The sequence below is a fragment of the Pempheris klunzingeri genome, chromosome 3 (assembly GCF_042242105.1).
Source record: "Pempheris klunzingeri isolate RE-2024b chromosome 3, fPemKlu1.hap1, whole genome shotgun sequence".
Classification (NCBI taxonomy): domain Eukaryota; kingdom Metazoa; phylum Chordata; class Actinopteri; order Acropomatiformes; family Pempheridae; genus Pempheris; species Pempheris klunzingeri.
In genome coordinates, this window is record NC_092014.1 from 2,263,643 (window position 1) to 2,334,040 (window position 70,398).

The following is a 70,398-nucleotide window of genomic DNA, read 5'->3' on the forward strand; positions in this document are numbered from 1 at the left end:
CTGTGTACCGTGAAAAAGAAAGAAATAAACTACAACAATAAGAATAAGAACAGGAACAATAACAGTATAAGTACTCACAACAACAGAATGTACAGTGGAGGTAGGTGTGGTGCATTTATGTAGTGCTAAAATAGTAACACACACACACAAACATGCATTCACTCATTCACTCATGCATCAATAAATAAATAACAATAAAAAGGCATGAAAGAACAGCAGCAGTGAGGAGTGCAAACATTGCAATGTTCACATTTATTGCACATTATAGTGACCACTGTGCTTGCACCTATGAGGTGTATGAGATGGGTTCAAGGTAGTGTTAGTTGGAGGTAGTGGCCTTACGAACAGCTTCTTCCCACAGGCCATCAGGCTGGTGACTCCCACACACACACACTGTGTTGTCACCTTATTGTGGCTGTAAACACTTTATTCCACCAAAGTTTACACGGAGCACTGCTGCTGCTGCTGCTGGCTCAGGTGTTGTGTTGTTATAGTTTCTTATACTGCTGACTCATGTTTATTTAGATTGTTATAACTAGCTTAGTTTGTGTTGTTGTAGTTGTTATAGTTTCTTATAGTCTACTAGATTAGAGTATTTGTTCAGTGATGGGGGAACCTGTCTGGTTTTCTGTGCATATGACAGTAAACATCTTTACAAGTACATTTACTGAGCTCTCTTTTTACAAAACATCATGAACAACCTGAACTTTGTCTTCTCTGTCATTTTTACACTTTGGACCCTCTGGTGGGCCGGTTTTGGCCCGCAGGCCGTATGTTTGACACCGCTGCCCTAAACTATTAGAAATAACTTGATAAAATGAGTTTTTAATAAGTGGGTTTATTGTAGGTGGTTCAGTCTGACATAAATGGTAAATAATAATTTTTCGACCGCTTGAAGCACCTCTACATCACATCCTCACTCACCCATCATTCATTCAGGGGGAAGATAAAGTTGGAGGAGACTATTCTCGGGCTTCAGTGTCACTTCGACATGCTGACTCACAGGAGCTGGAGATCAAACCACCCATTTTCTGATTCATGGACGACCCGCTCTACCTCTGAGCTACAGCCACCTGCAAATACAATAATAATGACTGAAAATAAGTGTTTAATACTGCAGTCGTATTTGTTAGCTCACATATTTGATTGATTTTACCCAAATGTTGTCTAATAACACAACTGTGTGTAACACAACTCATTGAAATCAGGCATTGTGCCCTTGTAGGAACAGATACAAATAGTAAAATTAATGATAATGAATGATTTAGCTCCCAAATCCATCCTGCATCCTCATTCTGAGCAGGTTTCCAGTAACATGTTGTGTTCCCACTAGAAACATGATGGAATAAAGCTAAAGGATTTGTTTTTGTGCGTGTGCTGTTGTCAGCTTCGGGCAAATCCTGGAAATGAGCTTTAAATCTTAAGAAAAGGAAGAAGTTTAATTTTGTCTGATGTTACAGGTATGAAGTGGATGAATCTGTGGATGCTTGCTGTGTACTGTTAATGTCCTCAGTAAAACCTGCACTATGACGAGTGTGCGGCCTGCAAATGTCCCGTGGGTGCGTTCAAAATCACTTCGTCACGTGTGAAACTTTTTATTCAAAACTCAGATTCAGTGCGTCACATTAAGCACATTTTCCTGAACCATTGTTCTGACACATTCTTACTCCTTACTGAGGATATTTGCACATTCCTGCATGTTTAACACACTGTTAAGTGTTTCTATTTCATATTTAGGTTTGACTTGCAGTACAGTACTGGCTGTAAATGCATGTTAAATCCATTACAACTACATTAATGCATTAATTATGCAAATTGATTATGATTCAATTAGTGTTTATTAAGTAGGCAAAAGTGAAACGAGGGAACAAAGGAAGTGATTTCAGGTGATGTGCATAATATTTACAATCAAATATAAAATCTAGTCATTGTAGGAAAACAATTCTTCAGCACTCTTCCTCACTGGTTGTCTTCATCACTGCTCTGTTTTCTCTGTCAGAGTTCTTGAACATTATATCGTGGCGTTTGATGACATCACTCCCCTTCTTCCTCCTGTTTAGCCTCAGCGTCACCCTCGCCGTCGTTGGCCTCAGCGTCACCCTCGCCGTCGTTGGCCTCAGCGTCACCCTCGCCGTCGTTGGCCTCAGCGTCACCCTCGCCGTCGTTGGCCTCAGCGTCACGCTCGCCTTCGTCAGAGTAATTCTCGTGATCGTCCGAGTAGTGGCAGCTTTCGTCTGAATAGTGGCGACTGTCCTCTCCGTCGCGGTGGCTCGTCGAGGCCTCGTCCTCCCTCTCGTCTGGATCTACTTCTGCGTCTTCGTCGTTCAGGAAGACCTTTCTGTAGCGCAGAGGTTCGAATCCAAAGTCTGACCCCTCTTGGTCACTAAAACAACAGAAGGAACACGTTTCTTTTAATGAATAATAAATAAACAAAGCTGGGACACTGATCTGATTTCTGGTGTGTGCTCTCACTTTAAAACTTTAAACGATTTAAATCCCCTTTTCTATGTGTTTATCTGTTTTCTTGGTTGTTTTTGATACTTTACTAACCAAACCGTTCGTTACAAGCGTTTTCATCCCCATCTTACTTTTACTTTTCTTTGCATAGAGCACCACACTGTCTGGGTGAGCGTGCACGTCACAGGTGTACCTCTGTTTGCTGTCACTGGATGCCGAGGCTTTGCGTGCAGATCTGGATTTGGCCGCCTTGCTGCTGATGAAGTCTTCAGTCAGATCACATCCATGCAGGGCTTCTGCGTAGCGTTTCTCTGCCGCATGTTTGGCATTCCTCTGTTATCAAAGCACGGCCAGAGAGAGTCAACGTGGAGGCAATCACATGGAAATAAAAGCTGAAACAACACACTCAGATACTCCTGCACGGCTGGATTTCACACATCCCAGCACTTATGGTGATGAAATGCTGCACTCTGAGGTTGTGGTGCATTAAAGGGACAGTTCGGATTATTTCAAGTGGGGTTGTGTGAGGTAATTCTCCATAGTCGGTGTATTACTACCTGCAGCAGATGGCGGTTGCCACGCCACCAGTTTGGAGAAGCAGCAAGACACTGATCAATGTACTGCTGTGGACGGGGGCAGCAGGAAAACATAGTTTAGCCTCCTAAAACAGACCCTCACTTTAAGTGTACGCTATATTTAGAACATTTCCACCGCTAGAAATTGCTGTGAGACAACTCTTTCCAGCAGGGAACTACAGCTCTCTTTCTCTCCGCTCGCTTTAAAGCCACCGGACTCCACTGACAAAAACAGGAATCTTACCCTGCAGGTACCCTGCTGCCTCGACTCTTTGTGTTATTGTGCGGCTTTGGTGTTTTACATGGTTAGTTCAGATCCAAACTAACATGTTAGATCATTGATCGAGGCAGCAAACTTCAGTGTTCCTCAAAGTAAAATGACTGTTTTTGTCACAGGAGTCTGGTGGCTTTGAGGAGAGCGAAGAGAAAGAGAGAGCGGCTTCAGTTCTCTTTCAGAGGGGGCTGTCTGACGGCGATGTAAAGCAGTGAGAATATCTTAAATACAGCGTACACTTAAACTGTGCCTCTTTTAGGAGGCTGAAATCAGTTTTCTTCTGCCCCGGTCCACAGCAGTACATTACTTAGTGTCCGTGCCAACGCCTGCCTGCCTGCCTCTCCAAGCCGGGGATGTGCTGAGCACCGTCTACTCTAAGTAATAAACTATGTTTCCTGACCTCACCAGCACCTCTAATTCAAAACCAAGTTTATCTTAACGCTACACTGCAGATATATCTGCTGCTCCCGGGGATGTAGAAACTGGTTTGACTCTCTTCTGCAGTTGATTTCACCCAGACACTGACACTGAAACCTGACGTTTAAAAACTCAGGTGAAGTTGTTGGAAATAACCTAATGTGTTGTTACAGAATCTGCTTTTACACAGTTATCCAGAGAAAGTAGAAATATCCACTCAGCCTTTAGTCTTATATATTTATATAAAGTCAGAACGTCCCTACTGACCTATGACCTTCAAATGATCTGGTTTTCTGTATGTTTGATGCAGAAACATCATTAAACCTTTAAGTCTTTAAATTAGGCTATGATGTAGTGTTAGGGGGGGGTGGCGGCAGGCCTGAGCTGTTCACCTGTGCAACCTGCTCCAGCAGCAGCGGCCGCCCCTTCACTCTCTGCTGCATCTCTTTAACCTCCTGCTGGTACTCCCTCCGGCGCTGCAGCTCTTGTTTCCTGCACAGAACTCAGGATTACAGGTCGTCCTTCTGCAGTCAGCGACGGCTCAGCTCACGCTGCGGTCATGTTGGGTTCTTTTTTGTTGTTGTTCTTTTAAGGTACCTGAATTCTTTGAGTTTATTCTGGTGCGTCTGTGAGAGAGCGAGGTGGGGGTCGTTTGCCTGGGCACGCTTCACCACCACCCTCTGCAGCTTCTTCTCCCTCTGCTTCTGCCTTTCCTTCCACTGCTCCTCCTCCTCCTCAGCCTTCTTCCTCTGCTCCAGCACCTTTCTGCTCAGGGAGACAATCTGGTCACAGGTGCAGGGAGGTTTGGACGGGGTGGGGACGTCGGGAGGGCGGGGGCTGGTAGTTGAGGATATGGGTGCAACAATCGGCTACAGGGCGTTAACTATTCTGGAGCGGGTGTTTGGTCGTGAACACACTGAGGGATGTTGGGAAAAGGAGCTCCAACACATTTCAAACACAGAAGGCAGCTGCTCGGGTCTCTCCGTCTAAACAGGACATCTGAGTTCTGACGCTGTCTCTATCTCAACTAAAATGGTGGAAGCCTCTGGAGTCCTAAAGTGGTACCTCACTGCCTCGTGGCGCTTTTTGGTGGCATCTGTGACTTTGGTGGGCAGGAGCTCCAGGCTGCCAGACAGGGAAGAACAGACGCTTGAGTTTGCCGTCCGAGATTGGCCGGAGCCGACGTACGGCCAGCGCGGCATCCGAGGGCTGCTCTGCTCCTTCTCGATGTCGGCCAGGATGCGTTCCCGGTGCGAAGAGATCTGCGACGTCCTCAGTTCAAAAGGTTCGCATGCAGTCGTGGGCTTCACCTCTTTCTGTTTCTCCAGCTGTTTCTGGAAGCGTCTGTAACTGGCGTCAAAGTCGGGTATCTCTTTGTTGATACGGGGTCTGTGGGAGAAGTCGTCCGCTGTGCTGCTGTTTTTGGAATTCTTGCGGTCGCTGAGTCGTCGTGCGAGCATGCTGGGAGGCATTGACGCACTCCGGAGCATCTCCTGAGCTCTCATCTGAATCTTGATGGAGCGGTAGAGCTGCTCCTCCTTCACCTGCTCCCCTGATGCGGCTGTGTACACTGCCCTTGGCACTGGCTTGGCCTTGAAGGGTTTGGCTTTTTCCTCCGGTTGCGGGTGAAACTGCTGTTTCTGTTCCTTCTTCAGTCTCTCTCTCTCCAGGAAGCTGAATGGCTTCTGGGCCGGTCGATGATGCCGATCCTCTCGCTCTCTCAGTGTTCGCCGGCGTTCCTCGTTCCGCTCCTGGAGCTCTTCATAAAGCGGGAGGTGAACGTGAGCCGGTACGGGGCTGGCACGGAACTTCCTCTGGCACTCTGTCAGTTCCTCTAGCTGCCGTCGCAGCTCTGCGTTCTCCTGTTCCATCTCTGAACGCGTCTTTATGCCGTGCTTTCGCCTCTCGGTCTCACGCAGCATCATCTGGAAAGGCTTCGGGACGGTCACTCTGTGTTTCCACTGCTCCTGCTCCCCATCTTTACGCCCCGGCCTCTTATTTCCTTTTCTCTTTCGTGGTTTCTTCTGGTCTCCCGACAGGCTGTGCAGCGAGGACGACACGTGGCGACTGTGTGGGGACAGTTTAAAGTCCCTCCACATGTTCTTGATGTGTTCTTTGGGAGAAAAAAGCAGGCCTTTCTCTACATCATTACCGGCAGCTTCATCTTCGTCTGAAGAGTCTGACTGTCCGGAGCCCCTCCTGAGTTCCACAGCAGAGTGAGACTTCTTCAAACGGCGTGAAGCTGCTGGGCTGCTGCTCGACCACGGTAGCCTAACAAACACAATGATTACTCATCATATCACAGAGAAACAGTTCATTCTGGAAAAATAATGGGAAAAAGGTGCTATCTTTACTAAATGAACAGTGAGGGAAACTTTGAGCTGGTGCTCCTGAAGCTTATCATAAATAATCTTATAGGCAAGTTTATCTTTTCCTTATTTGTTCCATTAACTGATGAATGATTTTGACTATAAAATGTTTGACAATCCCCAAAAGTGTGAAAAGAGCCCAAAGTGATGTATTTAAATATCTTAGTTTGTCCAACCAACAGTCTAAAACCCAAAGCTTCTCAGTTTCTAATCATGTAAAAGCAGAAAATCCTCAAATCGAGGAAGCAGGAACGTTTTTTTAATTGAAAAGTGACTCAAACAAAAAAAGTGTATTATTAGAATAGTTTATTCTATTTATTATTTTCTGTCGATCAACTAATTGATTAACAATCTCAGCTCTAATTACACTTGTACAATATAACACAGAGCGCACAATTTAATTAATTGAATTGATTTTTCAGAGCCACTAAGTCGGACACGGTCGCTTTCCTCAGCTAATGTGATGATGGTTTAAAGGATCAGTTCAAACAAATTACACAAAAATATTTTTTTTTCCACTTGCTGACAGCGATACACATGGTTTTGGTTTTTTTAAAAGATTGTGAAATATCCATCAGTGAGATTTCATGTGAGCTGCACAAAGCGCTGAAGCATAAATACATTCAGCAGCGATGTGTTGTGTACATCCTAGTCCCCGTGAAAACCACTGACAGCAGGTTTGTTGACTATCCAAAGTAACTTTTCAAGGCTGTTCTGTTAACCTTCATTATACTGGAAGCCCATTTCCACCACTGTGGTGACAAATAAGATTCTGTGAGTCATTATAATGAGAGACGTTCTTAAAATACTACCTTGGTATCTCAAAAGAATGACTTAGCATCTCAAAACTGATTGATTGACACTACGTCATTACTTTGAGAAAGTCTCTCATCATTTTAAGACACTAGGTCGTTATTTCTAGACAGTTTCTCACTAGAATGACTTGATTCTTTACTACTTTACATCACAGTGGTAGAGAGGTGCTTCCATATATATATATCTCAAACAAAACAAAACTAACTACAAGGAGAAACTGTGTTTTTGTGATCCGATTGAAGTTGTTGTGCTATGAAACGTTGATGAATCCTGTCCTTTTTAGGCCAAAAGGAGTAAGATCAAGGACTCACATTACTTTTTGTTATTTATAAAAATCCTCTGTGTGTTAAAGCCATGACCTAACAGAGATAAATATACACGCAACACAATTACCTTTGAGTCTCTTCCATAATCTTGACCAAACGCCACCCACCTGCGCCCCGTCTCCATGTCCAGAGGCTCCATGGACTTGAGCTGCAGCTTTCGGCGGTACATGCTCTCCAGCTCAGCCATGGTGCGAAGGTGGGCCCTCTTCAGCTCCTCCAGCTTGCTGTAGTACTCCTCGTTGGAGAAGAAGATCTCGCTCAGGTCGAGGCGGTCTCCTGCTGCTCTGTAGTCCGTCATCTGGAGAGGGCCGCCATTCCCCAGCAAGTCGTCATCACAGAAATCCGAGCCTGAGTCCTCATACTCCAGCTGAAAACGGCAAAAGTTACTTAAAGCCAGTCAGTGCTCATTTTCTTTCTAAATCTTAAGACGCTAATTACAACAGTGGACTTTTGACAAGGGCGGGAAACAAACGACATTACATGATTTTGCTCGTACATTACTTTATATAACAGTATATGACATGTATCCTGACACTGATAGATTTGTTTTGAAGCTGCCAGGCTTTTATACTCCACGCTGGCTGCAGAACGTTGTTTTTGACCACCAGGCCTCCTTGGGCAGAGTAGCTCAGCTCAGCAGCACTCAGGCTCCTCCAGGACTAAGCTTATTATCCTGCTGCAACAGCAACATGGGCCATATGGTGGAGGACAAAGGCCAGCTTACTATGAGGAGCTCAACTGATCTGCATCAGGTGTCTTGCTCTATTGCTGCTCACGTTATGATGAGGTGTTCGTCACCGAAAATGGGACAACTGCTGCTGGATCCTGCATGAAGGGACAGCAGCGTTGTTGTCCAATGGATAATTAAGGGTTTGGGATTATTACTGAAAGTGGCATCTGGTAATCTAGTCAAGAAGGAAGTCCAGAAATAGTCGGGCCGACAATTTATACAGGTCAAATCCTTTCCACCGCGTGGGCTGACCTGAAACTGTCAGCGGCCTGGAGACTGGACAAGACCAAAGACCGTTTCACTTGAAAAAAAATAAAATATATATATATACTGGTAAAATTAAGATCATTGCAACTGTATTAAATCAGGATTGTAATCTGGAATGGAAGGAAAAACACATGAGATCCACTGAATCAATTTAAGATGGGAAGTGATGCAGTGAAGCCACTTTAAACTGCGTTTTTCCACATTGTTGAGACAAACTTAACGATGTGTTAATGTTTAGAACATAGTGGACAGCATCAGCAAGGTGTAAGAAGGATTAAAGTAGGTAAATTACCTTAATGCTCTCTTCCTCTGTGGTGCTTGGGAGGATAATATAGTTTGGTCCACAATAAATGCTTTATTTAGCTAGAACAACTTTCCTCTGGTGGTACCTCACTTACTGCGGTGGATTTTTTTTAAAAAGTACTATTTTCACTCATTTTGTCAGTTATCTGAAACTTAATTTGCATTTCTAGGTTTTTAGCTAGGACCTAGCTAGTTGTGTGGTTAAAATTAACCTTTAGAGTGACTTTAAATGTGTTTTAATCTCAAACGTGAGGCTGTAACTGTAGCTTCACACCAGATTTAATACTAAATAATGTGATTTTTTACCATCTTTACCTCCTTCTCGTAGTCCCGGTTGTCCATGTGGCCTGTAGCCGTGTACGGAAGCACTCTCTCCCGCTCGTATGAAGCTAGCGGCGCCTTGGTGTGCGGGTCCACCGGCGTTTTTAAACAAGACGTGACCAGGACGTTTGTCCGGTGAGCGTTCGCCATTTTGTTCCAGTTTAGTTAATTAGTTAGTTAGTTGGTTAGTTAGTTATTCAGTTGGTTAGTTAGTTAGTTATTTAGTTAAGAGTCGCTGTCGGTGTACTGAAATCGGCGTGTCCGTATCCAGGCAGCAGGAAGGTTCCTTAGCAACGGAGCTTGGTTGGGAAGGAAGTGACGAACGTGACAGGAAATGAAAAGATGCGGGTCCCACAAAAATAAAAGTGTCATAATTTGAGTTGTACATCTTTATCTGTATTATTTATGTCTGCATATAAATAACGTTTTCCCTCTAAACATATTTCATTTATTTGATTGTCATACACAACTATATTGTAAGGCGTTTGAACTACTGTAATGTAGGCTTTAAATGTGATTAGCACAATTCAAATAATTGTAAAGAAAAACCCCCAACCCTGTTCAAAGCTTAGCATTATAAATCCCAGCTGTACTGAGTGGTGGAAGATGTACTAAGAAGTAGTAATACGTAAAAGGCCTGAATTCAAAATGTTATTTCAGTACAATATTATCAGCAAAATGTACTTAAATTATTAAAAGTGGCTCCTTTCACAGTTATATTACTATAGAATACCATATTATTCTGTTTTTCTCCTAAATAAATACTTTATGTTGTAACTTGCCAATGTGGAGCCTTTTTTTAAGATACCTTGAATATTGCTGGGCAGATTAATAGTATAGTACTTATATCATCTGTCTTGTGGTTATCACGTGTTTTTCTTTTATTAAAAAGTGTCAAATAAATGTAGTGGAGTAAAAATATTTGAATAAAGAAGCATAACATTGAAATATTACTCTAATACTATAATATCATGCATGTCAAAATTGGACTTGGGTTCTTAGTTAGATTCCACATTTTGCTGTTCAAGGCCTGAAATGTATAATCAGTTTAATAATATTTGTTTAATAAAGCACAGTATTACTAGCTCGACTTAATTGGCCTTAAAACTGTCAGAACAAATACAAGAAATCATTTATTCAATATAATTTTCCATATGGAAATGTGAGATCATTTTTCTCAGATGTGCAGTGACAGGAACCACATTACAAACAAATGTGTTCCTCTGAATTAAAATGCAGACATGTTAAACACCGTGAAACAGCATAAAGAAAAAAGAACAACACAGGCAACAGCTGGAGTGTCAACAAAAAACAAGCCTTTTTTTATTAAATTACGCAACGTAACAACTACGGTGGAAATGTGACAGACGGACGTCGACACAGTCCTCTGATCCCTCGCAGTACGAGCAGGCTTAGCGGACTGAATACAATCTATCGGGTGTTCACCTGTGACGAGACAACACAGACTCTCAGACTTCACATGGAATACAGTGCTCTCAAAGCGTGAATGTTGACGCTGTGTAGTTAAACACAGTTGTTGGGTCTTACCACGTCGTCGATCTTGAGGATGCTGCGGACCGTTTCCGTGGCCAGGGTCAGTGCGCTGATGGAAACCAGTAAAGGCTGCACCACCAGCTCCTCCAGGATGTTGGAGATTCCTCCCTGTGACAAACACACAGTAAAACAGGTCGGTCAAATCCGTCACGATACGCAGTGACAGCACAGGAAAGCGTAATGAGGACGAGAGGGAGAGAGAGATTTAAAAAGGTTACTGCTAAGAAAAGGATCATTTCCCCATTAATACATGTATCGACAGAGAAACAACAAATCTCTGCACTGAAAACATGAACTAGAGAATGTTTTTTATTGGATAAATAACTTCAGTAACTGATCTACTGATCATCTGGATCTTCTTCTTCTACATTAATTCACAAACATTTAATGTTTGATGAAGGGGGAGGAGGCGGGCAGACCTTGCGGACGTTGATGCCGGCCATCTTGTCTCCCTGAGCGTGCCTGTTGCGGAGCTCCGTCACCGTGGAGATGGGGTTCAGGCCGGCGTTCTCCGCCAGCGTGGAGGGGATCACCTCCAGGGCGTCGCTGTACGCCCGCACGCAGTAGGCCTCCATGCCGCCCAGGGTGCGCGAGTACTCCGCCAGACGCACGGCCAGCTCGATCTCTGGAGCGCCGCCGCCGGCTATCAGAGCCCTGAGGGGCCGAAGACGAAGAGGCGTTAACCGAAAGAATTAAAATCAATAAAAATACAAAATAAGATCCCAAAAAAAGGAAGTTTTAGAGAAACTGAATCTCAGTATAATGTTGATCACTGATAGAAAAGTGGAAAACTTGTTTGTGGATTTTGTACATTTAATGTTAAGAATTAGCCAAAATTATTTCCCAGCATTCCTCAGATGTATTTGGAGAATTCATCTCTTCAGCGAGGAGGAAACTTATTTTCTCTCTCGGCTTCAGCTTCAACTTTTCTGTCACGTTTGTGGAGTAAAGTCTAAAATAAAGACCGACCTCTTCTTGACCAGGCAGCGGATGACGCACAGCGCGTCGTGGATGGAGCGCTCCGCCTCCTCGATCACCAGCTTGTTGGAGCCCCGAACCACGATGCTCACGGTCTTCCCCGGGCTGGCGCAGCCTGTGATCTGCAGGGAGCAACACAGAACGTTTAGGGAAGCGTGTCACACCCAGCTTCTTCTTCTTCTTCTTCTATTCTGGTTCCTGGCTCCACATGGTTCTCTGGCCTGACGCGTACCTTGACCAGCTTGCCGGAGCCGTCCAGGCTGACCTCCTCTGCCAGCTCTGCGGTGCCGAGCATCTCTGCGGTGAAGTGGTCGATGTGGGCGATGGGCTTGGTGCCAATAGTCTGGGAGGGAGGGGACACTTAGTTTTACCATCATACAGGGATAACAGTGTATGGATGACTACTGTCTACTGATATTCATAGAGAGAAGATTTCTTAATTCTAATATTATGGTCAAATATGAGTATAAAACCCACACCTGTCTAATGAGGCTGTTAATACGTATAGATTGATGACTGATGTTAGAGAGAATAGATTCAAAACAAGACTACAGTCAAACTTTTTTTTTTTTTAAATGTATTTTTTAAGATATAATGACTGTTTATTATATTTCTAAATCACGACCCATCCCTTCTGACAGAATCTCCTCTATAATAACCGGTTCTGTGCAGCCGGAGACGTTTCACTGACGCTCACCTTGCAGATGAACTCGATGTCCTCTCTCTCGATCTCCTTCACCACCATGATCTTCATCTTGTTGAGGAAGTGCAGGGCGAGGTCGCTCAGAGCGTCTCTGTCACAGGACGGTTAGTGGTTAGTACGAGACGTGTTCTCTCTCCATACCTGCAGTCTGACTGTCTGCTCTCATGCTGGCGTACCTGAGGATGGACTTCTGGATGAGCAGCACGTTGCAGCCGGCCTTCTTAATCTGTTTCACCATGTTGAGGATGTAAGCGCGCTCCTCCCGCAGCACGCGGTCCATCTGGGCGTAGTCCGACACCACGATCTGGTTGTCCATCTGCACGGCAAAGGACACAGAGCCGGTCAGGGAGGGAAGGAAAAGGATTTAATCACTCATCTCTCAGTGTGATCATGTGGTCGTGTTGTGTGACTGATAACTGATCGACTGATTACTCTTGACGTTTAGTCTGCTGCAAGGTGTAGCAGTGAAAGAAGGTAGTTACACTGAAGATGACAGCATCAGAGCGAGGTACCAGGAAAAGGCCCCCGTACGCTTGGCCCCAATACCCAATACAAGATTTAGGTTTATTCAATACGTGATTCTGATCTACGTAGCAACCTACAGTCTATTATTTATGACAGACTGTTGCTATGGGTGCAGCTCTGATAGCAGAAGCAATAAAATCATTTTTAAATCAATAAAAAAAACACTTTTAAGTCAGTATTTTGTGTCAGATTGTTGATTTCTTTAGTGTGACACCGTATAATAAGCAGGATAACGGACAGGAAGCGGCGCCATTATTGCAAAATGAGCCCTTTTATCACCGTGTTGGTGGACGTCCCTCACATTCAGTGCAGCCTAACCACATGCATCAGGTGACTCACGTCAGTTTTGGGAGGGGACAGGCAGAACTGAATGAGGCCGATCTTGGCCTTCTCCACACGGCTCACACCGCTGTTGGCCACCCTCTGGGTCAGCACCAGGCCCTCCACCATCTCACAGTCATCAATGGTCCCTCTGAAACACACACACACACACACACACACACGGAGGGGGGGGGGGGGATCCAGATCAATACTTTGAAAGGCAGGCAGGAATTTGAAATGAAACACAGGGATATAAAAACGATGAACTCACCCGAGCTTCTTGATGATTTTGATGTCGTGCAGGTCGACGCTGGTGGCAGTGGCCGGGTCGATGACACGCATGACGGCGTCCACGCTCATGGGCGCCAGCAGGCTGGAGTACTGCGACACCACCTTGGAGCACAGCGACGTGGTGGCGCTGTTGAGCAGCGTCTCGCGGTCGCTGAGCTGCACCGGCCGGCTCATGCCCGTCAGCACCTCCACGCCCTTCTCCACCGCCTTCTGGAACGACTCCGAGATGATGGTGGGGTGGATACCTGAGCGACGGGACAACGTGTTAAACATCAGGGATCAAACTACCCGACAACAGATCAGTTCATCTGTAGAAAATATGTCAACAACAAAACTTCACCGGGTCACACCAGCCACTACAACATGAGGTTTATATCACTTTTTCAATATAACAACCTTTTCCATTTAATAAATGATAACTCTGGTATTTTTGAACGTTGGCATCATATTTCTCGGTGTCTAAAGGACTGGTAGGTAGTAAAAGTGTTGGAACTGGTCCAGTAGATCACCTCAGCCAGCAGCCACCAAACGGGCTGCAACGTGATCCTTTGGGACAACTGCACCTGATCACAGTAGGTCCACTAAAAGAGCTTGTTTGATCCACTGACAGGCTCAGAGTGTTATTCTAAGTGTGTGACAGCATCATGGAAAGGATCCCTACAGAGAGAGACCTGGAAGATCCTTTTGGTTTAACCACAAACAGCACACACACCAGACTACATTCACTAAAACAGGGATTTTAGAGAACAGGACACAGGAGCTGTCCCAAAGGATCACGTTGCAGCCTGTTTCACTGCTGCCGGCTGAGGCAATGAACCGGACCAATTCCAAACTTTGTAGTGCCTTCTAGTACTTTAAATATAGTATATACTTTATCCTTAAAATATTCAACCACTCATAAACTGTTTGTAAAATAACTGATCAAATATTTCAGGCCATTAAGTGGCTTGATTGTTTCAGCGCTGGACTAAATAGAGATTTTCTTTTTCCAGAAGTTCATACTTCACAAGCACGTCCAGTAAAATATGTGCCAATGCTGCCCGAACAAGTCGTCAAGGCAACCAGGTATAAACAAAAAGGGCGAGCGTTCGACAGTGTTGTTCCTCTGTTTGTTACGCTCCTGCAGGACGAGCCAGTGCAGGAGGAGGTCACACAAATCAGATTACCAGTTCTTGATCAGGTAGTTTTAATAGTAAAAAAAATCCATAAAAAACAGGAAATGCTCCAAATAATTCTCTTGCAATTTGCTAATCAAACCTTGCTAATCACCATCATCCACAACAAAGCATATAACTGAGATAAACATTTACAACAACGGCATTTATTCATTTCTAAAGCTCTTACCTTTCTGCAGCAGCTTGTAGCAGGCGTCCAGCAGCGCTCCAGCAATCACCACCACAGAGGTGGTGCCGTCACCAGCCTCGATGTCCTGGGCTTTGGACAGCTCCACCAGCTAAAACACACACACACAAACAGCACTTTACATATATGGCTAATCATTATATCATTATTAAGACTGAGTGTCCACAAGAGTATCAACACCAGGGGGGAGTCTCTGCTGGAACGTACCATTTTGGCTGCAGGGTGGAGCACCTGCATCTGCTTCAGGATGGTGGCACCATCGTTAGTAATGGTCACATCACCTTTCTCATCCTGAATCTGAGATAAACACACACACACACAAAAACAACACCACCTGCTTTAGAAACGTGTGTGTGACACCAAAGGGTTCAGGAGAGTCGCCCTGAAGCCAGAATCTGTTGTACTGACCATCTTGTCCATGCCTTTGGGCCCCAGGCTGGTTCTGATGGCGTCTGCAACGGCTGTCAGACAAACAAGTGACCCGTCAGTGCTGCAACAATCATCAACTCAACATCCACGAAGAACCAAGACACAAGCAAATGTTCCGTGTGCTTATATTTCAGGATAATAAGATGAATAACTGACAAGCAGCACCACACTCTGGCCACTGAGCTTGCTAATGCTGAGATTGTGTTGAGTCATGAGCATCTTGCACAAAGAGAACAAGACACCAAACTCTCTGCGTCTTACAGCAACATTTTGGAAGTGATGGCTGCACACTGTTCCCTAATTTAAGCTACAGGGGAAGAAGCGTTAATATAAGCAGCCAAAATTTAAGGTGGAATTTGAGGAGGGGCATCTGGGGGCTGTCATAATGATGCCGAACACAAAAGGAGATTACTTTGAATTAGCTACCTCCTCTAAACCTTTGCTGCAACCACGCAGTGTACTTTCATTGCGGGGTAAAGCTGTTAAATTGGCACTTTGTTGAATTAGATTTCGGACCAGGTAGAATTAGTGCTTTAGTGACGATGAATAACGGTGCCCAGCCCCGCCCAGCCCACAGCAATGAAACTGAACTAAAAGGTGAGGATTTGGACCAGATATGAGGCGGTTTAAATATCTTAAATAATCGTTAAAAAGTACCTTTGGCAGCAGAGATGTTACTGAACCGAATCTGGGCCGGCTTGTCGCGGTCCACATACGTCCCTCCATTGTGTTTGCCCATGTTTGGGGCTTTCATTGCCGCCTTTGCTTCGGGCATCGCGACTTTATAATCGATGGAAAATGTTAAGAGGAGTCTTCAGAAGGGGACTGATGCGCCCCGGGGCTGAAACACCGCGGATCGGCTTCGGATGGACTCAGATTAAGATGTTCCCCCCTGGTCCCGGTCAGAACCTTCCAGAGCCACAGGATGCTGCGCGGAGAAGAAGGACCCGGCTGTCAAGCTGCCCGGCGCTTGGAGATGACGTATTCAGACAGTTCGCGTCAAGTACCGATGTGACAGAAATCATCGGCGCGGATTTTTTTTAGTTAAAACACTTTAATTTATAACCAAATCAATCATCAATATGCTTTTATATTAAACACTGTTTGGATACAGCCTCTGCTTTGCTACTAAAGCCGAAATTCTCTCATTAATATAACTCAATCTAATCTGTGTTGATTAGCTTTGTCTGGAAGGGCTGAAACAGCAAGGAAGAAGTAGTGTGGATGAACATGTTAGTAAGAAACTGAACTGTTTCTGCTTTCTTTACTTCATATTTTCGTGAATTAGCCACTTCTGTGTCCGGTAGGTGTATTTCGAGTGTTCAGTGTTTTTTTTTTTGTGTTCTTGTCCTCTCTTTATGGCTCCTGCGCGCTCAGGGTTAGCTAAGTTAGCTTAGCAGACTCCACACCAGGCGTGTTTAAGCGGTTGTTTAAAGCATCTCGGGCAGGTGTGTGTGAAGCCACTGATCATCCACAGCAGGTGCATCTTATTTATTGAAAGGGAAGCTGTTTGTAAGGCTAATTATTCAGACCCCAAATGTCCCGTTCACTTCTTGTTGTGAACCTTGAATTTCCACAACAACCAAAACAAAAGCTAGTTTAATGTCAGAGTGGTTCTGACTGTAAACACTAACTAAAGTAAGTCAGTGAAGATTTATTCATGCAGCACTTCTCAACACCAAGTGTAGCAAGTGTGCAGTAAGTTTAACACTATCAAACAATAAGGACAACAATAAAAACACCAAAACACACTGGATTGTTTTTTTTTTTTTAACTTTCATATCTGAGAGTTGCTCAAACCCATAAACTCAAACCCATAAACTTGGTTATTACAGGTTTGTATATACACTGTTTGTCTAGTAGAAAGCAGCGGCAGAGTGATTTTACTGTAAAAACAATGTAATGTAAAGGCACATTGGAAAGTAATGCAACTTACTGGATGAAATAATCACTGGTACAGATATATCTGCAGGAGCTTTTGTCAGCTTGGCAGGTTTATCTTCTGGGCTCCGATAAGTCTTGAGAAGCTTTTTTTCAAGATTTCGATGAAATTAAAATGAGTCCTCTCTGGTCCATGATAAGTTTCACCACCACATTTGATTTAGATACCTGAAAAAGTCTGAAACCCAAACAAAGATGATGAAAAAAGGTCTAAATCGTCACATGTGAGACGCTGAACCAAATCAGATCAAAGACTTTATTGTCACATGCTCAGCAGCTACATGAAGCAGTCTTGTGTCTCTGGTTCCTGGTAACACTGCTAACAGTATCAAAGAAAAACACACCAGCAAGTAAGTAAGTAATATAAATAAGGTATATACAACTAAAGAAATAATAAATAACATGTACAGCTAAGTGGATAATAGATAAATAGAGGTGCAAACCATCAGACAGAGGACCTGTCCAGGGGCTAATGAAGTGATCAGTCCATCCTGTTTAATGTCTCTGCAGCCTTGAGTCATGCTGCCGCTGAAGGAGAAGGACAAACCCGTCGTCCAGAAGCTGCTGTCGGCCGGCTGCTGCCCTCGCTGCGTCCTCAGGTTCTGCTGTGTGAGCGTTCAGGCTGCCTACAGGCGGCCCCGACAGGTGAGACCCCTCCTGCGTTCAGGACTCATGATGAATGTCTTAAAATCAGCTGGAATCATTTTTTTAAAATCTCACACAGGATACGCTCAAGGAGCTCCAAGCTTTCATCAGCAACACAGACAACGACAAATCCACAGAATCCACAGACGAAAACAACAAGTCCCATGATGCAGCGGTGTCAGACCCACCGAGCAAAAGAGCTAAACTGGAGCCCAGTGCAGAGGAAGACGACGCTGCTGCAGTCAAACCGAAGGATGAAGAGTCGCGCGTGTGTGTGGTGTGTTTGGGGATCCTACAGGAACTCTGTGACACAGCCCAGGCCGTAAAGGTGTGTGTGTGTGTCTGTGTGTCTGTGTGTGTGTGTGTGTGTGTGTGTGTGTGTGTGTGTGTGTGTGTGTGTGTGTGTGTGTGTGTGTGTGTGTGTGTCTCACTGTATCATGGTGAAGATGAACTTGATGCTTCGCTCTGTGTTCACAGATCTCCGAGGCCGTGAAGGCAGAGAAGTATGAGTTCGACACCCTGGTGCTGTCGGTCTCTCTGCCTGCTCAGCTGTGCGTCCGCGAGGTCGGTCTCTACATGATTATTAATCATTTCTGATCGATCTGTTGATCATCACAATTAACTGATTAATCATTTAGTTGGTAAAATCAGCCCTCAGATGGTTTGTTTAGTTCAACCAACAGTTCCAACCCCGGAGATATTCAGTTCACAAAGATCTGAAACTGAGGAAAGGAGCTCATTTTAACCTTTAAGACGACTGAAGCAGCAAGTTTTCCTGATTTTAAATATTTTATTTGCTTTATTTGTCTATTTTATTACTTCACCTGCAGGCACTCAGAACCAGTAATAGATCATCCACTGTTTAACATCTGCTGTCTGATTCACATTTTTAGCAAACGTCCTAAAAGTTGTCAAAAGAAAATGTGAAAATTTCATTTCATTTCAGCGTTTTGTGAAAAACCAATCCACACATCTATTAGTCTTTTTAACTGCGGTTGTGAGCAAACAAGCTCAAAATAAATGGAGGTGAACCCACGAACCCTCCAGTGTCCGATAATAAAAGGCCACAGATAGCAAACGTTAAATGAGAAGTCCTGAACCATCAATGTGAACGTCTCATTTTAAACACTCACTGACTTCCTGTCTGTGGCTCTCAGCTCCAAGCTCATTGGTTCGAGAAGGTTTTAATATATAATATATATGTCTTTATCTGATATAAGACACATCAGGCTGTGACACACTCACACACGACACTTGTTGATGTGTGTGTTCTGAATCCTGCAGCACTCCTGTTGGCTGCACGTGAAGAAGGAGCTGAGGTAAAACGATCCGTCTCGCCGTCCACATTGTGAAAACGCCGCCACCGCTGCTGCTGCTGCTGCTGCTGCTGCTGCTGCTGCTGCTGCTGCTGCTGCTGCTGCTGCTGCTGCTGCTGCTGCGCTCGCGGTCAGACGTTCACGTCGACTTTCCTTTTTGTTCGCTCAGAGAGAAAAGCATCGCGCTCGACAAGGACGACGTCGTCCAGGTGAAGGAGGCCTTCAAGTGGATCATGCAGGGCCTGGTCGCCAAGGAGCTGGGGGGCGTAGCCGTGGTTACCAGGGTAGGGCGGCAAATTTATAGATTACAAATGTTAATTTTGACTTTTATCTGCCGAGAGGAAGAAGCAGTTTAGTCTTCGTATTTAAAAGCATTTAAGTTCTCTTTCCTCCCTCTGACTAATTAAATCATCACAATTTTCCACATTAAAGGGCCCGTGTGGCGTTCACTGACCTCCCGCTGGTTTTGTCTTTCCAGAGCATGTTTGAGGTCGGCGTGGAGTTCACTCACCCGGAGACAGACGCCGACTGCCACTTCCTGTGAGTCCGAATCTCTCTGAGGGCCGTGAGAAAGTTTGTGACGCAACTTTAAGTGAATGTAAAAGCAGAATTCAAGTTAAATGTGTGGATGTCACCTCTGAAGTAAGCAGGTGGAGGGTCAGTGAACGTGTCGAGGCGCAGCAGGACGTGTGGTTAAATGATGCTCTGCCTCCTGTTTTTTGGTTTTTTTGTCCTTCCCGCAGTGCGTCAACGTGTCCTGACTGCTTCAAACCCACCAAGAACAAACAGGTGAGGAAGCAGAAGTAAGAAAAAAATATGTTTTGTTAAAGCAGATTAAAGTTTATTCGCTTTCTTGTGTTGGAGTTAGAAGAGAAACTTGATGCCGTCTGTTCAGTATGAAGAGACGCTTAGCTTAGCTTAGCTTAGCTTAGCATAAAGACTGGAAACAGAGGGAACAGCTAGCATGGCTCTGTCTGAAGGTCACAGAATCAGCTCTAAAGCTCATATCTGACTCGTTTAATCCCAAAAAAACAAAATATATGAGCTCATATGCAGGATAATATTATTTTAGATCCTCTCTTCGTTCAACAGATTTACAGTAATTAGATATTTGATGCTCTTTTACTAAACAACCTAGAAATAAAATAGATTAAAATGTGTATATTACATAGAAATATTAACAATAGAAATAATTTCTGTAATAACAAACAAAGAAGAGTCTGTTTGATTTAAGTTAAAGGTTATTACGCTCAAACCTTATTCATTTCTACAGGTTTCTATCTCTCAGCCAACTCTTTGGTTCAAAATACTGTATCTGTCCCTCAAGGGCAGCAAACACACACACACACACACACACACACACACACATCTGAATACGACTAATATGTTAGAACGACATACACAAGAACTACTAACACTGATCTGAAGATGTGGAACAGCATCAAATAACAAAATAAGACTCCAGGAAGTCCCCTCTCAGTGGTTTCTTGGCTCGACTGGACAGTTATTAGCTGAGAGAGACGGGAAATGAGGGCAGAGAGAGAGGGTGTGTTTGATTTCAGCACCAGAGGAGCTGCTCAGTATCGTGTGACCGTGTATTGATTGGAGTTACGAGGCCCCTGAAGAGCCTCTTTCCTCCTCCTCCTCCTCCTCCTCCTCACATCTTCCTCCCAGCACAAAAGACGCTGGGAAGAGATGAGACGTCGTCCTCTCTCACTTCAGGATCTTTTGGAAAAGATGCCAGTTTCTTATTTTCAATCCAGATTAGAGCCAGAATGTCCCAGTTAGTCCAAACCGGTCTGCTGCAGCATTATAGACTGTGACTGTGATAAAAGACGCTGCAGGACTAAATAAAAACACTTCTCACTTCTCTCCCTGCAGTCGGTGTTCACCAGGATGGCGGTGGTCAAAGCTCTGGAGAAGATAGCTGACGCCAAATTTCTAAAGTAAGCGTGGTCTTTACGTTGAGCGAGCTGTCGGCTGCCGATGATGCTCATTACTGCTGATTGTTTCCAGACACTCTCCTTGTCCGCCAGCACGGCCGAGCAGCAGCTGCACCCCTCAGGGCGTCCAGTGTCTCCACGTGTCCGTCTTTGTGGCAGGTATAAGCGGGACGCCAAATCACTCCTTCTGTGTTGACCCTGCCCGGTCGGCCCTCCGTCCTGACCTCCTCCTCCTCCTTCTTCTTCTTCTTGTCGTCCAGGGAGGTACAACAAGTTCTGCCGCAGCCTTCCTCAGACGCCCTGGGTGATCGACGGGGAGAGGAGGATGGAGTCGTCGGTGGAGGAGCTGATCGCAGCGCCCGTCGTGTCGTCCTTCAGAGCCGACGGTGAGTCCTCACTGTGACGGAGACGGCGTGGAATCGGACCCCGAACGCATCGTGGTAATCTCCCCTTCTGGTGTCGTTACAGGATTTAATTTCTCCTCGTCTGGCAGGGAGGACGTGGATGTCCGGACTCTTGGAAACGGTGAGACTCGCTGTTTGTATTTTTTTATTTTGCAGATGATCTTGTCTCCCAAACTGGGAAAGAATGAAGAGTCTTTGTTTTCTGTGTTGGTTTAATCGGCAGGTCGGCCGTTTGCGATGGAGCTGCTGAATCCTCACAAATCCAGATTGAACAAAGTGGAGATGAAGCAGCTGCAGGAGGTTATTAACACCATCATTCATTCACATGAAACCCTTCTCTCAGCTTCCATCCACACGTTTTTAATGCACATTTTATTTTACAAATTATATATATCATATTAATATTAATATATTGTGACATAATATTAATTATGTATATAAAAATAAGTCTTTACGCTCTGCAGAGGTGGAAAAGTTGGTGTTTCTATAAAAAGAAAACAGATTGAGAGGATAAATTCTGACCTACGTGATGAAGAGCTGGACACATTAGCTCTGCCTGGAGCGAAGACGAGGCCGTAACCTTCCTCACTGTAAACACATCAAACCTACAGCAGTGTCACTTTTGACTGAAGCTCTTCTTAACAGTCACGAAAAACCTGGGAAAGTCATCAAAAGCTCGTTTTACCGTCCTGAAATGAGTCTGTGGACGACCTTCATAACAGCCAGTTCATTTTCTGAAGCTGTTGACGAATCCGTTTCTTTAGAGTCACTGTGTCACACAACATGGAAACTATTGACATCAACCATGAACTTCACTTTCAAAACTTTATAAAAAAACAGTAGAAGCACTAAAAATCACTGAAGTCACTGAACCTAACCTTAAACCGACTGCTTGTCTTGATAAATCTCCTCCTAACATTGACGTAGCTGCAGTGGATGGAAGAGAAGAGAAGATTTGCATTTTCTTTTCACAGATTTTTCTGAAAATTCGGTTGAACTTTGTGCCACTGACTCACGTAGAGGAAGCAAAACGTCTCAACAACTACGGCCACAAGTTTAGACCTGATTGTGGTATTTCAGGAGAAGATTGCGATTCATCCTCTGGGAACTATGATCAGATTTTGAGACATGTGGACGAAGCTGATGTCGGCCACAGCTCCACTAACCTCTGCTCCCTGTTTGTGTTTTGTTTTCAGACCATCAACGAGTCATCAGACAAAATCCGGGTGAGAGACCTGCAGATAGTAACCAGGTGAGAGAGCTTTTCTGTTTGTGCTGATTTTGGCGCCGCCTTTGGACAAAAGTGGCGTTTACCGAAATAAAGTATAGTAAAGATCCAGCTAACGTTAGCTCCATTCAGCTCATCATGAAAACAAACCACGGAAGCTGTCGGCTGTGAGCTCAAGATCATAACCACACAGTAAAAATGGGATAAATGTACCTTTTAAAATCTGAAAACATGCATTTTATATTCTGATATTTAGAGGTTTCTTTGCTGGAGATCACATGAAACCTTTCTGCCACATTATCTCTCTCATCCTGTGCAGGCTGCTCCTCGCTGCTGGCGTCTTGGCGCCACCAATGCTAACAGTTTAGCTCGCTAGTGAGCAGGTAGCATGACGTTAAAGCAGGAAGTGTGAGGCTGTTGGGAATGTCAACGTTTTCCTCAGTCATAAAAAAGAAAAACCAAAATCAGAATATATTAACTCACCGTCCACTGAATAACTAACGTCCGCCTTCTGTCAGCAGCACATTAGAAGCTGTAAACACAAGAGAGCGCCGTTATTATGAGCACGACCACATTTGAAGTCACCAGTGAGTTCGGCAAAAGAGAACAAATGATCTTTGAGATCAGGAGGTTATCGTGTATTTAACTCCACGGTGCAGCACTTCAATCCACCGCAACCACAAAATATAACTGGAAAATATATATAACTCTTCCTGCTGCCTAACTTTAAGCACTAAATTCTTTTGGGTGTTTTCGCCGATCTTCTCGCTTTTAAGCAGCGTTAAATTGAGGCGGTTTCAAAAGGCACCTGCTCTGTTGAAGCAGTTGAAGCAGTGGATGAAGCTGTGCTGTGTTCTCCTGCAGAGAGGCCATGAGCCGGATGAAGGAGGGCGAGGAGGAGAAAACCAAGTCGTACACGGCGCTCGTCTGGACCCAGAAGCCCATTCAGAGAGAAGACATCGCCTTCATCGACGACATCAAGGTCACACACACACACACACACACACACACCTGCACACACCAGTAATAAAGTTAATATGGCAGCAAGACTGAGGTTAGGAACTTTAAAAACAGAGATCCTGTCACCGTATGTAAATGAAACTGCTGTTCATCCCGTCAGGATCTGACTCTGGACCAGAAGACTCCTCTGAGGGTTCTGCACCGGCGGGCGCTGGCCGTCCGTCAGCGAGTCGTCCACACGATGACCACCCGCTTCCTGGACTCCCATCACTTCCACCTGGGGCTGAAGACGCAGGCCGGGACGTATCCTCCCACCGTGGAAACACAATTCAGTCATTACGTCATCCAAATACCGTTTTTATACTTCTTAAAGGCAAATACCACACTTTTTTATCCACAATTTTAGTTACTTTGCAGATTAATATTAATGAATCAAAACACACTCAACAAATAAAATTAATAAATTAATTGAGCCAGGGGATGAATTCACAAACTACCCTGCAGTGTACAAAGTGATTAAAATGAGCTTCTGCAGCATCACACAGATAGACAGCATAGATAATATGTGTGCAGGATGTTCCAATAATAGAATATGTGTTATTCTCTATTAAACTTTACTTTTAAGTAAAAGATTTTAGTCCTTTTTAGCTAAAAAAAAAAAAAAAAAAGCTAATGTAGCATGCTAACATGATTACATTTCTATCAACGTGCTAATGTGAAATTTTAGCAATTAGCTTTAAGTTACAGCTAATTTATGCTAACATGTAAAGTTTGAATAAAACTTATTATGAACAGATTGTTTTATAGTCTTTGAGTTTAGCTTGAGGTTGATAGGTTAGCATGTTAATGTTTAGCATCAACCTGTGATGCTAACATTACATGCTAACACACATGCTAGCATCACCAGAATTTAAGAATCTAAAAGTTTTCTATAATTTTTTTTTGCAAACGTTAAAATGTAAAATCTGTTTTTAGCACATAAGCCTCAAAGGGAGTTATTCTGTACTTGTAGTCGTCTTATTTCAGCCTGCAGCTGATTTATTGAACCGTTGTTTGCTCCTGAACTTGAGCCGACAGTTACATCAAAGAGTTCGTCCACGGAGACTTTGGTCGCACCAAACCCAACCTGTGTGTGCTGCTGAAGACGGATACGGACATCCTGGAGCTGGACGTGGAGGTGGGATGAAGAAACCAATCTATTTCTACATATTGTGAGAATTTTGTTCCTGTAGATCGACTCAGCCGGCAACTGCACCTGATCACAGTAGGTCCACTAAAGGAGCTTGTTTGATCCACTGACAGGCTCAGAGTGTTATTCTAAGTGTGTGACAGCATCATGGAAAGGATCCCTACAGAGAGAGACCTGGAAGATCCTTTTGGTTTAACCACAAACAGCCGTTATATCGCTCTCTGCACACCCACCAGACTACATTCACTAAAACAGGGATTTTAGAGAACAGGACACAGGAGCTGCTGCTCTGCTGCTGCCTCAGTCCGTTGATTTGTTTGTGTTGTATAAATACTGCGTTGAATCCGAACTAATAATTTAAATCACCAAACTCACACAACTCCAACAAACTAACTGATCAAGGCAGCGGTAGACGAGCAATTTCTGTATTATGTGAGGTAAAATCCCTGTTTTAGTGAATGTAGTCTGGTGTGTGTGCTGTTTGTGGTTAAACCAAAAGGATCTTCCAGGTCTCTCTCTGTAGGGATCCTTTCCATGATGCTGTCACACACTTAGAATAACACTCTGAGCCTGTCAGTGGATCAAACAAGCTCTTTTAGTGGACCTACTGTGATCAGGATCACGTTGCAGCCTGTTTGGTGGCTGCCGGCTGAGTTGATCTACTGGACCAGTTCCAATAAGTTTTTGTACCAGTAGTAGTTTTGTGTTTAAAAATGCTCAGCAGCTTCTGTTGACCCCAAGATGTTGAGCGTCTGTTACTTCCTCCCTCAGTCTGTGGATGTGGACTGGCCTCCGCCCATACCAGAGTGAACGCTGCCTCACCTGACGGCCGCCGGCCTCGTCCTGCATCGGAGAGGCCACGGGTTCAACCTCGGCGACGCGGAACGGGCTTTGATTGGGAGCGCTGCACCAAAACATGGACCAGCAGCTGCAGAAGCTGGTTCGAGCTGAAGAGGAAACCACGGACGCTGGTCTGTTCGGACTTTGGTTCAGGATTTGCTTTTTTTTTTGTTTTGTTTTTCTTCCTCCAAGTCATGAGAGCAGTTTGTCCTCAGGGTGGCGCTACAGGAAAGGTCTTTAATCACAAAAGGATTTAGCCTTATGTACAGGGAACATCTCAGCTCATCAGGCTGAGCTGTTTCCAGGCTGTATCTTCAGAGGTGTTTTTGTTATCTCAGTGCCGTCAGCTTCAAAATGATAGAATACAGCCGCACGCTAACATGCTATGCTAACATGCTATGCTAACATGCTAACAGAAGCATGCTACTGTTGCGTGGCGATGACGCGACTTCTCAAGTTTCTTTATCCACATGCAACAACAAACCAAACGACGAAGCAGAAGGGACGTTCGCCGTCATCCGCTGAAGCTCGGCCTCAAGTTTCAAGTGTCTGCAAAGTGTTTTTCACAGCAAAATAAACGTGGAAATCAGCAACGTGTAGAAAAGAAATGTGATTTGTCGTAATGAGCAGAAATGTGACGAATGTCTGCACAGGTTTTTTATTACTTCTCTTGATTTTTGATTTCTATTAAGATGCTGCCTGGTACAGACTATTTTATTTCTAAGTTCCTGTAAAGCTGGTTGGTTCAGATCTAATTTTCTTCATTTAAAAACCCAGTTTGGTGAGAATAAACCTCGTCATGCTCCCCAGAACAAGTACTCTTTGGCCTTCTATTGATTAAAGTCCCTTTTATATGCTTTGAAAAATGGCCAGCTCTGATGTGAAGCACATTCAGGTTGTGTCACACAAACAGCAGTGACCTTGTTTTTTTCTTTAATTAAATCAACACTTGAGATAAACCTTGAAGCAACTTTTCACTCTCCACCCAAAAGAAGAAAAGAGTCACGACAGCAGAAACCCTGAAATGTATTTCTTTTAATTTAATTCAAAATAAATACTACCACGGCAATGCAAGTCCACTACTGGGTTCTTGCCCTAATGTTTTGGTAAGAAAACAAACAAGCAAACGATCCAAAAAAAAAAAAAAAAAAGAAAAGAAAGAAAAAGAAAAGAATAAGACTCTTCAGTTAATGCATCCATCATCATCATCATCATCATTAATCATCATCATCATCATCTTTCAGCGACTTTCAAGAGGTGCCTCTTTTAACGACATACAAGGTAACACTGCCTAGAATGACAAACATAAATAAAACAAATACTATGGTACAAAAAGGAGGCGGGGGAGCAAGGGATGATGGGATTGGAACGACCTGATGAAACCAGCACTGCAGAAAAAAAAGAAGAAGAAGAAGAAGAAGAAGAGGAGGTCAGCCATGGTCCCATGTTTTCTTTTTAAGGAGGGTGACGGGGACAGAAAGGACAGTGCAGACTCCACCGTTAGTCGTGTCCTCACAGAAAATCAGTCGTTTTTTGGGAACCACGGCGACCGCAGGAAGGCGGGGACAGGGTTTGTCTCCATGGTAACATCCTTCGTGGACGACAACGACGACGTCGAGTCGATGTAACAGACCCAAAAAAAAAAAAAATCAAAGGAAGGGTCCAATCTTTGACACTGTCTTTATTTTGTTTTCCTTCTTTGAATTTTTTTTTCTTAAATGCGGTTTTTGAGTTGGGTTTTTTTTTTCTCATCTGCACGTTTGGAGTAAAGTCAGAAAAAAAAAAAAAAGTTTATGTCTCGTCTGTCAAGACGCCACGAAAAGAGAAGAAGAAACAACCAAAAACAAAAAAAAAGGCATTGCATATTTACATCAAGGAGTTTTGGGGCGACTCGACTTTTTTCTGGCAGTCCTCACAGTCTTCATACATGAGTGTCTCACGGCTCAGTTTTCTCGTGATCTGTGACATGATTAGTGATTTATTGATACCCTCCGATCAGATTTAAAAACATGTATGTGTGAATATAAGTTCTCTCACAATACTGACAGGATAGACGGGGGCAGCGCCCCTGCATCTGGAGCTGGAAGCCTCGTTTCTCTTTGTGTCCGTGTGATAAATTAAAATGTTTTCACTCTGATTTATCGTCTAAAAACAGTCTCTGTGTATCTGTGTGTGTGTGTTTGTGTGAATGAAACCCTCTCGTATGCTCTCAGGGTTCCCTCACAGCTCATCCAAACCACACTCTGTTTGTTTAACTCGCTGTTCGATATGTTTCAGTCACTTATCGCTTCACTTTTACACATCAGACGTCAGAAAAACCACAATTTCCTGAACTCTTTAGCAAATGAAAACCCAAATTCTTCCTCTGGACTTTTCCAGATGTGTTCAGGAACCCTGAAGAGCGTGAGCTGAGTAAGTCGGCGGTTTTCTCCAGAAACATTAAGTTTGAGCAAAAAGGAATCTTTTCTTGATTCAGTCCAAACTGAGTCCGTTTGTCGGGATCAATCAAAGGTTGTTTCAGTTCTAGTATTGTGGACAGTCAGATCACTAGAGGGCGAATTTGTTTGTGCGAATACGTTGTTACATTATTTTGTATGTGTGGCGGGTAAATCCAAGCTGGATGGACCCCTGACAGGGAGGGTAGTCTGGTCTGGACCAAAACCGACCTTAAACGAACCAGAATCCAACATACAAAATGTGGTAAAACTGTGCAACAGGACCCCCAGTGAGTAAAAACACGTGAGACTGAGCAACACCGAGGCCCCCGGTCGGATCTCGGACACCAGGAATAAAGTGGGAAACCAGACTCCTGCTCCTCACGTACACCATGTGCTCAAAGCTCACAGGCAACATGGACGCCCAGAGACTCCTCGCTGTCGGCATCACGGATGTATGACACATATGATATGATATAAGAACAGGAAGCCGATAATAGCAACGAAGAATCTCCTTCACCACAAAAATCACCGCTCTGAAAGAGACGCCTGTAAAACCGCTGCCTCCTGCTGTGAACTCACTCTTTGTACTGTGTGTTTTTAAGGGTTTGACCCTCCTTCAGTCCTTCAGTGCGGCTGAACACTACTGCACTCACAAAGCCTGGAGCCCAACCACGAGCAGCTAATTCAGCTAGCTAGCTAGCGAGCGGGTGGCGTAGCGCTGAAGCAGCAAATGTGAGGCTGTTGGGAATATCAACGTTTCCCTCAGATGTAAGATCGCAGAGAAAAACATAAACTCACTTCAGTTTTTAACACCTGAAGGAGCTGAAGAGGTCTAAGATACAACTTGTCAACTCCTCTTGGAATAATAATCTCTATGTGATATGCTGTTTCCACTAGAGTGTTAAAACCTCTCCCCCTCATCAAAAACCCAGAATCTAGAAGCACAACTTGAGCTGTTGGCGTTTCCTCCCTTACACACAGTGTGTGTTTCTGAAGTCGAATACTGGACCCGGATTGGCTTCCAACTACTTGTGATGTCACAAATCATCACTGTAGCCCCGCCCCTTAAATCCTCCTGGTGTCAAACTGAAGCTCCAGCGAGTGGAAGGTGACTTTAACTTAGCGTAGACGTTACCTCCCCATAAGAGATCGATCAGGTCCGATCTTTGGGAGAACGAGGGCTCGATCTAAGCTCAGTCAGTAAATAACATCCTACAGACTTATCAATACAACCGGATGTTTTAGTGTCTGCCTTCATCAGAGCACGAGGTCGGGGTTTATTTAACTGGGATTCTTTCAGCTGTTAGCAACATGGGCTTCTTCCTGCCTCAGCATTTAATAACACAACGTGCCGACTTATTGATACAGCCAGATGTTTTAGTCAGACGATCATCTTCTTCTGGTGGCCTTTCTGAAGTGAGCCGTGGGGAGAGCGTCCATGTTTTGTCACAATGAGGAGCTGATAAGCGGCACAATAACAACACAAGGAAACATTACGGGAGGGGGGGGGAGATGAGAAGCTGCTTCAGAGGACTGTCTCCCTTTGCTTTCAGTCTTGCTGCTAAGCTAAACTAAGCTAAGCTAAGCTAAGCTAATCACCTCGAGGCTCCAGCACTGTACAGACAGGAGAGTGGTATCAACTTTGTCACCCAAAATGTCGAACTACTCCTTTAACAGCAGCTAAAACACCTAAAAAAAACAGTTTTCAGTAGGAAGACCAGCAGCTACAGGAGCACACGGAGACTCACAGCCCCCCCCGTCAGATCTCAGGGTCCTGAACCGCTCATTTAGTTCACAGTCAAACTTTCGCCGCCTCTCTGGTGGATTAAAGTCTCACTGGACGTCTCGTACAAACTGAAAAGTGACCGAAGCACCGAATAAGATGTAGTTTCTGGAGAAATCTGCCGACCTCACAGCTGTTTCCTGTTTATATATCTATATATCTATATAAATATATCTGTGTGTGTGTGTGTGTGTGTGTGTTATGACAGCATAACGTTGACCCCCCCATGTCCCACATACGTACAGTACATACATACATTACATACATACATTAAGCCTCATTTCCCTGTGTAAACACCCATTCCACTAGTCCTACAGCTACGATGAGGAAACAGAAGAGCGGAGGTGAAGAGGAGGAGGAGGAGGAGGAGGAGGAGGAAGAGGAGGAGGAGGAGGAAGAGGAGGAGGAGGAGGAGGAGCGGTGAGAAAGCAGAGAAAGGCCTCGTTCCCCTGCCGGCTGTGGAAAGCTGGAGCGGTTAGCTGAGTTTGAACGCGGTTGTGCTCTGTGGCGCCTGAGTGAACTGTGCAGTTTCTGGCAGTTTAGTGTTTCCTGTTTCAAAATAAAAGAAGAACTTAAGAAGTAAAGCGCGAGAGAAGAAGAAGAAAAAAAAAAAAAAAAAAAAATCACGTGGGGTTGAAAAAATACGAGCAAAGAAGTAACACTGCAACGATGAAAGGAATGATACAGACTCGTCCATTCGCATGTTCTGTCTTTCTTTTGATTTTTTTTGTGGTGTTTTTCTGTTTTTCGTTGACCTGTAGACGGTGATTTTCGTTGCCATGGGATCGGGGAATGTGCACTGCCATGGCGAACGCATGACAAAGATTTTTTTTTTTTGTCTTTTCTTGTACTTTTTGTCGTTTTTTTTTTTTATGTTGTTTTCGTTTTTGTGTTTGTTTGTTTTTTTGAGTGAACCACGAGCCATGCACTTATTCTCAACTAAGAATGACCCCTCACATCCCCCCCCCCCCCCCCCCCCCTCCCCCTTGAAACCCGCCCGCCCTCACCCGAAAAAACACACCCTGTCGGTATGATACGAAACATCTGCACACGTAAGGCAACATTTTTGGTTTTTTGTTCCCTAAAACGGCTCTTCCAAACCAAGTGCAAAAAGTCAAAAGAAGAAGAAAAAGGGCAGAAACAACAAACGAACAGAAAAAAATAGATGAACGCAACCCGGGTCGACAACTTAATACTGACGGAGAGAAAAAATAAATAACAAAAACATTGCCTTCTGCAGTAAATAGCGCTGAAAATGTAGGAGACTTATTTTTTAGTGTGGGGAGACCGGCTGGAGTCTATCCCACTGTGCAAAAACCTCTTTTAAAGTCCCTAAAAAGACTTCTCCCCGTCTGTGAGGAGGCAGAGAAGGAGAAAAAGAGGGGAGACTGGTATTTTTTTTTTTTTTTTTTTTCCTAAAATGGCTACGTGTTTTCCTCAAAATGGCCACGAATGGGGACGATACTGGCTGCTGGGCTGGAGCGCTCACTCCCGCCCGCTGGCTGAGTAGGAGAACTGTGGGAAATGAGGCCTTCGCTCGTTGTCCGCCGCGTCCATCCCGTCCTCGTCATCTGCGGAGACACAGAGATGCATCAGAGGCGACACACGACTTTTTCCCTCAGACAATGATAAAGACACGAGGTCATGTGATTTTTAGCCACCTACAGGTAAAGATGTCCACTTATCCAACACTACATACGTTCATATCCTGGTGTCTGAATGCCTGGTAGGTAGTAAAAGTGTTGGAACTGGTCCAGTAGATCACCTAAAAGAGCTTGTTTGATCCACTGACAGGCTCAGAGTGTTATTCTAAGTGTGTGACAGCATCATGGAAAGGATCCCTACAGAGAGAGACCTGGAAGATCCTTTTGGTTTAACCACAAACAGCCGTTATATCGCTCTCTGCACACACACCAGACTCCATTCATAAAAACAGGGATTTTAGAGAACAGGACACAGGAGCTGCTGCTCTGCTGCTGTGCATCCTTGAGGACTAACAAAACACCTTCAATGCATTTTCTTCATCATAAAACATTTCCAAAGCCATTTTTTATTAAATAGTTTTTTAAAAAAGTGTAAATTAATGTCTGTTTGATGTCAATCTATCAATCTTAAATGTGCTTCTTGGATGTATCAGCTAAAGTCAAAGTGTTTCTCCACATCCGAGATGAACTTCTGGTTCTCTGACCGGCTGATTAGAAAATAATAACGATGTACTGCAGGAATAAACCATTGAAAGTCTGCACAGGACTTTTATTTTGAAAACAGCGCAGATTCTCTTTACCGTTTGTTTGTCTGACTTCCTGCTCGCCTCATCTGCTTCCGTCAAAAACAGACCAGCTGCTTACATTTAGCCGCTTCTGGAGAGATTTGAAGTGTTAACTAGAGTGCACACGATCGCCTCGGACTCAGACTCTTACATTTTTCCGGCGGAGTGATGGTGATGGTCTGTGCTGTGAACTCCTCGTCGAAGTAGCGGGTGTCCGTCTCCGAGCTCACCTGGGGCTGGAAAGGTGGGACGAGCTGGAACGGACAGGAAGTGAGTGGATAAGGTGGCACTGAGTGATGGATCGTTAAAAAGACAAGTGTCACGTTACTCAAGTACAAATTCAAGGTGCTTTCTCTCTGTTTTCTACCTTCTTCAGGGGGAACAAAACATATGAGGAGTCTGTTACAAATTTAACTAAGCTGAATTTATTTATCTTTTACTTACAACAGAGTATTTTTACTGTGTGGTATTGGTACTTTTACTTACAACAGAGTATTTTTACTGCGTGGTATTGGTACTTTTACTCATAACAGAGTATTTTTACTGTGTGGTATTGGTACTTTTACTTACAACAGAGTATTTTTACTGTGTGGTATTGGTACTTTTACTTACAACAGAGTATTTTTACTGTGTGGTATTGGTACTTTTACTCATAACAGAGTATTTTTACTGCGTGGTATTGGTACTTTTACTAATAACAGAGTATTTTTACTGTGCGGTATTGGTACTTTTACTTACAACAGAGTATTTTTACTGTGCGGTATTGGTACTTTTACTTACAACAGAGTATTTTTACTGTGTGGTATTGGTACTTTTACTCATAACAGAGTATTTTTACTGTGTGGTATTGGTACTTTTACTTACAACAGAGTATTTTTACTGTGTGGTATTGGTACTTTTACTTACAACAGAGTATTTTTACTGTGTGGTATTGGTACTTTTACTTACAACAGAGTATTTTTACTGTGTGGTATTGGTACTTTTACTCAGAACAGAGTATTTTTACTGTGTGGTATTGGTACTTTTACTCATAACAGAGTATTTTTACTGTGCGGTATTGGTACTTTTACTCATAACAGAGTATTTTTACTGTGCGGTATTGGTACTTTTACTCATAACAGAGTATTTTTACTGTGTGGTATTGGTACTTTTACTCATAACAGAGTATTTTTACTGTGTGGTATTGGTACTTTTACTCACAACAGAGTATTTTTACTGTGTGGTATTGGTAAAGGATCTGAACAGTTCCTCCACCCCTCTTTAACACAGTCTGGTATATTGTGAGGATCTATCTATGGGAGTTTCTCAGTCAGAGTTCTGAATTAAATAACATGTTTCTGAGTAAAGCATTACTCAGGCCGAGACAACACTAATCTTTAAAAAAGGAAAATCAAGTGGAGCTTGTAATAAATCTGGGTAAAGGCAGTAAACGACTAAAACACATTTTCCTTTAAATATCTCATGTGGACTTGCAGGAAGGAACGAAGACGTTGACCGACGGCGTGTTGGGAAGCTGGAGCCAAGTTAAACAAGAAGAGAAAGAAGAAAACGCGTCTGCTGAAGGGACCTTGTTGTGTTTGGACTACTTTATGTTGTTGAAATGAGATAAAGATGACGTTTTTCTTCCCCCCGTTCTATTTTGGAGTTTACATCCCAGCCAGACGTCTTTTGAAAAATGAGGTAACCCTGCTACCAGAATATCTCAGGTACGCTGTTTGAATAAATTACGGCTGAAGATCGGATGACGTCTCGCAGCTAAATCCTGCTCTCACCTTCTTGTCGTAGACGTCCTGCCAGTCGATTGTGCCAAAGAAACTGTGTCGCATGATCTCCTTAGCGTCATCCGGTCCGCCGCCCAGCCTGTCAGAGAAGAGAAGAAGAAGACGTCCAAGTCAGACATCAAACGCTGCTCTTACAAAGTCTCCATCAATGGAGCCAGAATATTCACCTGCTACTGATCCCAAAATAACTGGCTGGGGTGAACGAGTTCGCTCTCTGAAGCTGCAGTAGCTCGTTTCACCAGTTTCTCCATGAGAGACAGAAAACGCCTCAGGGACAATCAGAGTGGGAAATTAACAGCAGCCACCAGCCAGTTTTGTCTAACTGCACTTTTGCTGAATACAAATTGTCATTAGGAGGTTTTGTTCTCTCCTTAAAAAGATAAATTCAGCATTTTTTTTTTTTTTTTTTTAAAAACCTGGGCCCTATTTTTACATACTAGAAAAAGTTTTGGAGTTGGTCCAGTAGATCGTGCTGCAACGTAATCCTTTGGGGAAGGTCAAATCATCAGTCAGTAGACCTTTAAGATCCTTTTGGTTTAACCACAAACAGCCGTTATATCACTCTCTGCACACACACCAGACTACATTCACTAAAACAGGGATTTTAGCTCTCTGCACACACACCAGACTCCATTCACAAAAACAGGGATTTTAGCTCACAGAACACAGGAGCTGCAGGTCTGCTGCTGTGCATCCTTGAGGACCAACAAACGTCTTGAATGCATTTTCCTCAACATAAAACATTTGCAAAGCCATTTTTTATTAAACCGTTTCAAAACAAATTGTTTAAATTAATGTCTGATCAATCGAATCTATCTTGCCTTTGTTGGCACATGCATTGTTAAGTTTTGCATAAAACCACATGACAGGACTCTGTCTTATGGTGTGTGTGTGTGTGTGTGTGTGTGTGTGTGTGTGTGTCTGGTGCAATATACAAACAAAATGGGGACACATTCAACAATTTGGAGAAAACAGGGTGTTTGAAACAGCCAAAAAAAAAACTGCCTCCTCCAGTGAAAACTAAAGTTGTTCTCTCATCGTGCTGTGCTGCCTGTTTATAGTGTGAGTGTGTGTGTGTGTGTGTGTGTGTGTGTGTGTGTGTGTGTGTGTGTGTGTGTGTGTGTACCGTTTGTTGGGGTCCTTGATGAGCAGCCCTGACAGCAGCGACTTGGCGTCGGCCGACAGAGTTCGTGGAAACTTGATCTCCTCCATGAGGATGAGTTCAAACAGTTTCTCGTGGTCCTGGTTGTAAAACGGCAGGCGGCCGCACATCATCTCGTACGTCACCACGCCCAAACCCCACCAGTCCACCGCTCGCCCGTAGTCGTTGTCCTCCAGCACCTGATTACACATAAAACTGTTTAACTATAATGTTTGCAGTATTTAGAGACATTTTTATGTATTTTGGGTTCGAAATGACTGGTAGGTACAAGAGGTGCTGGTCCAGTAGATCACCTCAGCCACCACCCACGAAACGGGCTGCAATGTAATTCTTTGGGACCTGATCAAAGTAGATCCACCTGACAGCATTATGGAAAGGATCCCTACAGAGAGAGACCTGGAAGATCCTTTTGGTAAACAGCCGTTATATCGCTCTCTGCACACACACCAGACTACATTCACTAAAACAGGGATTTTACCTCACTGGAAACGGGACTCTGGTGGTTAGTTTGAATCTGAAGAATCACTCCTGCAGCACACATGTTCTGCTAGGTAAAAATACTGTTTTTTTCAGTGGAGTCTGGTGGCTTTGAAGACAGCGACGTAACAGCTGGCTCCACTTTTAGCTGATGTTCTGGGTGTGCAGCCCATTTCATGGTGGACCAATTCCATTCGTTTTTGTACCTACCCTTCATTTAGACACCAAAATATGTGAAAATAGGGCCCAGGTTTTAAAATACAGGAGTTTTCCTTTAAAGAATATTAAATAACAAAAAAAAAACATTGCTGCACTTTGTGAAACCCAAAACTTTGAGGACCAACCTGCGCATTCTTTTTTCTGACACTGGCAGATCTGATATCCTCTTTCATATCCTCTTAATGGCAAAATAACCTTCAAAATTTCCACCAAAACTCCACATTAGAAGAAGTGAAATTAGTCACTGACATTCTACTTTGTTGTACAGAAAACATTTAGCTGAACTTTTTAGAGGAACTACATCTTCAGGGTGCTTCCACTTCGGCTAGAACGTTAAACTAAAGCAGCACATGGGAATTAAAAAGAGAATTCAAAACACAGGCTCCTGATTTCACCATGCAGGACAAAAAAAAAAAAGATGGCCGCTGAGGTCAAGTCTGGGTTTGGAAAGAGAGTTTTGGGATTCAGCTTAGCTTTAACTTTTGGCTCCATCAACTCTGAAGCCTAAATTATCTAACTTTTTTGATTCTCCGCCTGGTGTGACCTCTGACCTCAGGAGCCAGGTACTCCGGAGTCCCACAGAAGGTCTTCATGGTGGCAGTGTCAGTGATGCCTTCTTTGCAGAGGCCGAAGTCGGTGATCTTGATGTGGCCGTCTTTGTCCAACATGAGGTTCTCCAGCTGATGAGGACGACAAAGAGGAGTAACACGTGACCCTTTTTTTCTATTTTTCATGCACAATCCGAACGTTTCTGCATGTTAAACCAACATCTGCGAGCTCAGCGCAGGGGGTAAAACATTCGATTTCTCTCAGACTGCTTTCCGTTTACCTTCAGGTCACGATAGACGATCTTGGCAGAATGTAGGTAGTCTAGAGCAGAGACGATCTCGGCGCCGTAGAAGCGGGTGCGGTCCTCCGAAAAGACTCTTTCTCTTGACAGATGGAAAAACAGCTGCCAAGAAAAAAAACAAAAAACAAAAACAGAACATGAGTTCACAGACATGTCTGAAGTATTAAGTTGATAAAGACCAGTAATCAAGATCAAAATCCCTGCTGGATGTTTCCAGCAGAGGCTGAGATGTGGCGGCACATTAAACTGGGCTTAAAGCAAATCAAACTGTGGATGAAGGAAGGCTGGGCTCTATGTATGTGTGGGAATACTTCATGCATACTGTATAAACTGTATGGAACCAATGCCCAACGCAGTACGGGAAAGAGCACCGACCCTTTTCTCTAAACAGACAAATAGTGCAACTGAAATCTAAAAGAATCTTTAAAAAGTCCATGTTGCAATTAAGATATAAGATAAGATGTTTTAAATGTTTTATAAGTATGTGGACTCTTACGTACATAAAGATTATTTCTCTTCCTTTTTTTATTTCTTTTTTATTTTTTTGTTTTCACTTCACATTAGTTTTTGCTCACTTCTGTTGACTTTTTCCTGTTTAAAAAAAGATGTGAGTATAATGTAGTTTTTATTAGTTTCAGCATCAGTTTTAGTTTGTTTGTTTTTGTATATTACGTTAAACTATGTGGGACATTTGTCAGGAGCAGATTTCAGAAGTATTATTATACAAAAACAACACTGTATGACTCAGTCTCAATAAACAGATACACCACTTCCTCAATGTGTCCACACATTTAACCAGACTGACAAAGACATTTCCTGAATATTTCTATTTTGTTTTATCTCGTTTCAGCTGGTTTTCGTCATTTTATTTTAGTTAACTAAATGTCTCTTCTGGAGAATAAGTTCTGGAGAATAAGCTGCATCTCTCTCTGGCCCCCCACTAATAACTAACTAAATAAATAAATCACCACAGTGCAAACACCCGAAGCAGTGAGAGTGGAGTTGTTTGAATCACGCCGCGTTGTTAATCAACATTCTCCGATAATTCTTGAAATAACTCAGACGCTGGAATAAGACAGAACATCTGCAAGCATCAAAAACATCTCTTTTAAAAGCGACTGACTGATCCCTCACCTCTCCTCCGTTGACGTACTCCATTACAAAGCACAGCCGGTCCTTCGTCTGGAACGAGTACTTCAGAGACTGCAACACAATAAACACACACACATTTTGGGTTTTTTTTAACTCGTTCGGCACGTTTGTCTTCAACATTAAGAGCAGAAGCTTTGCAGTCTGTCAATTCAGTGCGTCCTTCCTTCGTGGCCACCGCCTCTCGTTCTTAAAACCAAGCCAAAAGCAGGAGGTGGACTCCCTCTAACATTAGATTTCATAATGTGTCATGCGACCTGCGTGCTGATACTCACAGTTAGGAATGGATGCCGAGTGTTTTTTAATACCCTACTTTCTGTGAGCGTGTGAGCAACTTCATCCTGTGGTAAAAAAAAAAAAGGAAAGAAGAAGAGGCAGAGTGATTAATCAGGAGACAAAAGGAGCTCGCCTGCAGACGATTTCTTCTTTTAGTCAGAGGGTTGAGGACGTAATTGGCAAGGTGGTGTCTGAACATGAGGCTATGAACCTGATTAGTTTTTGAAACACATGCCAAATACTTCTTTTATCTTTCTACAACTTGACTATATGACAGTCATCTCAATCAAGTGACCAAAAACTGGCGTGAAGAATAAAAGCTGACGAGCATCAAACGGACCTTGGCTATAATGACTTCCTTCTTCAGGATCTTCATGGCGTAGTAGGTGCCACTCGCCTTCTCCCTCACCAGAATGACTTTCCCAAAAGTGCCTTTGCCCAGAAGCTTCAGATAGTCAAAGTCATTCATTGTCTGGACACAGAAACAGAGGGACGGTGTGAGAAAGGCCGGTTTTCCATCATTCAATGCACTTAAAGCCCTTAGAGCGCCGATGAGCGGTCACCTTTCGTTTGTAGTGGCTGATGGAGGTGTCCATCTCCTCCTCGTTGACGTTCTCGATCTGGGAGGTGGGGCTGCACAGGATGCCCTCCTCCTCCTGTTTGGCCAGAGACTCGGCTACCATCTGGATGGCCTCGGCCCACTCGTCCCTGCCGGACACAGCGACACGTTAAAAACACCAGCGGGCAGCAACTCTGGCTTCGCCTTTAGGCTGAACACCGGAGAGGAAACAGATTACCGTCTCCATATCAACATGTTCTCTGTCTTTCTTTAGTCTCATCTGATGGAAAAACATGTCTGACTCCTGTATTTTCTCCATGTGGCCCAGTCTGAAGCCTTTTCTCACTCATTCTGCTTTATTGACTTGCCGGTCATGTGCACGTTAGCGGTGGGAGGACGCTGTTAGCCGAGTCCCGCTCATAACAAACCATCGAGCATCAGGTTACCAGTCATAATGTATACATTTTATTGTGTTTTGGAGCGAAACGCTTAAAAACTTGGCGTCCAGCCTCGGCACCACACACCCGTTTCCTGTCTTTCTTCTCGCTGTGTTGACGAACTCCTGTTGTGTGAAGAAAATTTAAAGTTTTTTTTTGGTCCCTAATCCAAATGCCAGACCTTTCATATCTGTTGATGTGTTTTTTTTTATTATTTTATTCCATTTTGAATTATTTTTTCAGTGCAGAAGAAGCCAAAAGTGAACCCACACATTTAACTTTCCTGTGATGGTTTCTGGTATCTGATGGATCTGTGCACTGTCCTATACGTTTTTATTTTGAAGGGAAGTTAGATAGAATTCAGACGGCCGCTCCTCGTCCTCACAACAAACAAAAGATGTGTGTGTCAGAACCCAAAATCCAGATCTACACACACAATATTCATTATTTTCTATTCTGAATTTGAGCATTCATTGAGTTGTTTTTCCTTTTACAGATTCTCTTTTATTTTGTATCTTTGTTTTTTTTTTTAATATCGGCCCTTTGTCCCAAATACTAAGTAGTACAACTTAAAACTAGTGGTTTAATAGCAAAAAATTATCAATGGATTAGCAGCTCAGAAAAAAACAAACTCAGAATTGTACATTTCCGTTTCGTGGGACTAATAAAGGAATATCTCATCTTATCTTATCTTATCTCGTGTGAGGAAAAACTGCTGAGGAGGAAGAGGAGGCCGAAGGCTCACCTCTCATCGGGAGTGTCGACATGAAAAGTCCTCTCGATGACGGTGGTCCACTGCAGGCAGCGGATGATGAAGGTGTTTGGCTTGGGCCGCTCCGTCTTCATCAGCTGACATTCTGGAAGTCACACGGAGATGGATGGCGCGCTGTTACGTCGACATTTGTTTTTTTTGTTTACAGTGTGTGAGATAAGCGACGAAGGCCTCTGAGTGCTGCGTCTTACTTGCTACAGAGAAGTTGTTGAGCGGGTAGGCCAGGTCAGAGTCCTGCGGTTTGTCCTTGTAGCCGATGAAAGAGCCGTCTGTCTTCAGCAGGAAGTAGCGCGGTCGCCAATTCTTGATGTACTCACCTGCAGGGAGGAATAAAAGTGACACCGACAGGTTAAATCCCGCCGTGCTCACATGTGTTTGGACAGACAGACAGTAGTGTTGTTATTGGTCTGACAGTGAGGCTTTCTGTTTGGTATATTGTGTCTTGGTGTAACTAATCAATCAGCAGTGACTGGTGTGCTTGTTACATTGACGTCTCCGGTATTTATAAACCTGGGACCTATTTTATTTTTATCTTTTTTGACATATTTTAGTGTGTAAATAACTTGTAGGTACAAAGACGTTTGGAATTGGTCCAGTAAATTGCCTCAGCCATGAAACAGGCTGCAAAGGCTGCAACATAATCCTTTGGGACAACTGCACCTGATCACAGTAGGTCCACTAAAAGAGCTTGTTTGATCCACTGACAGGCTCAGAGTGTTATTCTAAGTGTGTGACAGCATCATGGAAAGGATCCCTACAGAGAGAGACCTGGAAGATCCTTTTGGTTTAACCACAAACAGCCGTTATATCGCTCTCTGCACACACACCAGACTCCATTCACTAAATCAGTAATTTAACCTCACAGAACACAGGAGTGGCTGGTCGACTGCAGCCTCTAGTGTGTGTTACACAATATTTTATTAGATGCGAACTATCCCTTTAAAAACACCAAAGTCACACAATAACACAAACATTCAAACCGATCAAGTCAACAGTAGACCAGCAACTCTCCTGTTCTGCTGGGCAAAATTACTGTTTTTGTGAATGGAGTCTGGTGGCTTTACGGTCATGTCTTGTAATTCATATATTCTATTGCTTTGTCACAACTTCCAAAACATAAATTCCCCAACCCTTCACATGTGGGGTTGCAAACAGCCGTTATATCGTTCTCTGCACGCACACCAGACTCCATTCATAAAAACAGGGATTTTACCTCGCACAACACAAGACTTTATCTATACATATTTTGGTGACATTACGACATCAAAATATGCACAAATAGGATTCAGGTTTAAAAAAGTACCAGATTTCTACTTTAATTCTGCTAACTTCCAGTAAACTGCCTCAGCTGGCAAGAGAAGCCACCTCACCTGCTAATCACATTGGGAAATCTCATTTTCAAGTGCTCAGGGTCGGATTTAACTTGCACAGCATTAAACAAACTCAAATAGTTTCACAGGTGTGTGATAGAAAACAATGCCATGGAAGTAAACTTTGGCGACAAATACTGTTCGAGCACGGTGCTTACTCTTATTCAGCAGCCACGAGGTGTCGGTTTCCTGCTGTTCTGACTCAACAATCTGTGATACAATCACAACAAATGTTGGAATTCATAAATAAGCCAAAGACGCTGGGAGCCGAAGTGCGTCTGTATTAGTGATCTGTGACTGAACTGAACCGCCTCAGCATCTCTATCCGATAAATCAAACTCTGACAAAACTACTCTCGCACGTCTGATGACTCACTCGCACAGCTTCAGAGCGACAGCGTGATGAGGACGACACAGACAGAAACGGGATGAAGAGCACCAGAGGACTCTGGTGAGCAGCAGAGGAGGAGGAGGAGGAGGAGGAGGAGGAAGGAAACGGCACGGGATAACTTGCTAAATCATTTCAACTGCAAGTTAATTAACTGCTGCCGATAATCATTCCTGTCTTTTTCAGTGTCAAAGATAATTTGGTTAATCATTTAGGGAATAAAATATTTATTTTCAAAAAGGTGAAAATGTCTGTGCGCAAGAAAATGTGTTCAAATCTGTTTTCTTTTTGTCAAACAATCCAAAAACTAACAGATGTTTTCTCACAATGATGAGAAAGAGCAGCAAAACCTCCAACTACCAACTGGAAACAGATGAAGAATAAATGATTGTGACCAACAGAAATGGTGCATTAAGCAGAGCTATGATATCCTGCACTTACAGAGCATCGCATTATATATTATCAATCAATATATTACATCACAATGATCGAGTTTAACAATCCGAGTCTGTCACAAGTGACAGGTCAGTTTAGACAGTGCATTGATAATCCCCACAAGATAAGACCTTAACTAAAGACCTTAACTATTCGGGTGGATGAGGTTGTTCTTTAAGTAATGGAAACAGGCACATGAAGTGAATGTGTTCATTAATTTTATCTAATTTTTTATTTTATTTTAATTGTATTTCTATTTGTTTATTTATCTATTTTGTCTGTAGGTTTATTATTATTGCACTGTATAATGTATATCTGATGTACATTTGCATTATGCAACAATATTTATGTATGCAATATGTTTTGTACTCCCTTTTTTTTTGGGGGGGGGGGGGGGGGGGGGGGGGGGGGTTACATCATTGATCTTGTCTCAGATAATGTTCTATGTTAAACAGGAAAAAAATCAAAATAAAAAGTTCCAAAAAAAATAAAAAGACATTAAAGAGGGATTTTACATTCTTGGTTAACTGTCACTTCCTGGAAATCTGTGAATTCTAAATTTATTCTGTGGAGTTTTTTTTAAATGTCACACAGGAACCTAATTAAACAATCTATAGCTCATGATCAAATTGTAGCCAAGAGAGTCCAACTCCACTTTTTCTAATCAAACGGCAGCACATAATCTGAGCGCAAGCTAAGGCGAAAGATGCAGAGGGGTCGTATTCAGTCTCTTAATTAATCATAGGTGCGTTTTGGACGCAAACGTGAATTAAACCAATCAGAGCGTCATCTCCCTTTAAAAGCCAGGTGTGCAGGCACGTCGTGACTTAAAAGGTGGATTCAGCGAGTTGGACGAGCAAACGAGCTTGTGCTCTTGAACCTGCCTACGTTGCTGCCTCATCTGTAGTCAGAAAACAGATCTACGAGAGACTGCTGAGCCGACTACTACACATCTGCATGTCTGAATGCAGCGTTTAACCTCCGTGATACACAAAGTGTCTGAATGTAAACAGAAACTTTCTTTGACTAAAGACACAAAGACACAAAGACACCACCTGTAGCTCAGCTATAGAAAAGAAGAATCCAACGCCAAGAGCCTCAAACCTGCGTTCTCTCTAATGTCCAGTCAACTCTTCTCTCCTGATTTATCAGCTCAGTTTCTGCTCTCAGTCTCTAGTTTACAGTCTTCTTCAGCACAGCAGGATGTTCATTCAGTAAATTATGGTCCCATTTAGAGGGAAATAGACGTTAAAGCAGGGTTTGCTCTAGGGAGTCACTTCTGGTTCCAAAAAACCAAGATGGCGACGCCCATGAAGTCCGACTCGAGGCTTCGAAGCGGTGGTTTGCTACGTCTACTTCTTTTACACAGTCTATAGGTGGAACAGGTCGGCCATTAAACATTAAGGGTGGCAGTTTGAGACGCTGTGAAAAAGAAAAAGAAAAAGAAAAAGAGTAGTCCTGCCCCTCTTGTTCTCCCTTCAACTCATGACCTTTCACTTTGACTGATTTCCCATTGGTTTATAGTTTAAATTAATTACTCACTGTGTTATGCCCCGCCTAACATCCTGTTCAACATGGAAATACCTGTACATCACATTAAAGCAGTAGTGGACCCCCCCCCCCCCAGGACAAACTTTACATTTGGTACACAAAGGCTCATTTTCCTAAAAACAGATCCATCACCAGTTTGTGAATACAATCATTCAAAATAACATTTCTAACTGAAGCATGCTAAACTGCTGGCTCTCCACCAACATAAACTCTGCAGGGAAGAACAATGCTGTTGCTCCACAGTCAAAGTTTAGCACTTTTTCATGTTTCACAAAAACACCAGTTCCCAAACTGTCCTGAACTCTCAGTTTTGATCTGAAACAGCTTACAGAGCTGCTCGGGCCAGTTTCTCTAAGAGGGCTGTTAGGGCTGAATTATAAGAGCACACGGAGGTGCAATAAACAATTCAGGGACTTGTGGGGGCCGGAGAGGAAGGAACCAGAGTGTTAGGTCATCCTCTGTATGCTCATAGTGCCACAGAGAAACTTCCCCCTGCCTGCCAGCCAACAGGCCTGAGCTCAGACCAGACAAACACACCTCAAACACACACACACACACATAAAAATCACTGTGGGAAATAACAAACCAGCCAAGTGCAGCTCAGACCGGGCTGCAGCCCTGCAAAGCCCGCCCGCCCGCTCCGCTCGCCTTCGTCTGGCAGGTAAACAACCATTGTTTGGAGGTGCTGCTCCTATAACTGTGTCCACACTGAGCCGCACAAAAACACATCTTTTCAGCAACCACAACTGGTGTTTGGCCTGAGCACCCTTAGCGGTGAATTCTCCTGAGAACACTGGGCTTGTGTTGCAGTGCGGCCCAGCAAAACAAAGCTTTCTGTCACGTCTAAGTCGCTTTGCGTCCGCGCACTTCGAGTGTGACAGAAGGCAGGTGTTTCTGTTTCCAAACAACTTCTGAGACCCACTGTAAGTGACCGTGTTCAGTAACTACACTATTGAAACCTCTGAACGATGCAGGAGAAGAGGTTTTATCTGGTTTCCTGTTGTTTCTGCATTTCAGCGTGAGCAGAACTTTTTAAAAAACAACAGCTGTGTTTCACTTTCACACTACCTAGTAATTCTAACCTGGTTTCAAATTTCACAGAAGGGCAACAGGGCTGGATTTAAAAAGACTGAATTTCCAATTCAAATCTTCATTTGAATGCTCCGATATCTTTTAATATACACAGGCGAGGATTTAGAGGGCGTGTATGGCCATTATCAGCAGCAGCACGTCCCACTGTTGGTCAAAAAGTCACTGTCACGCCACTGATCGGTGCCCTGATCATAGACTGAAGAGTCTTAAACCTGCGTTCTCAACCTGGCTACAAACAGGAGTCTGACTGGATGGAAGTCAATGAGGAAAATGAGCCGACTTCCTGATGAGTTTCTGCTCTCAGTCTCTAGTTTACAGTCTTTGTCAGCACAGCAGGAGGTTCATTTAGTAAATTATGGTCCCATTTAGAGGGAAATACACCAGGAAACAGGGGAGGCTTTAAGGCGGAGCTACCTGTGGAGGTAGAGTCGGGGTCATGAGTCACTTCTAGCTCTTCTAGATTTTTAAAAAAGCTCAATTTGGTCCACAAACCAATGGGTGACGTCACAGTGGCTCGGTCCACTTGTTATATACAGTATATGGCCTTAAAGTAGAAACACCAACGCACACAGAGAAGGTTTTGCTACGTCGTGGGGGCCTGTTTATCCTCCATCACGCAGATTAACCGTTCATTTGAACATCGCTAGAAAGGCCAGATTTACATGGGAATAACAAAACTGCCACACACACACACACACACAAGTCCCAAAAACCTGAAAAACAAATTTGTGAAACCATAATGTGAAACCGAAAGTCCAAGCTGATTTCTAGAGGGGTGGCAGAGGGGTGAACCACGCGAGGTAGAAGTAGGAGAGGGGTATCAAAAGTATCCGAATGATGAAAATAACTGGTTGTTAACTGTACATATATGAACACACAGCACATGTCTGGGGATATTTCCTGTAATTTGTCATATCGCAGCAGATACTGCAGGAAAAAAAAGATGTTTTTTCCAATAACGGGTCTGTTAAAATGAAATTAGTGTGTACAACATGCTAATGCAAATACCAAATGAGTGTGTGGTGTGGAAGTGAGTTAAGCTAAAAACATAAATCTCTATTTGGTGACGTGTAAACTGTCTTTTCAGTGCAGTCCTGCAACAGGAAGGTCTCAGGATCAACTCCCTCAGCAGCTGCTGCGTTAATCTGGCTTCAGATGCCCCGGAGCAAGACACGCATCCCCACCTGAACACCGACCGAACCAATGAGTCAGTTAAATGATTAAAACCAAAAATGGAAATCAGATGAAGAACAGCGGAGAACGACGGCCATCTGTGGCTGAAAACACAAACCCAAAGCCACAACACACACACACACACACACACACACACACAGATAAATAAATTCATTCAAAACAAGCACAAACACAGAGCCGAGCACATCAGCCGCACTTCAATCCAACTGTCAGGATCACAAAAAAAAAAAATCAGCTTCCTCTGCGTAACAAATACAGAAAGGAGAAACGACTCCCAGGATCTGGTTAGTGTTGTTTTTCTGTTCTATCTGAGAATGCCTGCATGTATATTCACACCTTCATCTGAGGGAAAAGGGTAAAGAAAAGAACCTCGAAGCAGCCGCTGCACAACCCTGCTCCGCGTTATTAAACCTGACTCTTATGATGTCAACAAAGCAAGTTTAAATTAACGGAAACGAAGAGGCATCGGCAGAATGGTGCATGTGGGACTGAGCCAGAATAAACTACAGTGTGTGTTCATGGTGATGAAGCTGTGAGGATATCAGGATAACGCCAGTATATTTTAACCCAGGTCCTATTTGTACATATATTGGTGTCTAAATGACTAGTAGGTATAAAAAGTTTAAAATTTGGTCCAGTAGATCTCCTCAGTTGGCAGCCACAAAACAGGCTGCATCGTGATCCTTTGGGACAACAGCACCTGATCACAGTAGGTCCACTAAAAGAGCTTGTTTGATCCACTGACAGGCTCAGAGTGTTATTCTAAGTGTGTGACCGCATCATGGAAAGGATCTCTACAGAGAGAGATCTGGAAGATCCTTTTTGGTTTAACCACAAACAGCCGTTATATCGCTCTCTGCACACACACCAGACTCCATTCACAAAAACATTAAATTTGCCACTGACAAGCTCGGATTCATGTTGTGCTCAGATGTCTGACAACATTACAAAAAGAATCCCTGCAGAGATGTTACTGTGTGACTTTGGTGTTTTTAAAGACTTAGTTCAGATCCAACACAATATTTGTTTAACACACAACAACACAAATTAACCGATCGAGGCAGCAGTAGGCCCGCAACTCCTGTGTTCTGTGAGGTAAAATCCCTGTTTTAGTGAATGTAGTCTGGTGTGTGTGCAGAGAGCCATATAACGGCTGTTTGTGGTTAAACCAAAAGGATCTTCCAGGTCTCTCTCTGTAGGGATCCTTTCCATGATGCTGTCAGACACTTAGAATAACAATCTGACTCTTCTTTGATCAGGATTACAGTTTTGTACTGGACCAGTTCAGCAACTTAATGCACCTAACAGTCACCAAAATATGTAAAAATTAGGCCGGGGTTCAAAAATTCTTAAATACTTTTTGGGCAATAATGGAAGAATAAGATATCCAAGGCTTTGAATAAACACAAAACACTTGCTAGTCCCATTATTTAGCTGGTTTTGGTCGTTTCATGAAAAGCACAGAGAGCACCCACAGCCGGGCGCAGCCTCCTCACCTCTTTTCTGGACCCAGCCTTCCTTGACGACGTTCTGGTCGCTCATGGTGGCTTCTCCTGGTCACCAGTCCTCCCAGTTCTCCCAGTGTGGTGACGGTGAAGGGACAGCAGCTGGGGTTTGGTGTGTGTGTGTGTGTGGGGGGGGGTTAGCGGGACAGTTTGTTCGGCTGAAGCTCAGTCAGCCTTCAGCCTGACCGCCGCTTGACCTCCGACCTCCAACCTCCCGCTCTCGCCTGACCTCAGATCTGTTAACTTGCTCGCCGCCGGGCCGTATGAGTCGGCAGTGTCTCTCTATCTTTCTCTCTCTCTTTCCCACAATCACTTCCTCTTTCCTCCTCTCGCCCCGCCGCCCCGACCTCACTTTCCTTTGCTGTCTTCTGTCTCTCTCCTCTCCTGGTCGTCCTCACCTGTTTTTAATCTTTGTTTTTTTCTCCCCTCTTTCTCGCCCTCCCTGTTTCTCGCTCTCTGTTTCAGTTTTCCTCACTCCCTCGTTTTCTTAAATAACTTCTTCTTCTTCTTCTTCTTCTGTGTTCAGGCACTCCAGCGGTGAGTCAGCCTGGAAGGAAACAGAGGCAGAGAAAGGAGAGAAGGGAGAAAAAAAGAAAAACGAACAGAGCAGGTCAGTGGATAGTTTCCTTCGCACAGCAGGCCGCCACTTATTGTTTAGAGCCTTAACACACTTCCTGCCTCCTTACCTCCTCCTTCCTTTCCTGCTCACACTTTCTCCTTCTCCTCCCTTGATCCCTCCTTCATTGGCTCTTTCCCTTTTTCTATTTCCTCGTCTCCTCACATCGTCTCCTTCTTCCCAACTTTTTTTTTTACCTCCTCTTCTCCATCCTTCCTTCCTTTGTTCCCTCCCTTCCTCATTCACTCTTGCATCCTGCTTTTCCTTCCTTCTCTCATCAGTCCATCACCAAACTCCATCCTTCCTTCTTTACCTCCTTCCCTGAGCCCTACTTTCCTTCCTTTCCCTTCACCCCGCTCCTCGTTTTCCAAACCTCCTCACATCGCGCACACCCTCATATCTTCTCTTCTTCATCCTCCTTTCCTTCCTTTGTTCCCTCCCTCTCTTCCTAACTCGATCCCTTCAGTAACTACTTTTACCTTTTTGGGGTATCTCCTCCATCCCTCCATCTTTCTTTCCCCATTTCCACACATCAGTCACACCTCCTCCTCCTCCTCCTCCTCCTGCCCTTCCTTTGTTCCCTCCCTTCCTTACTCCTTACCTTTCTTTCTCCTTTCTTTTTTCCTTGTTTCTCACCTTCCTTAGCTGGCTCCCTTTCTCCTCCCCCCACAGAATACCGCTACCTCCCTCCCACACCTCCATCTAGCCTCCTCACATCATCTTCTCCTTCTCTCATCAGTCCTTCCCCAACTACCTCTCCCCCAAATTTTTAAACTTCCCTTTCTTCTTCCCTTTCCTTCCTCCCTTCTTTCACCAGCCTCTCTCCCTCCCTTTCTCACTAACTCCTCCTCTCCCTCCATCGGTCCTCTGACTTCTTTTTAAAATCGATAAATCATTTCACAAGTCGACATTTGCTGCTTTTCCTTTTCATACATTCAGTAAATTAAATATCTTTGGGACTTGGACTGTTAATCAGGCACTTTTCACTTTCTGACGTTTCAAAAACTAAAAACAAGAAAGAAAATAACCGTCCAGCCAATATGTTTAGTGTGTTTCACCAAATCTGTCATTTTCTCTTGCGTGAATGAAAACAAACGTAAAACTTGCCTGAGCATTCCTGAGCTCTGTAGGACAGTTTCATCATTTGTGTGATCGCTTTTGTACAACAGGCTCCTGATCAGCAGTCCAGATACATTAAATTAGAAATGGGTCTGATTAATCCTTCCCCCCTTCCTCCCTCACCTGCTGTCACACCTTCCTCCTCCCCTTGCCCTCACCCCTCTCCCATTCCTTCACTCACAAACTTTCTCTAAACCTTCTCTTCACGCCTGCTTCTAATTTATTCATCAGTCTCTCTCAGTCTACCTGTCTGAGTGTAAACTGACGACCCAGCGCAGACCGAAGGGCGAGCAGCCGAAAGACGCTGACAACGTCTGAACCCCAAACACACTTCTGTTTTACAGCGGCAGCATTTCTTATGTGTTTGTCCACAAAGTACAGTTCTCATAAAAGACTATTAACATCACATCTTGCTGCTTGATATAAAGCTTCTTCATGCCCAGAGACTGCCAGGTCGGCAGGAATGTGAGGTACATACCAAAAACTACAAATATGCTGTTCAACATTTGTCTGCATCTAGAAAGAAATATAAATTAATCTTTGTTTTAAAGGATCACAAGTACAAATTAGTCGAGTATATCGCCTAAAATGGCTGCAACGTAATCCTGATAAAAGTAAGTCCACTAAAAGTGCTTTTTTTACCACTGAAAGGGTCAAATTATTATTCTAAGTGTGTGACAGCATCATGGAAAGGATCCCTACAGACAGAGACCTGGAAGATCCTTTAGGTTTAACCACAAACTGCCGCTATATCGCTCTCTGCACACACACCAGACTACATTCACAAAATCAGTAATTTAACCTCACAGAACACAGGAGTGGCTGGTCGACTGCAGCCTCTAGTGTGTGTTACACAAATATTTTATTAGATGCGAACTATCCCTTTAAAAACACCAAAGTCACACAATAGCACAAACATTCAAACCGATCAAGTCAACAGTAGACCAGCAACTCCCCTGTTCTGCTGGGCAAAATTACTGTTTTTGTGAATGGAGTCTGGTGGCTTTACAGGCATGTCTTTGTTGCTTTGTCGCAACTTCCAAAACATAAGTTCCCCAACCCTTCACATGTGGGGTTGTATGTGTGATAGGAAAAAAAAATAATAATCACACAATAGTACAGTTTCTTGTGACACTGAGACAGAAGTGTTTAATGTCCTAACTTGAACTGATTCTTTCTGGTAGTTTTGTCTTGCTAAAGCCAGAACAGGCAATGTGGCTGAAACCATAATAGTATCACAAGTTTATGAAGAGACTTTTGGAGCATACATATCACAATATGGCAAATGTATTCAAAATCACATCTACAATAGTCAAAAGTAGATCCAAACAGTGTTTCACTGGTATGATTTACATAACATAAAACCCTTAAAGTGTGTAAACAAAGAACTAACGTATCTTATTTTATATTCATCTTTCTAGAGTCATTAATTGGGACAACTGATCTGTGAACAATATGATTCTGCTAAAAGTCAATCCCTGCTTCCTGAAACACAAATAAATAGTGTTTCATTTTAATATAGTGCATCTCTTCTCCTTACCTCACTGATAATCTCTTACTCTCACGTTTTGTTTATATTTGCGCTCTATATATTTTCACTCTTTTCTACTTTGCTGCACAAACGTGTCCCTGGGGATAACTGATGCGCTTGTCTTATCTTATGTAAATCATTTTGCACATGTAAATGTGTTTGAAGGGTGCTATAAAAACCGCCGTGCATGCACGACTTTTCCTGTTCGGTCTCAAAACGCCACGATATTTCATAAATAACTGCCTTGCAATACATCACACATGACAGACCCGCCTGTGTGATGCTAGCCATGGTGAGATAACCTTTTGTGTCCCACCCCGGCTGATATTTTACACCGACTCTAACAACAAAACATGCTTTTATTTGATTGCAAACTGCCTTTTTTTTTTGTCTCACAGCACTCCCCCATCCCATACTGATTCGCCTTTCCTGCAAAATCCACCACATCATGGCTAATTATCACACATATATATCGATATGAGAGGTGCAAGAGTGAGAATATAAGGAGCTGAACACGCTCTGGTGGCACACTGGCCATGTTCCCCTCACACATGCACCATCAAGGCTGCAGAACAAATGTGAGCCCCCCCCCCCCAATGACAACAAAAACAATGGCTGACAGCAGCAGCCGTTGTGTATCTCAGACGCCGGTTCAGAGCTGCGGCCCTCGGTACCACAAACACCCCCCTTCCCCTCCCCTCCCGTGCGGTCCTCTCCCTCCACTAACTGCCCCTGATTTATTGGCCATGATCGGGTCCTGCACCGCACACAAACAAACAAACAAATACCGAAACAACAGCTTTTGTTTCAAGGGCGTGTGGTGTCATTATCTGTTACATAACAACATCCGCCTGGCGCGCTCCGTTATGTTTTAATGGGCGAGACGCGAATAACCGCCTGGCAGCGACTCCTGCGCCGGGTTTGGTGGCTGTTTGGCGGAAGCTAAAACAGCGGGTGTGAGGCAGCAGGGTCGGCGGAGACGGTTGTGTAAGAGCCGGGCTGGCTGGCCTGTGATGGCTCGGATGGAGGATGCGAGCTAGCTAAAGGATGCTAGCGGTGGGGGGGGGGAGGAGGGAGGGAGGGAGGGAGGGTTGATGCTACTGCTAATGTTAGCCGGCTAGCTAGCATAGCATAGCATAGCATAGCAAGCAGGCTAACTGACAGCCAGTTTGACGTTGTGTTATTTTCATGCGTGTGATGAAACATCTCCGCGGTTTATCACGCGTTTTATTCGGAAATGTCGGGCTGAGCTTGACGTTTTTAAGGGAAGGGAGTAAGGAGGGAGGGGATGAGAGCAAGGGGGGAGAAACGGGGAGGTTGTTGTGTGTGTGTGTGTGTGTGTGTGTTGGGGGGTGGTGTCGTTTATCACGCAGAAGGGCCGAGGCCAGACGGACGGTACCGTTATCATGACCGGCCCTCCCCTCTCCCCTCTCCCCTCTCCCTCCGACAGCAGCATCCCGGCGCCGCATCCCTGCCAGACTGGCGGATGACGAAGCAGCAGCAGCAGCAGCAGCAGCCCCGCTAACGGCAGCTAGCTTAGCATGCTAACACCCTCCGCTCCCACCCGCTCCGGGCTGCGAGACAAACCCGCTCCCCCCTAAAAAAAAAAAAAAAAAAAAAAAAAAAACACACACACACACACAAAAACGACGACCCACAACCCGCGCTTCCTCCCTCCATCCCTCCTCCGCTCCTTATTCCCACAAACAACCCCCCACTCCCACCCGCGACACGTTATGGCGTATTACAACAAAATATTTCACCTGGTAGTCGAAGAATGATAGGGATGCCCCCCTCCTCCTCCTCCTCTTCTTCCACCTCCTCCACCACCACCACCACCACCACCTCCTCCCTCCTCCTCCTCCTCCTCCTCCTCCTCTATGGGCACTGGAGCATCCGACGGAGTAACGTCCCTCAGCGCTGAAAACAGGAGGAGGACAGCGATGGATCCATAGCCGCTGAAGCCGTGTCCAGACCGAGGGAGCCGAAGAGACGAGGCTTTTTCTCCTTTTTCTTTTTTCTTCCTCTGTGTGTGTGTGTGTGAGAGTCCCAGACAGACGGACAGACAGACAGAGAGGGAGAGACTGCGGCGGCAGGCAGGCAGGCAGGCAGGCAGACACACGGACGGACGGACGGACAGACCCGCTCGGCTCCTGCTCCCTCCGCAGCTCCGCCAGGAAACCTTCGCTCGGCTCCGCGTCGGCGCGTCACGTTCAGCCGGATCTGACTGGGAGGACTCCTGCTGCCTTCACGGGCCGTCGGAAATATGGCAGCTCCACTCTCTCTCTCTCTCTCTCTCTCTCACACACACACACACACACTATAAACTGCATCTTTTAAAAGTTACCACATCATTTCTAACCCAACATTACAATACATACTTCTCATACTTCTTTATTTTATTTTATTTTCACACTGCAGCGTAAAATGTATGTACTGGTTTTTCTGACTGGTGCAATAATTCACCCATTCTACTACAGTGCAGTCTCTCTCTGTTATATTCTACTTATACAGGCACCTGTTGTTGCACTTATCTTTGCACTTTGCACCCCCAGTGTGGGACGAATAAATCTCATCTTATAGTGTATATTGCATTTACCTTTATTTTACTTATTTACTTGTTGATCTGGTACTTACCACATTTTTTTTGGCTTATTTGTTTGTATTCATGGTCACTTTAACTTTCTATGCTGCTACTGGAACACCAGAGTTTCCCCCCCAGGGATCAATAAAGTATTTCTATCTATACAACCATCACACTACAGTCCAGTCACAACATGTGTGCATAATAGCAGAGCCCAGTGAATCAGAGTTCAGAGAATATTTCCACCAGAGTTGCAACATTTAGTCCATTAATCAATTAGTTGATTGAGTGAAAACTTAATGACGATGAACTGGAATCGACCGATCGCTCAAATCTTTTTGATTTGCTGGTTTTCTTGGTTATGCATAAAGAATAAATTCAGTATTTGTGGGGGGGTTTGGACATTTAATGAGGTCTGTGTGATACTGTGATTTATCAAGTCCAGTAGAGTCATCAGGTGATTAATCAGTTAGGTGATTGACAAAAAAAACTAATTGGCAATTAGTTTAAAAACTGAAACTGATATTTAAAGCAAACATGCCACAAATGTGATTGTTCCAGACGTCAAATTTGCTGCTTTTCTTTGTGTTGTACTAGAATAAATTCGATATTTGGGGGGTTTTGGACTATTTGTCGGTCAAACTAAGACATTTAATGAGGTCAGTGAGCAATAAAGACATTACATAAAGAAATGTAATAAAGTCAGAATAATAATCAGCAACAAGTGATATCACAAGTGACTATCATCTCTGGAGTGAATGTGTTTAGTAACAGCGATGGACCCAGAAGGTCTCTATCAAACCTGTAAGTCACTTTTATTGTTATTGTCAATTAATCTGACAATTATTTTCTCAATTCGCTGAATTAAATTTGGACGTTTTGTCCGACCGACAGTCAAAAACCTAAAAGATGTTCAATCTACTGTCACATAGTAGAAATAAAAACAGCAAATATTCACATTTGAGAAGCTGAAACTGATTATTTGGCATTAATGCCTGAAAAAGTTAGTATTTAAAGAAAAGAAAAGCATTCAAAGTATTTTTCTTTTACTTTCACAATCCTGTAAAAACCTTTTCAAACACCAAACCGCTTCAGTGCTCGGCCCCTAAAACTAAACCTAAATATGATTTGTGACACGAAGCCAACTGTGCTGTCCAGGAATAAACCGAGTTGAGGATTTAAAAAATGCACGGGGATAAAATAAACGAGATAAAAAGAGATTTCCAGAAGTGGGTCAGAAGGTCACGAGTCCAACACGTGTTCCTGTCTGCTGTCTGGAATTATCATTATTATTATTATTATTATTATTATTATTATTATTATTATTATTATTATTATTATTATTATCAAATGAAGATTTCTGCTTTGAGTCGGAGGAGAACATCAGAGCTTTTTTTAATCGATGTGTTCACACGGTCTGAAACTATTGATTGTTATTATCAGTTCTCTGAATTCTTTTTCTTAGATTCAGTTTAAGCTCCAGAAAAAGTAAAACTTTGATTAATTATTTGATTTGATTAATTTGAATTGATTCATTGAGTAGCCAATAGAATGTCCCATCACCTCCCAGGGCCAGAGGGGATTTAATGAAATTATTTGACAAACAGTGAAAATAAACACACGTTTATTTCTTTACAATAATATAAAAGAGAGCAAAGAAACAATTTGAGAAGCTTTTTGGTTCGTTTTTCTCTTAAAACGAACCAAAACAATCAATCAGTTGTTCAAATAGTTTGTCGATCGGTTTTCTGTTAATCGTCTAATTGATAAATAATCATTTGAGCTCCACGTTTTGAGTCTGTATGAAGGAATATTAGTGCTAAACATTAAAAAAAATAATTATAAAAATGTCACGAAATCTCAAATTGAACTTAAACTTAACTTTAAAAAAATAAATTTTCATGATTTTATTCTTATTATCAAAATTACGACTTGATTAATATTTGTTCTTGAAACAAAATGACTTTATTCTCATAATATTATGTGGCCCTAATTAAAGCTGCAGGCGGTGGATTTAAATAAAATCCTGCTCCTCTGATTTATTTTATTCTTGTGTTTACTGAAATCTGACTTCACTCTCAACATCTTGAAACACAAGAAAACCTCCTCTAATGTAACTGTGTGCTGCTGACGCTCCACACCAGGAAGTGGGACTTTACGGGGAGTAAGTGAACGCAGCATCTCTCTCCTCATGGCATCCAGAGCTTTTGTTGGTCCCCAGCTTTTGTTCTCCCTCCCTCCCCCCCTTTCTCTCTATGTCTCCCTCTCTCTGTGTGTCTCTCTCTCTCTCTCTGTCTCCCCACCTCTCTCCCTCTCTGTGTCTCCCTCTCTCTCTCTCTGTCTCCCCACCTCTCTCCCTCTCTGTGTCTCCCTCCCTCTCTCTCTGTCTCCCCACCTCTCTCCCTCTGTCTCCCTCTCTCCCTCTCTCTCTGTCTCCCCACCTCTCTCCCTCTGTCTCCCTCTCTCTCTCTTTCTCTGTGTCTCTCCCCCTCTCACACCCTCTCTCCCCCTCTCTGTCTCCCTCCTTCTCCCCCTCTCCCTCTCTCACCCTCTACCACCCTCACACCCTCTCTCACCCTCTCCCCCCCCTCCCTCTCTCTCCCCCTCTCACCCCACTCTCCCTCCCACCCCCTCCCTCTCTCACCCCACTCTCCCTCTCCCCCCCTCCTCTCCCCCTCTCTCACACCCTCTCTCTCCCTCTCTCACCCCACTCCTCCCCCCCATCCTCAGCAGTGACCCTCATATATACATTTTTTCCCACAGACTTTCATACTTTTATTAATCTACTTACCTAAATGTACACCACCCTCCCTCCCTCCCTCTCTCTCCTCTCTCTCCTCCCTCTCCTCCCTCCCTCCCTCCCTCCCTCCCTCCCTCCCTCCCCAGCCTTCCTGTGAATGGATGCTTTGTTTGAGGATCCTGGTCCCAGTGTGGCTGCAGGCCCTCACAGACCGGACTAGTGCTGCTGCTGCTGCTGCATTAATCAATTACAGTCTGTGAAATAACAATTCAGTCCCAACTCTGTGGATGTTGTTCGGAGGTGTCTGCCCACCGGCAGCACATGGCAAATATTGGCCCACACGCAAAATAATACAAAACAAAAGAAAAAGATCAAAAAATGGGATTCAACAACATCCAGCTTCAGCGTCACGGATCAAATCATTTACTTGATGCAGTTTCACACTTAACAGAGGTTTATTAACTGTTTTCTGGTTTTATTTCTTCTAATGTGGGTTTTCAGTGAGTTCATCAGACAAAATAAACACTTTAAAGAGATCTCATGCCCTGTATGTTTATTATATATATAATATAAATATTAATATATATAACACTTTATGTAAAAAGTCTGAATCCACAGAAACAACCTCTAACGCTGATTACACATGACACTCATGTACAGACACAGGTAACACAGTACTTTACTGATGCTATAATTATGAATGCATTAATGTGTCACATTATGGCTGGTACAGGTAGGGCTCAGTTTATTTACTGCAGGGTATTTTATGTTTTGGATTAATGAGATTAATCTGCAAAGTCACCAGTAACTAAAAGCGGTCAAATAAATGTGTTGGAAAGTAAAAAGTACAGTTTTTACCTCCTCAAAGCTGCAAGACGTGTTTAATTAATTCCTATTAACTATATAACACTTAACACATTTAATCTAACGTTACTTACTGCTTTCTCTTACTTACTTATTTGTTTTGTTTTATTCTGAGGGAGAAGTCATCATCATGCATGAGTGTAATGACGATAAAGTCTATTCTAATCTATTCTATAAAACACATTGAAGAACAGGATCCATCTTGCACACATGTGCCAAGTTTACTCCATAAAAACAAACAACAGAAAAATGAATTAAACACTAAACATCACAGTGAGAAATACAACGTGTTGCACTCTTTTCCCAAAAGAAAAGTTTTTTTTACTACCACTGGACAAGAATGATAATAGAAATAATAATAATGATGATAATAACCAAAGGAAGAAGAAGAAGAAACTATATTTTTCCTCTTTACAACAGAGAAATGAGATATGATGAACATAAAAACATTAAAAACATGAATGTAACATGAGATGGAAAATAAAAACAAATGTGAAAATGGATTAACTGTCACTAAAACAACCACAACAATAAAGATAGATAATAATAATAATAGTAATAATAGTAGAATCCATACAATCAAGTAAAACAACATTTTAAATGCTGCTTCAGTTTGATCAGTGTGATCTGTGTGTGTGTGTGTGTGTGTGTGTGTGTGTGTGTGTGTGTGTGTGTGTGTGTGTGTGTGACACCATGGTTACCAGTGTCAGTTTGCAGTGTTGGGTTTCTCCGTCCTGGACCTCCTGCAGCGACGCTCATCTGCCGAGGCTGATTCAGGAAGAGGACGGGACGCCGGTGGTGAAGAAATAAGGAGCTGAAGCTTCAAGCACAGGTTAAATCCTCTAAATCTGACTCCAGGTCAGCGGTGAAGGGGCTGCAGGTAAGACAGCTGCTGGGACCATGTTTGAACAGCAGAAATTACAAATGACTCCATAGAAACGTCTTCTTTAAAGACAAAACAAGCTCATTACCATCACACATCCAGATAAGTGCACTGAGGCTTTACAGGAGGGTCTAGTTGTTTTAAACTCAGTGTTTCTAGTATTTAAATTGGAGTAAAGCTGACGGCTCATTTTCATTTTCTGGACTTGAACTCATCTCAGTTGTACATTTTCTTTTACCTGCTGCTGGATTCTTAATTCTTTTAATTCTACGTTTTCTGCATGAGGAGCATAACATGACTGGATATCTAAAATGTGGCCAGCAGCCTCTAGAGGCCACAGCCCTCATTACACACACACACACACACACACACACTCTCACACACACTCACACACACTCATACACTCATACAACATACGGAAATAAAGCAGGAACATGTAACAAGAACACAGGAGATGAACACGAGGAGAGGACGACCTGAGAGGACGAAGGATCGGGGCAGGTGCAGGTGAGTTAGGCAGAACAGGGCGACTACAAAATAAAACAGGAAGCACCGACGGGAGAAAACACAACATAAACAGGGAACCTGAGAACCAAAGTAATCACTCAGAGTCCTGAGATCCCCAGAGAGAGAAGAACAGGAGCAGATCACGACAGATTATTTATTAGTAAAGCCTTATAACTAGTTCACCGGTGGATGTAACTAAGTTCTGCACTCAAGTTAAGACTTTAACTTGTACTTAACCTTAATCTTTTCTTCTTATGCCACTTTCTGCCTCTCCTCCGCTGCATTGTGAAGCTTTAGCTACTTCACAAATTCAGATTTTTGCACGTCCCAACATGCACACGGTTTATGCAAAGTACAGCTGGAACAATTCATCGATCAGAAAAGTGAATTGGCAGCTTTTCCTTTGCATGATTTTAATAATTCAAACGTATTTTTAAATCGTTTTCTGTTCTGTGGATACTGGGAAAGAGTCGCTTTGGGCTCACTGTGATGACTTTTCTCACTATTTTCACCACCAAACAATCAATCAGTGGATTGATGGAGAAAATAATCAGCAGTTGAATCCAAAATGAAAAATAATCAGCAGCTGCAGTCTGATAATAAATAATGAAGTAAAATCCTGCTTTTCCATCAATGATACAGAATAATAATCTAATTTATTACTCTTTAATTTATCAATTACCTTTAATAGTGTAACCACATTTTCCTCATGACACTTTTATTGTAGTAACTTTTACTTTTACTTACTACAAAGTACTTTTACAATGTTTGTTTTTTAGTATTTTTACATTTTAGTACTTTTATTGCAGTAAAGGAAGTGAATACTTTACAGACAGGTGAAAAGGTCAAGAGGTTTATTGACGATGTTGTTTTCTCCACATGTGAAAATATAGAGGTTACTTTGCTGCTTCATGTATTGATCAGATAGATATTTAGTACAGAGCTCTTGCACACGGACATCCGGCTCTGTTCATCCGCAGGACTTGAGCTGCTGTGAGCTTGGACTCGCTCAGCACCTCTTTGGACCTGGTCTTGATGTGGACTTTGCCTCGGCACTGATGGCAGGATCTGGTGTCGCTCTGCGGCTGCATGAGTTCAGAGAGCTGGACGGACCGACCACGTTCGCACCAAAGTGAGTGGGCAGCATCGGCGACCGAAACCTGGAGGACTTTATTAAAGATATTATGTTAATGCACTGATACCACTTTCAAAACTAAACTATGCTACAATTAAATAAAATTAATTGCACATTCTTTATGTCTTCATTTAAAAAGGGTTGTCTCATGTTGAGTACAACATTTCAATCAATACAGTGCCAATCCAGCATCAGTAAAGCCCCCAAACTTTTCATGAATTAGTTGTTTAATAACACATCAGTTATTACTATTTCTCTTTAAATTTGAGGTTTATTTCAACAGAGAAACCCCACAGAAACCCCAAGTCTCATTTGCACTGATGCCCTGGTTACAAGCATAATAACATGTCCATGAAAACATACAATATACAATCTAGAGTCAAATTGGCTCCTTCCAATGAGGAATCAGATGTATAAAGCGCTGTATCATCTGCATAAAAACGCACCTCACAGCCATTACATTGAGGGACATTGAGGCAAAGTATGTACTTTGACCCCTCAAAGACCAGACCTAAGCAAAGTAAAAATGCTAATATACAACACTGTGAAATACTCTTTTGCAAGTAAAAGTCCTGCATTGATTGTGCAGGTAAAATCAGGAAGGTCTAAAACGATGATGTGGTGTGTTTTCTGAGCGATGGAGACCTCATACACCTTTTTATTCTTCTCCTGTTCCAGGCCATCTCGTCTGGGGAGAGACGTTAACGGATTATATCCAGGACAGCTGGGCAGAGTCCATGTTGTCCACTCAAAGGATTGTGGGTAATTTAATGTGTGGGTGCTGTATGTGGACCTGTGCTCAGTCTGCTAAATGTCTGAAGTTGTGCACTGTGTGTGCAAAGATATTGAACTTTTGTGACCATTATTATTGTGATTATTATTTCTATAAGTCTCATTTTTATCTTAAAAAACATAAATTAACTTTGAATCATTACTTGAATCATTAACTGTACAATAATTCTCATCCCACTCCACCTCACCCTGTTGTTTCTACCACTGTATATATTATATTCTGCTATTTAATTTTCTATTTCTTTAACTGTGTGCTTTTTGTCTGTCCCCTTGAGCTGCTGTAACAGCAAATTTTCCCCACTGAGGGATCAATAAACAATATCTTATCTTATCTTATCTTAAAATCAGTCATTGCAGAGATAGATAAAATGTGGTAATCTGCATGAACGCATGAATCTTCTCTGAAGATAACACCAATTTCTGACATCAGACTCATAATTAGATTTATTACCATGTAAGTTTTCACATTAGAAGGAATTTACTTTGGCATATTGGTGCATAATCAAGAAAGATAAATATAAAATATAACAATATAAAACTGGGATACATATATATTACAATACAGAATATAAAAAAAGGTAATAAAATGTGCAATAGTATATCTGTGTTTTAAAAAAGGAAGAGTTAGATAAGCAATAACAGGTGCTCATATATTGAATAGTCCGATATTGCAGAGATAAGTCAAAAATAATAAAAAAAACATAAACAAATCTTCAAGGGGAAAGACAAGGCAAAGTTATCTGTATTGTACATTTCATACCCAAAGTGCTTTACAGAGCAAAGAAACATGAGAAACACATGATAAAAAACAACAATAGGAAGCGAACTAAAGCAGATAGAGTAGAAAGAGAAGCAAACACAAAAAGTAAAAAGAATATAAATGTTAAAAACAAACAAAAGCACACAGATTAAAGACAATAATACAATAATGCGATAGGTGTAATTCTAATAACAATCCCAATGTCCTAAATAGATAAATAAGATAAAATACTGTGTCTCTCAACATGTTGCAGCGATGTTGGTCACAGAAGAAGATCTCAGTCCGTCCACGAGTCTCTTCAGCCTCCAAACCCTCCGTGTGAAAACTACTGGCAGAGTTTTGACGTCCGCACCCTGAGAGCGCTGAGCGTCCTCCGCCACGGCCCCGTTGTCCCGGAGCAGCGCCCCCCTCAGACGGCTTACCAGGAGCAGTTTGGCGTCCAGGCTCCTCTCTGTCCTCAGTAGTCAAACACAGTCTGTGGAAACATTTCAGGACTCCTCATAACCTCTTGTCCTCTTGTGGCTAAATGATGCAACTTCAGCACAAAACCAACCACCATGAAACTGCAAAAACAAATGTTAACACTCACTATATGCAGTTTGAGTGTAAATGCAGAATGTTTGGACCAGAACTTCTTTTAGTTTAGTGGAAAAAATAGTTCAGGGTGGATTTATATAGAATCACATAAAGATTAATTTGACTTTAAAAGCTTGTGAAATGATGTCCAAAATATAATTTGAGCACACAGACTGAGTCTTTACGTGACATGAACACAACAATTACTGATTGAATGGGAAAATAATTAGCAGACATAGTGAGAATAAGTGATAGTTGCAGCTCAACAACTGTCTTTAAGGGGAGATGTCAGTGTGGAACTTCCTCCTGATGATACAGACGTGAAACCAGGTGAGGTAAGTGGAGGTACACATTTGTGGAGGTGTTGTATTGTTTGCATGCTCACGTCTTCATCTGTGACATGGGAAAGCTTTAACAGAGCACCTGTGCAGGTGTGTTTGTCCCTGCCTGAACAAAGAGCTGCAGTGTTCGGGGATGAATGTGACGAACAGCGTGAGTCTGCAGAATGAGACAGCGAACAGGTCCGACAGCCTGAGGGGGGAAATAAAACAAACAGGTACATGTGGTGGAGGAAGTACTCAGATCTATTTTATTAAATGCAAAGATACTCAGACGACACTGTGAAAGAACTCTGATTCAAAAAGTCCTGCATTTAAAATGTTATCTAAGTAAAAGTATGTGAGTCTAATGAGGAAACTGTAGTTAGAAAAGTACTTGGAGCAGAAAGTGTCTCCTGTGCCTGTTGTACTATTATATATTCTATCATTCGGTTATTATTCAATCAATCAATCAATCAATCTTTATTTATATAAGCAGGGTTTTGCTGTTGGAGTTGGTTGAGGTGAACTTCTTGGTGTTTTTTTTTTTAATTCTAAAGGACTTTTTGAGTAGTTAGTCTGTTTCTCACGTCCCTGCTTATGTTTTATGGTCTTGTGCAGTTTTTTCAAGTATTTCCTGTTTTATTTTGAAGGAATCTTGTCTTGTTTTGCCTTACTTCCTGCTCCTGTGTGTTTTCCTTTGTGATGGTCTCCTGTCTCCAGCCTTCCCTTCACATACCAGCTCTGATCCGCCGTTCTTTGTTCTTTGTTTGTTAATGACATCATATGTCTGATGACCTGAACGTAACCAAACTACAACTGTTTCCCAACATTAGTATAACAAAGCTCTTGTTGTTTGCTTACCTGCGTCCTATAAAGGGCGCTGAAGACGTTCACACATCATTTTGAGAGTTATTATCTACCTTTTCTGTCCTTTTGGTATGAGGACGTGTTGAGACCATCAACACATGTATTGAATATTAAAGAAAAAGATTTACATTTTAAAAAGTAAAAGTACACATGAAACATAAAAAGTGATGCTCAGTAAAGAAATAAAGCGAATTAAGAACAAAAAAAAGTAGAATTTCTCATCATTATTATCATCATCTAACGAGCACCGTGGGGCATTTTAACATAAATGTAGAATTCAAAAACCTAAAAGTGGTTTAAAGGTCAAACCTTTGCCCTCTTTATGAAAAGAGAGCGGCTCCGTTTGTCTCTCTGTGGAATGTAATTATGCTTTTCTGTAGGTGAGAGTTACGTCACCAAAACAGGTTTGTGGAAACTTGAGACCATTTTAATTAGCGACACTTTTGCCTGTGTTTGGAGAGTGACATGACAAAAACTAAAAAAAACCTCACCAGTCTGACCCACTCAGTCAGTCCAACAGAGTAACAAAGGACAGTATATATATAAATATAAATATAAATAAATATAAATATAAATACATAAAAAAAACACCTGCAAAAACAGGGTTATTGAAAGTTGAACCAACGTAGAGAAAAAACTAAATTAGGCTCAGTAGAGCTGCAGAGTTGCTGGTAAATAATTCTCTGTGAGTTCGACACTTCCACTGATTGAACATTATAATCAGACATATTGATTCACGCAGGTTTTACACATACAAAAGCACATTTGTGGCATCGATTAACTTAAAATCTTTGTACAAATCAGGAAATAGATCAAATCTGACAAACATCTGGACGCAACTTCAGTGGAAAAGAAACAAGTCGAGGAAATCTGACTGCTTGTGCAAAATATTTGTGATTTCCTACGAGGTCTTTTGGACCCTGATGTTCATTCATTCATTCAACCTTTATTTAAATCTCCAGGAAGTCACTTGAACATGTGGAACAATGCAGTAACCCACACACTGAGCTGCACCTATTCAAATAGTCTGTACTACATCACTGTTTAATTCTACTGTTAGGGCTCTTTTATTGTAAATATCATTTATTTTGTTTTTCTACATGTGAAGAGCTGCTAAACTGCCTTTGTTTCTATGCTATAATGAGCAGAGGAACTGTCTTAGAGGGGTCTGATGCACTGAATCTAGTCATATTTCCATATATACAGATTCATTACTTCCTTATTTATGAGACAAAACAACCAAAGGAGAAAAAAATTATTAATAATAATAATAATAATAATAATAATAATAATACATTTTATTTCTAATGCACATTACATTAGGAAAACAAATCTCAAAGTGCTGGAATAAAAGACTAAAGACGAGGCTGTGGTGGTCTGCAGATGCTTCAGAACTACAAGAAGAAACTCCAGGTAAAAGGTGAGGCTGATATCAGGTGTTCCAAGGTTCCCCTGAAGCTCACTTCATCCAGAGCAGGAAGACGGATATGTTCCTCCAAACAGGAAGAAATAAACCAGATGCAAAAACAAACACACTGATAGAAACATGCAAAGAGCAGAGAGCAGTCAGATGATCATGTTTATGATTTAAAGATCTCATAACTATGAGAGAAGTTCCATAAATCTGAAATATGTTCTCTTGTGTTCCTAGATGTGCTGTGCAAATAATGTTTACTATCATTATTTCAACCAGTAGTCGTCTTATTAATCAGCCCAGAATCTAAAGATGTCACTTTGGTCATGACTTTGACGAGTTCCCCTTTACCTCAAAGACATGATGCCAAAAAACTACAGCAACCAGTAGAACAGGTTCGGCCCACCGGCACGAGGAGGCTTCTATATAAAACTCAGTGTGTGCAGACGTATGGAGGCAAACAGGAAAAGGTTTATACTGTAGGTGGAAGAACAAGGTAAGAAACACATCTTTATATTCTTTCTGTTATATTGTTTGTTATAAATAAGAAATAAAAATAAACTCAAATATGTATGTATCATAATAAAACTAAAAAATAATAAAATATAAATAATAAAGTAACCAAAATCTGTTAATAACATTAATAGAAAATTATAAACTATATGTTGTCTTATTATTTGGTCACTAAATGTTGTGTTTTTAGTATTTTTTATAAATATAATTAAAAGGCAGATGGTCTATTTCATCAGATTTACTTTTCCTGGTGGATTTTAATCTGATTTTGTAACATTTATTTTGTACAATTTGAGCCGAACCCAGTTTATTTAAAACAGTAATCGCTTTTATTTTTGGGTGCTTTTGCAAATATACTGTTTGTATATTAAACATAGATTTCAATTTATATTGAGCCTTTACGACATGTTTTTAAGAAAAACTTCTTCTCCAGGATTTCCCTTATTTCACAAATTCTCTGTAAAATACTTTTGAATCTTCTTATAGCTGAATGTTAAACAGTGAACTGTGACCTCGTCCCACTCAGAGATATTTGGTGTGTGTGATCTTTCGAGCATTAATTAATGATCCATTGATCCAATGATTTCATTATCAGAAACATGTTTTCAGCCTCTCACCACTAGAGGACCCTGTTTACTGTCACTTCAGTTCAGAGTTCTGCTATTTGTTCCATCTGTTTGTAAATGGAAGCCACTGTTTTATCATTATTTGGATTTATTTCGATGGGTTAAAACAGAGAAATGAAACAGCACCTTCCTCCAACCTCCCGTCTGTCCCAAACAACACATAGAAAAACTAAATAAGATAAATAAAACACACAGAATAAAGATAATTAAATGAAATTAAGTAGGGAGGAAAGAACAATAAGGAGGATTACTTCTAACATGTCCTTTTTTTTCAGACTAGTGGGAAAAAAAAGTCAAAAAATTTGGTTTTAAGTGTTTATTTCACCACACAGTCTGTTTGTGTCTGTAGATTTCTTCTATATTCACATATTTAAAGACTATTTTTCTCTAATTGAGGTTATTTTCTCACTCTCACATGGGATTTTATTCATATATGCCATATTTATACAGCAGTTTACTCTTAAAAATGTGGTGAAAACTGTTTTTATCATTAAAAAAAACCATAAACTTTCCACTGTGAAAACCTTTGGCTCTAATGTACGTTTTGAACCTGCCTTTATTTAATATTCACATTTCTGTTCTGGGGCATATTGAATTAAATACCCCCTCATTTGCATATTTATACATTGTAGGGATGCATGTTACATGAAAAAGACATTCTAACATACATGAAAATTCAGAAAATTTGAAATGCAAAAGAATAATTGCTTCAATGCAAATAATCAGTTGGGGATATTTTAGTAAAAATGTTTGACCCGCTCACCTGCAGCGTCTCCTCATGAGGGAATATTAAGGGCTTTTATCACGATCCCTGTGCAGGAACCCTGTTCTTAAGTCTATTCTTTAGTCTATAAGACAGTTTTAGTTCAACATTACTGTCAAATACATCTCGACACTCTAAATATACTGTTCACATCCTGTCATATCCACCTACCTCATGGAAATAATATGAATGTTTCTTCCAGCATCGTTGCAGTTTTTTTTACATATATACATTTATATTTGCACATAGAGGTTAACCCCTTACTGCCTGAATTTATTTACAATTGATTTGTGTTTTTGCATTCAAGCAGATGCTAAATTAAGTGGAGATTGTTAATTTGAATATAGCACAGAATAGAATAGTACAATATAATAATAGTATAATAAAATATATATGTATATATGCATAGAATATATATATATTTATGTATGTTTGTATGTATGTATGTTTATGAGGTTTGACAGTCAACAAGGGGTTAAATGTTTATTTGCATGTTAAATGTCTTTACTTGTCTTTACTTCTTGTTTGCCTGTTTGTCTGTAAGAACCCGAGAGCAGTGGGAAAAACCCAAATTCCTTGTATGTGTTCACATACTTGGCAAACGAAGCTGATTCTACTTCTGATTAGTGTCTTTTCCCACCATTCGACTTCTGCTGTGTCTTCTTTGGTCCACTAATGACAATAATCTACATCCCCCATCCTCCCTTGCTGCAGAAACCGTTTCAACCCGTCCCGTTCTCCCCACAGAAGGTGCTGACATGAAGTTGGGGCTGCTGGCGGCGCTGGCTGTGGTGGTTCTGGTGCCCAGCCTGTCCGAGGGCCGCGTCGTGTCCAGATGTGAGCTGAGAGACGAGCTCGGGGAGGCGCTCGTCCTGCCCAGAAGGCTTCAGAGATTCAAGGAGAAAATCCTGGCGACAGGTGAGGCTAGTGTGGCCAGGTGATGCTCCGTGCACAAGAAACTGCTCTATTTACAATGCCGATAGCAGCAATCATTCAAAAGTAGGCTTTGTCTAAAAGGAATAGAAACACATTAACACACAGAAGACTTCATGAAAAATATTAAAATTAAATAGCACACCGCTCCTCTCCACACCTGAGCACAGTTACCACCCCCAGGCAGAAGACTGGAAACTATATTAATAAAAAACTGTGTTAATAAAGACATTAATGGGACTAAAAACCCAGTTAACTATATTTCTGTATTTCTGAACATACCTCATTTCTTGGCTGATGCACCTCAAGCCCATTGTTTAGCAAAGCTTTAATATTTGGAGCTAAAAGAAACATTTCGCTGTTAAATTCATGCCTTTAAGCATATTTTAAAAAGGCAGCCTACCAAATCAAGCACCAGACAAAGGCCGGCTTCAGCTGCTCCCTCAGGTGTGTCTCAAACCAGGAAGAAGCTTTTTATAAGCTCTTCCTCTTGAGTCCTCGTGGTGGACTTCCTGTCACCTTCGCTTCACCCACACTAATATCAGGTGTTTCAGGTTCCCCTGAGGGTTAGAAGAGACGGCTCCTGCACAAATCACTCTTATAATTATGAGAAAAGTTCCATAAATCTGAAATATGTTCTCTTGTGTTCCTAAATGTGCTGTGCAAATAATGTTTACTGTCATTATTATCATTATTATCATTATTTCAACCAGTAGTCGTTTTATTAATCAAACCAGAATCAATTTGGCATCTCACAGACTACCTAATAAACGCCAACACAAGCAGTAACATGCACAGTGTGTAGCGAGGAGGAAAGCTGGAGTGTGGGGGTCAGAAAAACAACTCAGAACGACGCTAAATGACGAGAAAGAGACGCTAAAAGAGACAATATAGAATGTAAACACAAACAAAGAGACTGCAAAAGGATGCAAAGCTGCAAAAGAGAGACATAAAACGACCATAGAGAGACATTCCCTGTAATGTCCAGCAGGGGGCGACTCCACTGAAGTCTGATTGGATGGAAGTCAATGAGGAAAATGAGCCGACTTCTCTCCTGATTTATCAACTCAGTGAACATTTTCCTGATGAGTTTCTGCTCTCAGTCTCTTGTTTACAGTCTTCTTCAGCACAGCAGGAAGTTCATTTAGTAAGTTATGGTCCCATTTAGAGGAGAATAGAAGATAAAGCAGGTTATTTCTGTGACTAAACAGAAGGCCTGCCTAAACCTAACCAATCAGAGGCGGGGTCTTCACAGAATTCCTGCAACAAAATACGACGACCAAAACGCCAAACTCGAGGCTCCAAAATGGCCGCCCACAAACCAATGGGTGGCGTCGCGGTGGCTTGGTCCACTTCTTCTTATATACCGTCTATGCCAGAGATGCAAAATGACTGCACAGACAGAGAAAACCACAAAAAGATGAACACAAACATCAACCACAACACTTGAAGTCTCCTCTGGGTGTCTTGCTCCTAATCATAATCAATCCATAAATCAGGAGTCCAACATCTTTATTCATTTATCAATTCTTAAGAGCCAAATAGCCACAAACATAGCCAAGTTTTAAAAAAAATCCCTTATCACCCTTTTTCTTCTCCTCTTTCTCCCTGTTTGCTTGCTGCCGTCTGCTTGCACGACTGGTTTGCTGCAGTTATTTGTGAGGCAAACAGGAAGTCCGGTCTGAACACTGGCAAGGTCACGGTGTTCGGAAAACGCAAAACTACGATAATCAAGCCTAAAACCGTGGTTACAGCTGCCAAACCAACAACTACCAAACCAACGACTACTAAACCAGCGACTACCAAACCAACGACTACCAAACCAGCGACTACCGAACCAACGACTACTAAACCAGCGACTACCGAACCAGCGACTACCGAACCAACGACTACTAAACCAACGACTACTAAACCAGCGACTACCAAACCAACAACTACCGAACCAACGACTACCAAACCAACGACCACTGAAGCAACGATGACTGAAGCAGCGACCACTGAAGCTAACACCATCAAAACTACGGCTCCAGAGACAACAGCATCATCATCATCACCAACCCTGGAACCAGGTGCCACTAATTCAACCTTTGGACCGAACCGAACGGCTGGTGGCGTCAGACGAAAGCGAGATGTTGACAAAAACATCGAGGAGTCCGACGAGACCAGCGAGGACTCCGACGAGACCAGCGAGGAGTCCGACGAGACAGAGTTGGAAAGGAGCCTGGATGAAATGCTGAACAAGAACAAAAGCAACTTTGATGAGGAGGAGGTGGTGGAGGATGACCACAAGATGGAGGATGAGGACGAAGATAGTGATGATGAGGGTGAGGATGAGCAGGGGCTTGGGGAAGTTGGGAAACGTAAGAAGCGAGCCTTCCCTCACCGCTGGTGGCCCAGGCTGATGAGCAGGCCACAGTCCCGCGGGTATTACGGGCTCTTCCAGCTGTCCGACAAATACTTCTGCAATTCCGGTTATCGCCGGTCCAGAAACTGGTGCCAAACAACCTGCGGAGGTGAGTCTTTGAGCCAGAGAATGATTATTTGAATTAGATCATGCTGCATACTTAAACAAATGGTCTTTTTTTGTCCCCTGAAGCCTTCACCGATGACAACATCACGGATGACATTAATTGCCTCGTGAAGACTGGTCACTGGATGTAAGTTTTTATTTGGAAAAGTTAAAGTTAAAGACCTTTTGGGATGCACCTCCTGTCTTACTCACCTTTAGATCTGTTGGGCATCTGCATTTAAATAACTTCTAAAAAGTGTCGTTTCCTTTATCCTTTATGGGGTTTATGGAAGTTGATTGCTTGGTCGTCAAGAATCGCTCATCTGATCGCACTCACACTCAAAACTTAGTAATACATCCACCAAGTGTGGGGTCTATTTCTTCCTTTACAGGCCAAATGTCACCAAATGTGTCATGTTCGCTAAGGCATCATATCTACACGTGTTCACCAAATGTGGTTACAGTGACAAAAAAGTCTTCAGACCGTACGGCGAGCTCTGACCACCACATTTGACCCAACCTTCAGGAGCAGCTATGGCAAAGCTGCATAGATTATCCAAAATCCTGAAAAAAGTAGCTCTTCCAGCTCGGTCCAGAGATGTTATCCACCAAAGTTAGTGACGAAAAAACAGATTTTAACTAAAGTCAACATGGCGGAAAATCAATCGAGACACAAATAGATGCGACAGATTCGTCTGCACACACAGATTTCTGTTTTTTTCAGAGATTTATGGTTCAAAAACAAGTGAAGGTCATTATCATCATCAACCTTCTCTGCATGAAGGGGTTAAACAAGTGATGTTATCTATCAATATGTCCCCTTTATATTGACGAGGCTAAATAACAGAAACACCTCTCTTCATAAGGCAGTACAGTTAAAACCACATAAAACACGTCTCGAAAGTTGTTTCAACAAAAACTTTTAACACAAAGTAAAATTCAGGAATTCAGGAAAACAGAACTGTGGGACCATGTTACTGACAAACTTCTAACTCCTGATCTAATGCATTGTTTTACTTTTTCTTCCATCCAAACAGGGTTGTATTCAGGACGGCTCATCGCTCGTGTTTTTGCACCTCGAACTTCTTCGACAAATGCAAATGAGCAGCTGGCTGAGACACATTTTCCACCTGCAGGAAGCCGCACCTACGATGAT

At 42.7% G+C, this 70,398-nt stretch overlaps 4 protein-coding genes across 4 annotated transcripts; 1 reads left to right on the top strand and 3 right to left on the bottom strand.

The window, feature by feature from the left end:
- Positions 1-2,034: 2,034 nt before the first annotated feature.
- fam161a (FAM161 centrosomal protein A) lies at positions 2,035-9,005 on the bottom strand. The gene is made up of 7 exons (XM_070827953.1): positions 8,850-9,005; positions 7,342-7,601; positions 4,789-5,994; positions 4,321-4,488; positions 4,116-4,215; positions 2,651-2,790; positions 2,035-2,383 (listed from the first exon to the last, which is right to left on the bottom strand). Exons 1-7 carry the CDS (start codon positions 9,003-9,005, stop codon positions 2,035-2,037), a joined length of 2,379 nt encoding a protein of 792 aa, XP_070684054.1.
- A 1,144-nt stretch (positions 9,006-10,149) lies between these two features.
- On the bottom strand, positions 10,150-15,975 carry cct4 (chaperonin containing TCP1, subunit 4 (delta)). The gene is made up of 13 exons (XM_070855476.1): positions 15,676-15,975; positions 14,998-15,050; positions 14,797-14,886; positions 14,572-14,680; positions 13,208-13,472; positions 12,955-13,087; positions 12,267-12,406; positions 12,085-12,181; positions 11,620-11,730; positions 11,379-11,509; positions 10,829-11,063; positions 10,404-10,517; positions 10,150-10,301 (listed from the first exon to the last, which is right to left on the bottom strand). The coding sequence occupies exons 1-13, from the start codon at positions 15,791-15,793 to the stop codon at positions 10,287-10,289; spliced, it is 1,611 nt and encodes a 536-aa protein (XP_070711577.1). The 5' UTR covers positions 15,794-15,975; the 3' UTR covers positions 10,150-10,286.
- A 244-nt stretch (positions 15,976-16,219) lies between these two features.
- pus10 (pseudouridine synthase 10) lies at positions 16,220-26,077 on the top strand. The gene is made up of 18 exons (XM_070856149.1): positions 16,220-16,321; positions 17,470-17,604; positions 17,684-17,932; positions 18,082-18,168; positions 18,889-18,923; positions 19,090-19,204; positions 19,399-19,460; positions 19,664-19,709; positions 20,802-20,866; positions 20,937-21,022; positions 21,124-21,249; positions 21,332-21,388; positions 21,491-21,567; positions 22,464-22,519; positions 23,360-23,477; positions 23,616-23,758; positions 24,533-24,632; positions 25,416-26,077. The coding sequence occupies exons 2-18, from the start codon at positions 17,479-17,481 to the stop codon at positions 25,452-25,454; spliced, it is 1,587 nt and encodes a 528-aa protein (XP_070712250.1). The 5' UTR covers positions 16,220-16,321; positions 17,470-17,478; the 3' UTR covers positions 25,455-26,077.
- A 5,017-nt stretch (positions 26,078-31,094) lies between these two features.
- Positions 31,095-52,260, bottom strand: akt3b (v-akt murine thymoma viral oncogene homolog 3b). The gene is made up of 14 exons (XM_070856150.1): positions 52,220-52,260; positions 47,182-47,737; positions 39,848-39,973; positions 39,630-39,741; positions 38,452-38,596; positions 38,229-38,360; positions 37,888-37,953; positions 37,598-37,666; positions 36,443-36,565; positions 36,165-36,293; positions 34,882-35,096; positions 33,747-33,834; positions 32,126-32,228; positions 31,095-31,276 (listed from the first exon to the last, which is right to left on the bottom strand). The coding sequence occupies exons 2-14, from the start codon at positions 47,225-47,227 to the stop codon at positions 31,191-31,193; spliced, it is 1,440 nt and encodes a 479-aa protein (XP_070712251.1). The 5' UTR covers positions 47,228-47,737; positions 52,220-52,260; the 3' UTR covers positions 31,095-31,190.
- Positions 52,261-70,398: the final 18,138 nt, after the last annotated feature.

What these genes read in the sequence shown, in the direction of transcription:
- cct4 (XM_070855476.1), bottom strand. Translation starts at nt 15,793, where the DNA reads ATGCCCGAAGCAAAGGCGGCAATGAAAGCCCCAAACATGGGCAAACAC. An exon ending in ATCCAGAAGTCCATCCTCAG is followed by an intron (nt 12,182 to 12,266) that starts GTACGCCAGCAT and finishes GTCCTGTGACAG; the next exon opens with AGACGCTCTGAGCGACCTCG. An exon ending in GCTCCGGCAAGCTGGTCAAG is followed by an intron (nt 11,510 to 11,619) that starts GTACGCGTCAGG and finishes TGCTCCCTGCAG; the next exon opens with ATCACAGGCTGCGCCAGCCC.
- pus10 (XM_070856149.1), top strand. Translation starts at nt 17,479, where the DNA reads ATGCTGCCGCTGAAGGAGAAGGACAAACCCGTCGTCCAGAAGCTGCTG. An exon ending in CCTACAGGCGGCCCCGACAG is followed by an intron (nt 17,605 to 17,683) that starts GTGAGACCCCTC and finishes AATCTCACACAG; the next exon opens with GATACGCTCAAGGAGCTCCA. An exon ending in GTCGTCCTTCAGAGCCGACG is followed by an intron (nt 21,250 to 21,331) that starts GTGAGTCCTCAC and finishes GTGTCGTTACAG; the next exon opens with GATTTAATTTCTCCTCGTCT.
- akt3b (XM_070856150.1), bottom strand. Translation starts at nt 47,227, where the DNA reads ATGAGCGACCAGAACGTCGTCAAGGAAGGCTGGGTCCAGAAAAGAG. An exon ending in AGGCTGGGTCCAGAAAAGAG is followed by an intron (nt 39,974 to 47,181) that starts GTGAGGAGGCTG and finishes TCCTCCCTGCAG; the next exon opens with GTGAGTACATCAAGAATTGG. An exon ending in CAACAACTTCTCTGTAGCAA is followed by an intron (nt 39,742 to 39,847) that starts GTAAGACGCAGC and finishes TGTGACTTCCAG; the next exon opens with AATGTCAGCTGATGAAGACG.
- fam161a (XM_070827953.1), bottom strand. Translation starts at nt 9,005, where the DNA reads ATGGCGAACGCTCACCGGACAAACGTCCTGGTCACGTCTTGTTTAAAA. An exon ending in ACCGGGACTACGAGAAGGAG is followed by an intron (nt 7,602 to 8,849) that starts GTAAAGATGGTA and finishes TGCCGTTTTCAG; the next exon opens with CTGGAGTATGAGGACTCAGG. An exon ending in AAGCGCCACGAGGCAGTGAG is followed by an intron (nt 4,489 to 4,788) that starts GTACCACTTTAG and finishes CTCCCTGAGCAG; the next exon opens with AAAGGTGCTGGAGCAGAGGA.